The sequence below is a fragment of the Paramisgurnus dabryanus genome, chromosome 13 (genome assembly GCF_030506205.2).
Source record: "Paramisgurnus dabryanus chromosome 13, PD_genome_1.1, whole genome shotgun sequence".
Classification (NCBI taxonomy): Eukaryota; Metazoa; Chordata; class Actinopteri; order Cypriniformes; family Cobitidae; genus Paramisgurnus; species Paramisgurnus dabryanus.
In genome coordinates, this window is record NC_133349.1 from 12667747 (window position 1) to 12739835 (window position 72089).

A 72089-nucleotide genomic window follows, 5' to 3' on the forward strand; every position below is an offset into this window, starting at 1 on the left:
GAGGTCAACAGATTAACTAGAATTTTTGAAACAAACATTTGATAAAAATATTGCTTTTTCAACATTTGCATAATGCATTAGAATAAAAAAACATCTATTTGAGAAAGTACAGACATACAGGAAAAAAGTATTAGATTTTTCCTATAGAAAACTTTCGGGTGATTCTCACAAAATCCAGATTAAGAAGGTGTCCAGCATCAGATTTTTTTAAAAAGCCCTTGAAGCCAATTTTTTTTTCCACATTCCAAGATTAAGGTTTGAACTTACTATAGCCTTTATTTTTTAAAGAATTAAAAAAATATATTTCCTATAGAATTATTAAATTTTTTTTGATTATCATTATCAAAATGATCATTACCGCAACATGATATTACATTAAATATATGCATTTACAATATCATGTTTCGGTAATGAGAACTAAAAAGTTGTCTAGGTACTATGACAAACAAAAATGTCAACTTTTATCTGGAGAGAAAAAATAAGAACTGCTTACCTAGTAGCCATCTTGAGTGTCACAGTCAATCATGTCCCTTCCAAATCTTTTTTTTTTTTTTTGAAAATGTTAGTTCCTTTAGGGCTTAAACAATGATTGAAAATTGTTTCGGAGGATGAGAAAATTGGTCTTGGACACATTTATATTCCTTATTATTGTCTCTACATTTACCAATGATCACCAAATATCACATGTTTTTTTACTGTAAATGTATATAGTATAACATGCACTGAAGCTTTTTATTTTTTAGATTTTTTATTATAAATATTTTCATGTCAAAGAACCCAAATCCAGTCATGGACATGTTGCGGCAATGAAAATTTTCCCCTTAAATGTGGAAAAAACAACAAAATTGGTTTGTATGATGTCATTTGAAATCATGTGCAAAATAGTACATGAAGAGATGTTTGTAACGTTATGCTTCTTATTTTGATACTCTTACTTTGCATTTACTTTTTTTTTATCAAAGTCTAATTTCGTGAGAATCACCCTTTTGTGTTAACTATGATTTTTTTTACTTGTCCCCACCTGTGTCAGTTTTGTTAGTGCCAGCCATGACCATTACTGGGATGCCAATAGATGAGGACAGAATCCACACGCAAATGTTGATGATCTTTGCCTTGACTGGCGTACGAAAATCCAGAGCTTTCACTGGATGGCACACGGCGATATAACGGTCCACGCTCATCATCGTCAGCGTGAAAATACTGGTAAACATATTGTAGTAGTCGATAGCGATAACCACCTTACACAAGAGCTCCCCAAATGGCCAGGTTCTCATTAAATATTTGGCACTCTGGAAGGGTAGGGTGCTGGTGGACAAAGCGTCAGCCAAAGCCAGATTAAAGATGTAAATGTTGGTGGCTGTCTTCATCTTTGTGTACCTGTTGAAGAAAAGTAAGAGTCAGTCAGCATGCTTTCTTTTTTTTAAAAATGTCAGCACCTGGGTTTGCAATAAAGATATGAGCCACATGAATGCCGATGCAGATGAATGGGTTGCTTTGTAAATGGGTTGAAGCTGTTCTGGGATTTGGCCTTTTGATTATGAAGATCTCATACGTTTGTTAAAGATCATGATTCACTTCATAAAGTGCAAAAAGAAGCATATGTGCATGTAATACAGACTGGCACACTGGAAAAAAATGATTATTTCACTATCAAAATGTATAAATTTAGGACATACACTCACCTAAAGGATTATTAGGAACACCATACTAATACTGTGTTTGCCTTAATTCTACGTGGCATTGATTCAACAAAGTGCTGAAGGCATTCTTTAGAAATGTTGGCCCATATTCATAGGATAGCATCTTGCAGTTGATGGAGATTTGTGGGAAGCAAATCCAGGGCACGAAGCTCCTGTTCCACCACATCCCAAAGATGCTCTATTGGGTTGAGATCTGGTGACTGTGGGGGCCATTTTAGTACAGTGAACTCATTGTCATGTTCAAGAAACCAATTTGAAATGATTCGAGCTTTGTCGCATGGTGCATTATCCTGCTGGAAGTAGCCATCAGAGGATGGTGCATGGTGGTCATAAAGGGATGGACATGGTCAGAAACAATGCTCAGGTAGGCCGTGGCATTTAAACGGTGACCAATTGGCACTAAGGGGCCTAAAGTGTGCCAAGAAAACATCCCCCACACCATTACCATCACCACCAGCCTAGTGGTAACAAGGCATGATGGATCCATGTTCTCATTCTGTTTACGCCAAATTCTGACTCTATCATCTGAATGTCTCAACAGAAATCGAGACTCATCAGACCAGGCAACATTTTTCTTCAACTGTTCAATTTTGGTGAGCTTGTGCAAATTCTAGCCTCTTTTTTCTATTTCTAGTGGAGAAGAGTGGTACCCGGTGGGGTCTTCTGCTGTTGTAGCCCATCCGCCTCAAGATTGTGCATGTTGTGGCTTCACAAATGCTTTGCTGCATACCTCTGTTGTAACGAGTGGTTATTTCAGTCAAAGTTGCTCTTCTATCAGCTTGAATCAGTCGGACCATTCTCCACTGACCTCTAGCATCAACAAGGCATTTTCGCCCACAGGACTGCCGCATACTGGATGTTTTTCCCTTTTGACACAATTCTTTGTAAACCCTAGAAATGGTTGTGCTGAAAATCTCAGTAACTAAGCACTTTGTGAAATACTCAGAGCGATCCGTCTGGCACCAACAACCATGCCACGCTCAAAATTGCTTAAATCACCTTTCTTTTCCATTCTGACATTCAGTTCATGAGATTGTCTTGACCAGGACCACACCCCTAAATGCATTGAAGTAACTGCCATGTGATTGGTTGATTAGATAACTGCATTATTGAGAAATTGAACAGGTGTTCCTAATAATCCTTTAGGTGAGTGTATGTGAGCTTCTATATGAGCGTATATATATTCATTTTTATTACTATTTTCTGCCACACCATCAGCCTCAAACATCTCCAATACATTTTCTTTTGGTCAAATAGGTGTACTTCACATGCCATGCCAATGGGTTTTTTCTTTGGCTGCACGTAGGCTGATATTTCTTCAGCGATTTACAGAGCCAATAACAGATATGTGTGATTTCTCAGGAAACCCATTTCAGTGATATCTAACAGGTAATAGGGAAATTTTATACATGGTATTTAAAAGTGCTTTTGACATACAATTTCACATGAAATCCAGTAAGTACTGTCTCATTGCACATCGGCACGCTCTCATTATATTAAGATGCCTCAAGTGTCTCTCTGTGCTATCTTACAATAATCAGCTCATAATTTTCGGGGAGCACTCTCTGTTTTTCAAACCAGAAGTGAGCTGATAAGGCATAAAAGGATATAACAATGCAACCATAGTAACTAAAGAAGAGATCATGGTACACCAATGCTAAAGGCTTACGTTGTAATCCATTGATTACTATCTCAAAGCTTTAGTGATTTGTCTGGTGCCCACACGCCGTGATCTCTTTTGAGGACTTGACATTTGAAGTCGCACCGAGTTGAAGAGAGTAAAATTCATATCCATTAGTGACACTGCAGTTTATTGTTTACTTTGTACAGTGTGGTGAGAGGAAGTAAACAATTATTATAAATCCCATTAGGCTTAATATACTGTGTGCATAAGTTGTTTTGTTGTATGTAATGTACATGACTCAAATAATTTGCATATATTTTATACTAAAGAAAATCACGGGGAACTGTTGGATCATGTAAATGTTGCACTGTTGCCAGTCATTTTTCATGGCAGATCTTCATCAAGGAACATTTTTCATGAAATATGCCCTGGAGAAATAAAATGTTTTCAGGTATCATAAATGAGTGGCTCTAATTTGATTTTAAATGACTTGTGTTTACTAGAAGAAAACCCATAAAAATACGTAATTTTTTGACCTTTAAATCAACCTTATTTTTTGCCAATACTTTATCTATAAATTATACTTTAGAGCAAACTATTAATGATTTTTTCTTATTTCTAAGTATTTCTGCCTGCACATTATAAAGACTCATAGAAGTTGAAGTGTAAAAATACCCAAATGTGGAATAGCATAATGAAAAGTCAAACCAGACATCACGACTTTGATGAGCTCATTCAGTCTGTTCCTCTAAGCTTTCACTCCTGAAGATTCATTACATAGTGTAAAAGGTGCCATGAATGGAGCACAAAATGTAATCAAGCTGAATGAATTGAACTTAACTCTTAAGGAAACAGAGTCTATTTTTATATCAGTGAGTTTAGGATTGTGTAAATACCTGTAACATTATCTCTAACAGTCTTATGATAGAATGGTTAACAACAAGACCAAAGCACATCAGTTGTCTACCTGCTATAAATTTGTTGTTGAAAATAAATAAGTGAACCCTTGTGCATCGTTCAAATTCAGTACCCTTTCGTGTTGTTAGTGGACAAAAAAAGGACACTAAATTAAAGGGACATTCCACTTTTTTTGAAAATATGCTAATTTCTCAGCCCCCCTAGAGTTAAACATTTGATTTTTACCGTTTTGGAATCCATTCAGCTGATCTCTGGGTCTGGCGCTAGCACTTTTAGCATAGCTTAGCACAATCCATTGAATCTGATTAGACCATTAGCATTGCGCTAAAAATAACCAAAGAGTTTCAATATTTTTCCTATTTAAAACTTGACTCTTCTGTAGTTACATCGTGTACTTAGACCGACAGAAAATTAAAAGTTGTTATTTTCTAGGCAGATATGGCTAGGAACTCATTCTGGCGTAATAATCAGTGACTTTGGTGATGTAACATGGCTGCAGCAGGCGTAGTGATATTATGCACTGCCCAAAAATAGTCCCCTTGGTTACTTTCAACAAAGAACTTTGCTTTCAATAGCAGGGGACAATTTCCGGGCAGCGGTAGTAACACTGCGCCTGCTGCAGCCATGTTACATCAGCAAAGTCCTTGATTATTACGCCAGTTTAAAAAGTATAGTTGAATGGATTCCAAAATGGTAAGAATCAAATGTTTAACTCTAGGGGAGTTGGAAAATTAGCATATTTTCAAAAAAGTGGAATGTCCCTTTAAATGGCTGTAAAATGTATCAAATGATTTTTCTTTTTTTGCATAAATCTGTTAATCAACCTCAGTACTGATCAAAACTACCAAATGTTTACAAAAATTTCATGATTTTAACTCTTTAATTACCAAGTTCATAATAACTGTAACTGATTGGGGGGGCACAAAATGATTTTCAATATAAAAATTGATTGAGGACTGGATTTTTTTCATGTCAAAGATTAGTAAAAACACTGTCTTTGATGCATTTTTTGTTTTTGTGCAGCATCAGTAGGGATGCAGCGATTAACCGGTTTCACTATTAACCGCGCTTTAAAACGTCACGGTTAAGTAACCGTAAAGCCTTCGCTACACCGCGTGTTTTTGTTTCACGCACGCACGCACGCACAAACCAGATCCACGAAGCACCAAGAGGCGCATGCGTCATGATGCATTGTATGACAAAGCTCCGCGCTCAAAAGAGTATGTGCGCGTGACGCGTCTCTTGGTTGTTCGTGCATCTGGTTTGTGCATTGTATGACAAAGCTCTGCGTTCAAAAGAATATGTGCGCGTGATGCGTCTCTTGGTTGTTCGTGCATCTGGTTTGTGTGTGAGTGTGTGTGTGTGTATGTGTGTGTGGGGGTGGGTGTGTGTGTGCGCGCGCACCTGCATCCGTACATGAAAGAGCCACACTTCAATCGGTCTACTCTGTACAGCATTAAAAACCTCCTGCTCGCGGATCAAACCCGGGCGGGGCTCCTGGTGGTCTGACTGCATTTCATAACGTTGAATTATTTTAACGCGTTAATGATTAATTAATGAATAGCATGAGTTAACACGTTAATCTTGCCACCCCTAATATTTATATTTGATTTTTGTGTAATATTAAGCTACACCTGTCAAAATGACTGGCAGTACCTGGCCCAGGATGACCCTGTGTTATTATTCGTTTTGAGAGGCTTTTATCATTTTTACTTCATATATTTTACTTCAATACTTCAAACAAACCAAAATAATATAACTTTATTCAGTCCAAATGTAAAATTACATTTATTCAAAAGATCATTAAAATGAATAGCCTACAGGTTTTAAAGGCACCTATACTGTTTAAGTCAAAGCCAGCTAAGTTATTATTATTATCATTTGTCCAAGAATTGTAGAAAAAATACACAAACTGAAAATACAGAAAAATGTAGCAATTGATTACAAATTTATTCATGTGATTTTATACATTAATGTTGTGAAATAAATGAATCCTTAATAACCGTAATAACCGTACAACCGTGATTATTTATCAGACTATAACCGTACCATCAAAATCTATAATCGCTGCATCCCTAAGCATCAGATTACATTTTTTTCTTCCTCATTTATGGTTTGTGGCTGTTTTTCCCATTGACTTCCAATACAACAACATTTTTTGATTGCAGAGCCATGACACCTTATTATCATGCATTCTTGATTGTTGGTGGTTTTCCTTTTGCAAATTTTTTCTTGATCACCAAGTGGTACCAATTAACCCTTTAGTAGGCCTGTGCAAAAACAGAGCTTAATTTCTGGTTTGTGAAGTAAATGGAGTATAAATCCAGTCCACAATCACCTTTTATATTTAAAAATCAGTCATTTTGTGTGTGTGTTTTTTTCTCAAATCAGTGATACCACTTATAAACTTGGCAATTAAAGAGTTATTGGCATTTTTGTAAACATTTGGTAGTTTTGATCGATACTGGGGTTGATTAACAGACTTATGCAAACACAAAAGGTTACATTTGCCAGGTTATATTGAGTTTTTTGAAAAATTTCAAAGCATTTTCTGAAAATATGTGTAAATATAATATTTGTCCCCCAAAAATCATTCCATTTCCTGAAACACAGAGAAAGTTGTGGCCAAATTAAGACAAAAAATGTCCCCAACAACACATAAGGGTTAAGTATAGTATGGTTGTTGTGTGCAATGCAGCAAAATTCTGTCAAATTATAATAAAGTATAAAACTAGTGGTCTTAATTATATGGGTATACACGTTAAATATGATTTCTATAATTAAATATTCCTGTTCCCATGATTTTTTGTTAAATTATAACATCACATTACATTCAAGCATTTGGCAGCTACCACTTAAAAGTGCATTAAATCTATACATTTTTACATCAATTGTGCTCCCTGAGATCAAACCCATGACCTTTTCGCTGATGACGCAATGCTTTGTCTAAGCTACAGGAAACTAGTCTTTCTAAATCATCTCACACATCTGAAATGAGATCAGATTGTTAAGAGGTGCTTTAAAGTGGTGGTTCACCAAAAGGTTAAAAAATCTGTAATCATTTAACTCAATCATTTTGTGTGCCACAATGAAAGGCTTGGAACAACATGCATGCAACTAAATGAATTTTAATTATGGATAAACTGTCATTTAAAAATGTGTTCATCATCGAAACAAACAAACCAGCGGCTGTCTCACAGTTACACTGGCACATCAGTGGGTGACACTGTGTTTGTGTTGTATTGTGTTGAGTGAAAGGTTGTCACTCTCAGTTAAACTCACTCATCTTCATCCTCTGCTTATGTCTGCCTTTCATCTCCCACAACTTGATTTATATAAAAATGACGGATTTGTGAATTAACTAGCACTTTTAAGTTATAGGCTACTGTCTGGCTTATAATGTCAACAACAGATTTCTAGGCAGTTTGACTGTTTTTAGTTCTCTTTGGGCTCCACTGCATTGTGCAAATATCACTATAGAGTACACAAATTAACTTTGTTGAATATTGCAGCTAAAGTGTGGTATATGAAGTCATAAGTAGCCTACACATAGTATTAAAACACTATTTGAAGAATGCTTACCGGACCACACCGTACATAACCAGCAGGTTTCCGAACAGCCCCAGAACGCAGATAACAGAGTAAAGCGCGGTGATGCAGACAGCGATAGCGAGCGCAGCGCTGCCTCTTCCCGGCTTCTGCTCAGTGCCTTGGCTGAGGTTGGATAGAAGACCCGCTGGTTCGTCCATGAAGCTTGTGTTGGTCACAATCAAAGGGAAATCGCTGGCGGTCATGTTTGTAAACTCCATTTTGCGCGCCTTCTGTTTAATGTCAACGAGACTAAAAACTGTATACCTGTGATTTTAGTTTCAGTGTGTTTTCGAGACAAGCGGCACAACTGCACGGGTCTGGTCACGCAGCCTTTGGTGAAGAGCGCGCGCTTCTTTTCTCGGGAGCGCACTCGAGTTCCGACTGCGCGCGCTGCTGTGCTGTCACGTACTTTCTCTGAAGTCAAATCCTAGTGGGATACATGGCAATATACTGCGCCCACAAAGGCGCACTGACTAGAAGTGTGCCAGATACATTTTGTAATTGATATTCCTGCATTTCAGTTGTTGTTTTTTAAAACGTCATAGATAGTGAGCAATTAGGATATTTTTTTATTAAAATTTATTTTTCTGTCTGTTTTGGTCATGTCAGACGTGTCTGTCTGTTTGTCTATCTTTGTTTACATCTATTCATTCATCCATGTTATTATCTAGATTAGCCTGTCTGTGTTTATTTATCTATTTAAATGGTCCCTAACTGTTACTAGGGCGGTAGGCCTACTACCCTTTGCACCTAAAAAGCTCCCAAAAGTAAACTGACCCAAACCATTGGGTACTATGCAATGGAAAAGCGCAATAAAATGGTCATATTAGTAGCTCATAGATGTGCATATTGGTACCAAAGAGTGCATATAAGTAGGCCTACCTAAAAGATACATATATCCAAACCTAAATAGTTCACATTAGTAGCATTTGGTACTATTTTTTTTATTATTTATCTGTCTGTCTATCATCTATCAGTCCATCCATCCGTTTGTCTATTTATGTTTATGTTCATCTGTCTGTCATCTATCTGTTCATCCGTCCATTCATTCATCCATACATCCATTCGTCTGTTTGACTGTCATAGCATAAAAATACAAAATACATGTACATTACATCATGTCTATCATATCTGTCTGTGTATTGGTGTTCATATATCCATATGTGTGGCAGTACCAATCTTTGTTTTTTATTCATACTTAACCTATTACAGATTACACCCATAATTTTGTGATTCACACAACTACTGTTGGTCATTTCCATAACACCAAATTATTACTGCAAATACAACAGATGCAGAACATAAGGGATTTATAATGCAATTACCCTGCTGTCAACAGATGAGTTACATCAGTCACAGTTATAATTGTGTGCTTTACAAGATGAATAAAGACTTTGACATGAAAATGGCCAATCAGCAGCAGGTCGGGTTCAATATCATGCTGGCATATTGAAATCCACAAGTAAATCAATAATATTAATTAAGAATAAATCTTTAGGCTTATACGAGGCGTGCTATTTTAGTGTTTGGCTCTTCTTTTTGACCTTAAATACTCAGAAAGCAAGCAATTTCGTTAAGCATCCCCCTTTGGCAACATTTCCTGATAAACTTGTGACCATCTGGATGCTTTGTGTTTAAATCAAAGCAACAAGCTGTTACTGCATGTTGTTTTGGTGCTTGTGAAGATGCAGAGTACATGACCTCGATCGATCTTGTAAAAAGGAAAATTATAAAATAATATTACATTTCCAACTTCTGACTACCTGCGGTATCCTTAAGCTATCTCCCCACTGATGTCCCATTAGCAATGCAAGTGGCAGTTAAATTTTGGACAATAAACAAAACCCCTCAGGGATATATTTTCAACACTCAACTCATTTTAATAACGTCAGATAGATCGAATGATCAGTTTAATGTAGAACTGAAGACATTATTTGCTTTTCATTGGCCTCTAATAGCACAACACTGCAACAAAACCCAAGTCCCTGACAAAACATCCCTGGTGGCCCTTACAGCTCTTGATATTAAAGTTAAAAGCTTTGTATTTATTCAGGAAACCGTATTATTTTCCCAGAGGCTAATAGAAAAATAGATAAACCAAACTTTTTATTTTACCCAAAAGTGACATTTTTAAATGTGCCAGAACTAAATGTACTGCAGGACTCATGATGGCTTTGGAATTGTAGAGTGCTACTCTGAAAAACAGCATTTGTGAATACCACACACAGTTCTTTTAAATGATAACCAGCAGCAGAGAACATAATGCACACTTCAATTCACATCACTGGGGTGAACTCTTAACAGTTAAAACTAGAAAAATCTCTCCCTGTCATTTAGCTTAGTCAGTTACAAGAGCCAGCTGTTAGTTCAGAGATTTCAACTTGATATTTTTGTCTAAAGGCCACATTAAATCTGTATTGGTACCCAGCTGTCATTTTATTGTCTATAGACTCGATATAGTCTGGCTATGAGTAACCCACTTCTAGCCAAAATAAACCTGAATTTGGTTGCATGCCATTTTTGCAAAAATAACTTGCAGGACAACAGTGATTACAAGCGTTTGGTTTCATTTATTTTTACATTTATTTAAGAGTTTAAAGTTTGCCTTATTTTATTCTAAATGTCTGGGCTGTGTTTGGACAGCTATTAGACATATTTTAAAACGCAAAATTACCATTCATTTATTTAGGTTCACCTTTTAGACATTTATTTATAAGGGCGGTTTCCAGGACAAGGTTTAGATTAATCCAGGACTAGGCTCTACTTTTATTAGGAGATCTAGGTCGTTTTTACCAACAATCCTTACATGCTGTGCATCTTGGGACAAAACAATGGCACTGATATATCTCAGTACAAGGTGTTTTAAAATTAAGGCAGCTCAAACATCCATCTTAGTCTGGGACCAGGACACGCCCTGTCCAGGAAACCGCCCCATACACTGTAAAAAAAATTCTGTAGAAATTGCAGCTGGGTTGCCGGTAACTTACCGTAGATTTAAATTTATGTTTTTAACTGGCAAAATTTTGTTCAAAGTTAAATGAACATTAAACATTTACAAGTCTTTGTCTTTAAAGAGTAAAACTAAAAAAACAGCATCAAGCAAAACATTCTGGGAAACAAAATCTGAAGCAAAAAACAGAAAAAGGTTGATGATTATTTCTGGTTCCCAGAATGCTTTGCATGAGGCTGTTATTGTATAATTTTATTCTGTAAAGATAAAGACTTGTTAATATTTCAAATTTATTTAACTTTGAACAAACTCTTGCCAGTAAATAACATAAATTTAAATCTTCAGTAAATTACCGGCAACCCAGCTGCAATAACATTGTAATTTCTACGGAATTTTTTTACAGTGTAGATTTGATCAATTTCTTATGGAAACTGCACATTGACGTATTTTTCATGTGATTTTACAGTGGATATGTAAATTTGCAGTATATTTCTGTAATTTTACAATTTTAACTGTATTTCAAAAAACTTGGAAAATCTGTAAAATACGTTAAAATTCCGTAAAATTATTTTTTACATTTAAAAAATTATGTCATCATTACATGTTTAAACTATCAGAATCTTAATACAGAGTGAAATAAACAAACATCAGCATATTTTCTATAAAGCAGTATTTTTGTGAAGTGTGAACATTATTACCTTATTAATCAGTCATTTCCATGCCAAGATTGAATGGATGATGACTGAATTTTGAAATCATGTGCATGTTCACTGCTAGACAATGTACACTATTAAATACACCAGTGAAAGGTCTGGTCAAAAGGAGTATTTCTATAAGTCCAGGGGGTCAAAGATTTAAGAAACGACTGAAATTATATTTGACCTCTTTGGCATCAAAATATCTGCCTTATGATCATAATGGATGCCAGACCGTGAATTTCAGAGCAACTGCGAGCTTTGTTCATGCAAGCAGAGGCTATTTTCTTTAATGCCCCCCCGAAGGTCAAGCACATACGGACACCGTTATAGTCGGCCAGCAGATATTTAAACGTTGTGAGCATCTGTTCTTACAGATGGCTCTTTATGTTTGCCTTGATGAGAACGATTGAACCATTAACTTTAACAGATAAAGCCAATTAGTTACAACAGCCCAGATTACAAAATATGATAGAAAACACCTGTACAGCTGATGTAAATGCAATAACATTTACCTGCATGTTTTTCAGAGACAACATGCTTGGCCGGACCACTAACAGACTAAAGACTGATTAAGCAAATTTTATAAATCCAAGAGACAGATGCACCTATTAGACCATCTGATGGTAAGATTCTGCCAAACTGTCTTGGTGTAAATAAACTGACTATATACTAAAACAAACATCTGATTAAATATTGGCAAACTTAAATGCAACTTTTTAATGTTTGTTAAAATTGTACCTAAAATTCATTAAGAACATGGAAATAAGAATTGTGTTTTCCTCTGACTGGTGACATAATTTAACTGTGTAGTTGTGACACTTCAAGCCTTGCCAAGATATAAAATCAATACATAAAAGTCTTGACTTTGGAATGAAGAATAATTAATAGCCATCATAATAAATTGCTCAGGCATTGCATTACTACATTCAGTTGAGAGGAAAATGCTTAATCCTGATATTGTTCTCAACATAGGAATACATTTTTAATACGAATCTGTATTACCTGTATGTAATACATTTGCAGATATGCATATCTATTACTGGTTTGAATGCTAAGTGAGTTTAAGAGGCTGTATTATTCATTTTCTGATTAATCATTCAGACCTTATTAAAGCCATTTACATCTGGAGTGCAGATATTACTTTTTAAAGGGACACTCCACTTTTTTTGAAAATATGCTGATTTTCCAGCTCCCCTAGAGTTAAACATTTGATTTATACCATTTTGGAATCCATTCAGCTGATCTCCGGGTCTGGCAGTACCACTTTTAGCCAAAAATAGTCCCCTGCTATTGAAATATACTAAGGGGACTATTTTCTGGTGCTGCATAATATCATTGCGCCTGCTGCAGCCACGTAACTGTTAATTTTCTTTCGGTCGTAGTACACGATGTTACTACAGAAGAGTCAAGTTTTAACTAGGAAAAATATCGAAACTCTGGTCATTTTTAAGCGTGATGCTAACGGTCTCATCAGATTCAATGAATTGTGCTATAAGCTATGCTAAAAGTGGTACTGCCAGACCCGGAGATCAGCTGAATGGATTCCAAAAAGGTAAAAATCAAATGATTAACTATGGGAGCTGGAAATGAACATATTTTCAAAAAAGTGGAGTGTCCCTTTAAGTTTTAAGTCTCATAATAAAGACTATGAAATATAAATCATCTATCTATCTATCTATCTATCTATCTATCTATCTATCTATCTATCTATCTATCTATCTATCTATCTATCTATCTATCTATCTATCTATCTATCTATCTATCTATCTATCTATCTATCTATCTATCTATCATAGTTAGTTACATTATTACATTAGTATTACTCGGATGAATTAAAATATCCATCCATCCATTTATCTATCGATCTAGAAATATAGATATTCATTAACATGTAGTTGGTTAGATTATATAACACTCAAATGTTTTGTGTTGAGATTTAGATCTGTCCAGGTAAGTGTGCGTGACAAGACTGCTGGTTATATTAATTAGCACTACTGTGCAGGACGGAAGAAACCACAGATGCCATTAGCATCTAATCAGTCTTTCTGGCTCTTGGCATAAGTAGAACTGATGAATTCAGACCAGTGGGAAATCTATAGTGATATATGTATTATTAATGTAAATACACGTTAAAATGACATTTAAGCATTTCTTTAAATTACTATTTGAAACCAAAGCCAACCAAATTAAAGCGCCTGCCCAACTGAGTGACTAAGAGGTTACGTCGTTTTTTCTGTCTTCCAAGAATAACATCTTTGAAAGGCAGATTGTCTGTTGTAAACATTCTTTCCACAATTGCTGTTTACAAGGCCACAATGCATCTCATAAATATGCGTGCCAACTCCACGTTTTGTTCTTCTATTTTTAGTGGTTTAATTGGCTTTGGGGGCATTGTTTCATCTAAACTGAATTTCTTCGGTGTTGACGTATAAGCTGTGGTAGAGTGTGACGAGTGGGTTTTGTTTGTTTTTGGTTGGTTCATTACAGTGATGAGGAAACACAAGGAAAGATTATATTGCTGTTGCTTCATTACACCTGCGCCAGAAAATGATGCATTACTGTAATATGTATAACGCTTTAAGAATATATGTGGATAGTTGAGCCTGTTTTTTCCAGTACAGTTACAGTACAGTATGTTAATAAGGAGACATTACTAATTGTTTGTCGATGATGCTTTACTAATGAGTCTGCGAGGGACAGAAAGGTTGGGAAACCCTGGATTAGATCATGGATGACTGGTGCATTAGATTGATGAGATCTAGCCTTCTGCCCACATATTGGCACAGCTTTTTTGGCAGCCATCAACACTTTGAAACTGAGAAATCTGTCTATCACCTTTCACTTCAAACCAGATTTGACCATCAAGACTCCCACAGTAGGGGTGAGATATAGGAATATACTCATTTAGCCGTGCTTTACAAAACATTTATATTTGAGCATTACTCAAAGAAAAAATTTGCACAATTTTGCTTTTATAAATTGATTTCCATTATTAAAAATTATGAACGGCCATGGTTTCTTTAGAATATGCAACATGTAAACAGTAAATAAAAAAACATTGCTATGCAACAAACATAATGATCAGCTATGGGGATGGGAACTCATTTTATAAATATTTATGAAATGTAAATGTCTTTTTCAAGCAGTTGAGCACAATTTAGAATCCATACACACGGCTGCACACTGTCACGAGAATAGTTCATAAGAGCTTCAAGGACAAAAACCCTGGGTTTACCACAACACTCTTGTAATAACATTAATTGTCAGCTAGCTTTCCAGATTTACTCAAGTAGAAAGTTCATATTGACAATATAGACATCTGTAAGTCATGTTTTGTTAAACCACTGAGCAGTAATAGGAAACGACATGGTAACACTTTACAATAAGATTATATTTGTTAACAATTAGTAAATGCATTAGCTGATACTTCTATAGCATTCATTAATTTATGTTCATGTTAATTTCGGCATTTACTGATACATTAATAAAATCAAACGTAACTGTTAACATTCATTTATGCACCATGAACTAATATAAATATCTGTGTTGACATTAACTAATATTAACAAAGATTAACACAAAGTGAAAAAAGTATACTGTTCATGTTAGTTAATGCATTTAATAATGTTTACTAAATCAAACTTATTGTAAAGTGTTACCAATAACATTGTCTATCGAAGCAAGCTGTACTGAAATATTGGAAGTGGTAACAGCGCAGATCAACAGGTGCCCACAGCTACAAATTGTCAAATATTTTTTTTCAAACACGAGTGAAATTCGTTTGAAATGGTCACAGCAGGAAAACATCTGAGTTGTTTACTATCTATCTTCATACTGACCATTGCAACAATGTGCTGTCTTATGTCTTTGTTTCATCTAGAAATATGCTTTTCAAAAAACTTAGATTTCCTCTCAGACTTAAGTCCCTATTCAAATGGAAATGGGGGAGAAAACCGTGACCAACATCAGCCTAGTGCTTCACTTTGTCTTTATTCGTGTTTGTGTGCAATACTACGGCAATACCTTTTAGTCATACTACCACACGCATCCTTTCACATGTGATCAAAGAAACTCTGCAGATGCATCTTGAAGCTGTTGTAATGTGTTTTATGTAATAAAAGTTTAGAGATGAATAAGAGTGAGCCAATTATATGCCTGGCAACTCATTGTGGTTATCCTGATCATCAAGATCTAGATAGTTGGTAATATCACGCCACATTTCCTTCAATTGTTTGGAGGAAGTACTTGCCTGATTATTTAAATAGCACCTTGTAATTCAATTTTTGCGTCCTAAAACAGTGTGTATTAAAATTAAAGAGCACCTATTTCATTGCTAAAAAACAATGTTATTTGGTATATTTTGTATAATACAATGTGTTCGCGTGGTTTATGGTTAAAAAACACATTATTTTCCACATACCGTACATTTTTGTAGCTCCAGATTTCACTCTCTTCCTGAAACGCAAGAATTTGAAAAGCTCTGTCTCTGAAATGTGACGTTCCGGAAGTGTAACGCTCCTTAACATGTTTGAAAGATTTGAGCAAAATGCAAAGCTAAAAGGAGTTAACTTATAGGCTGAGAGTCCGAAGCGGGAGGAATTATCATAATGTCGGTCTTGTCTACATCACCAATCGCAGGAAGTAACCTGTTGCCTACAATCCGCGTGTTTGTTGTAGTCCAAGAAAAGAGATTTACGTTTAAGACGATAACTCGCGTCTTCGTTTACTTTGGGGTATGTAACTTTTGCATATCGTTAACATGAACTAATACACACTTACACACCAAAGGAAATATACAGTTGGGAATCGGCCCATTGGTGCTCTTTTAAAAATATATATATAAAATAATGGTTTGTACTTTACTGCATTTCAAAATTGTGCTACCTGTTTCTGACTCAAGGCTAGACACAGTACAGTACATATCAAATTTTAACATCTCATACCAGTGATTTATAAAAGGGAAGTGATTTCGAATAGCCAGAATGTATTTATTTGTGAACTCAGATGAGTATCTGGGAACCATTTGCATAGAGAAGACTCAGGTAACCAGGTTTTAATATTTTATCAGTATGAGTGGGTAGTAAGAGCAATCTTTTAAAGTCACGATGGCTAAAGTCTAATGGAACACATTAGATGTTTGATAGAATGAGTCTCGGCCCTTTGATATCTTAAAAAAAAAAATGATCCAAGAGGTCCTAATGGATTCTCTCAGTAAAATGTAGTTGTCATGGGAACAGCTGACTCGCTTCATCCTCAGTGAGAGAGCAAGAGCTCTACACCTCTGATTGGTGCCATGTGCTAAAGGGATTTTTGGTGATTTTTTCATATGGGATTATTGCAATGCACACAAGAAGACAAAACGTATTGTAGAGCTGCTTATTTTTTGGGGATTATTTAGTCACAAATAGTCTAGTGAACAAATAGGATTCTGATATGGAGATCTGCTAACAGTGACAAATTAACATAATCGCTGACCACACAGTTCTTCAGCTGATTTGAAAGCAGTTTTAGTTATGGGGAAAACATGTGCAGGGTAAAAAAAATCAATTTTCTTCCCGTGCTCTCTACACACCGCCTGACAGTGAAATGTCAATTTGTTCCTACTTTTATTCTACACCTTGTTTTATTTAGTATTCAGGGGTTTTTACCTTCTGGTGCCTACAACCATGGCTCTCTATGTTCAGCAAAGCTATAATATAGCTTCACTCGAGCTCAAAGCGTCGAAATGACTGAAGAGCTCTCGTACCTGCAGGGCATCCAATTATCTGCTGAAGCCTGGGAGAAATAACTTTCGCTTTCTGCAAAGCTGCACACACGAAGCAAGCATAGTTACCCCGCTGTCTCGATAGCATTTCCTTTCTCCCACAGGAAATGCTGTTAGGAGCAGAGCATCCATTTACAACCTTTATTTCTGTTCTCTTCTAATGAGTGGGCACCCTGGTAAACTGAGTAATGAAACATGAGTGAAGAAGATTCGGCGCTAATAGGGATAATTTCGGACCAGATTCATACTCCTCTTGATTTAAACATAGCGTATTGAGAATAGTAGAGAGCGGGGTACTTATTAAACCCAAATATAGTGACAGGGGCGTCATTAGCTGTTCTCGGATTGCGTCAGTAGGAAATGCCTTGAATAATGAGACGTGGGGTGGACTTTGACATACGGATAAAACATTTCCCACAAGCGTCACTGAGGAAGACAGTTTTCATTTCCGTGAGAGTCAAAGGATAGATAAAATGCATTTCTATTATAAAATTATAATGAGTGGTTTTAATTAGGCATTAATTGACTACAAGTGTTTTGAACAGCCCAGCTGTTTTTGTTTTAGGAACAATTTGAATCCTAAATGTATGCTATTAACTTGTCTTTAATTTATATATGCTAACTTAATCAAGAAGTCAATGTAATGGGGTAAATCTAAACGGTTTTATACCCTGGTGTTTCCTTTTCAATTTTGTGGGGATTTCATAGCACAGAGTACGAGTGGAGCTGTCCGTGGTGCTGCACCAACAGTGATGTTGGCTCTGATGTTCAAAAGCTGAGCCAAGACCTAAGATGATCAATATTTCAGAACATTTCTGCATCCCGAAGCAATATAACACAGTATTTCAATGGCCAGTCATCTTTCTTTGGGAGCTGATTTTTTGTCAATGAGAAATCAACACACCCTTTCCTCACGTATGTAAGTGAATTACAAAAGCCCCTATAAAAAAAACAACTTTACTGCTTTTTTAAGTACAACTTACCTACTAAAATCAAATAAAATCTACTTAATAATGCATGAAAAACAGATTTTAAATAATTAAGTAAATGTTATTTCATTATTTTTGTAGAAGTTAGATTTATTTTAATCGTTTAGGTAAAGTCTTAGTTTTTTTTTACATTTAAGCATCGCTGTCCTAAAAATATTAAATAAATCGTATTAACTGACTAAAAGTCAGCCATTGAATAAACTTGATTCTGAACAGAAACGCACACAAACTGGGTTTTTGACATGCATTGTCAGCACTGTGGAGAGAAATACAATATACTGTTCAGAACAGGTTTCATGTAAAGAAACACTGATCACCTGAAACCGTTCACAAAATCATAATTTACAACAAAACAACATCAATAATATAAGAGCTTAAACCTTTATGACATTTTATTAACAAATATTTAAGTAGTGAAAGTTCTTATCAGTTTTTATTCTGTGATAAAGCTTAAAAAATAAAAATATTCAGGTGCAAAGGATTGTGGGTATTCCTTACAACATGTGCAAATAAATTTAAGTTTATTTTACTTGATTTTAATGGATTTAATATTCTTAAGTTAAATTAACTAAGATTTTTGACTTGAATCTGCTAAAGATTTTGATTAAAATTTACTATTTACTTGTGCAGTGACTATAAAACAGTTAAATAATACAAGAAAATATCTAATACAACTTACTATTCCCACAGAGTTCATTTTCTACTACATGAATTGTGTATTTATCATAATTTTACTAAGGAAAATCTAGTTCCCTTTCAGTCGGTCACTACGACGTCACGTCGTGACCGACAAATTGGGAACCGCTTCGCGGGTGACCTATCTGCTTCGAGAAACCTTTAAAACGCCAATGAACTTGGCATGCAGATAATTGCATCTGCCGGCGCCGCCCCGCCGCGCAGGTATTTAATGAGCGGCAGGTGCAGTTATCAAATCAGCTTTTTTAGCTTCGAAAGCTGGCAGTGACACTGCTCACGAGAAGCTGCTCTCTCTGAAGGAATAGATCTCGGCGTGCTAGTTGGTTGGGCGAAGGCACCACAGCGGGGCTCGCGAGTGTTTCCACCCCTCTATCTTTTTGTGATCTCTTTCACATTTTTTAGTTGAGTGTGTGCGTTCTCCTCCCTGTGTGCTTCATCAACTACACAGCTAAAAGAGTGATTTCCCCTAAAAGAGCTGCAGTTGAACTTGCGTCTTTTTAAAGACAGCCGTTCACTGCTCACGGGCGTTAAGCGTCTTTTTAAAGATGTCTTTTTGTCTGTGTTCGACTCCTGGGTGCGATAATATATGATTCCTCGTGATGGACACGATCGCTGTCTCTCGTGTTTGGGTCTCCAGCACGCTGAGGCGGCTTTCGTGGGAGGGACATGCTCCGCTTGCGAGAGCTTGACTCTTGCGGATCTGCGGGGTCGTGTGGCGTTTCTCCGGGAACGCCGCCCTCCGTTGCTGATCGCCCCTAAGAAGGCGGCTGTGAAGCTACGGAGAGACGACCTCCGCCTCACGGTGCTGAATCGGCGAGCTGGTCCGTCCAGCAGCCCTCAGCCACCGGATCCGCAACCATCCGAGGTCCCGATGGAGACGGAGAGCGCGCGTTCTGCGTCGCTTTCTACCTCTGCCGGGCCTCCCGAGGATTCGATATCTATCGTAGCATCGGAGGGGGGGCCGTCATTTTCGGACGTTGATCCGGATCCTCTCCCTCCTTCGGGAAGGGTTGCGGTTCCCGATCTCGATCCGGAGATGACTGCCATGCTCGCTCGGGCCGCGGAGACGGTCGGGTTGGAGTGGAGAGCTCCTCCCCCTCCCGTACCGTCCCGCCTAGATGATTGGTACTTTGGGGCTGCACGGGCTTCACAGTCTTCCCCTCCAGTACCTTTCTTTCCCGAGGTGCATGATGAGCTGACTCGGTCGTGGAAAACCCCGTTTTCCTCCCGGAACCGGCCGCATCAGCCATCACCCCTCACCTCCCTCGATGGCGGGGCTGCTAAAGGGTATGCCGGTATCCCGACAGTGGAGCGTTCGGTAGCGATGCAGTTGTGTCCTGCCGGCGTCTCCTACTGGAAGGACCGTCCGACCCTTCCCTCACAGGCCTGCAGACATTCGTCAGCTCTGACGGAGTCTGCATACCGGGCTTGTGGGGAGGCAGCCTCAGCCATACATGCCATGGCTTTGTTGCAGGTTCATCAGGCTAAGGCTCTGAAGGACCTGCACGAGGGAGGTCACGATTCGGCGGTCTTTAAAGACCTACGTGCGGCTACGGATCTGGCGCTACGTGCGACTAAGACCACCGCACAGGCCGTCGGTCGTGCTATGTCCACTTTGGTGGTCCAGGAGCGCCACCTCTGGCTGTGTCTGGCGGACATGAGAGACGCCGATAAAACCCGGCTCTTGAATGCTCCGGTGTCCCAGACCGGCCTGTTCGGCGAGGCAGTAGAAGACTTCGCACAACAAGTCTCAGCCACCCAGAAGCAGACTGAGGCCCTTGCCAACATCATGCCGCGTCGGAAGAGACCAACACCTGCCCCGTCGACGTCGGCACCTCAGTCTGCCCCTCGCCGAGGGCGTCCTGCAGCGGCGGCCGCCTCCGTTCCTCATCGGGGCCCTCCTAGGAAGCGAGGAACCGGCCGTCAGCAGCCCGCCCCGCCCTCTCAGCCCGCTAAGCCTGGTGGAAAGCGTAAATCCAAGCGGCCCTGAGACGGGCGACCTGGAGGTGGAGGGGATCGCTCTTCGGGAGATGGTGAACGCACCACTCCCCCCCCCCGGAGGAGGACCGGGTGGGGAATCCTTGGTTTTCTTTAATTTCCGTTCCGCCGGCTTTTCAGCCGGTACCCACAAAACCACAAAAAGAGCGAATTCCTCTTCCTCCTCCAGGTCTTCAGAGGCAGCCGGGGGTGACGGATGGGCTCATAACCCTACGTCCTCCCTCTCCTCTTTCGCCAGCGGATGTGTCGAGCGCACCGAGACATCTTCATCAGGGTCTTCTCCGCGCAGCCATCCATCAGCGGAGTCTGGTGAGTGCTCATTTACACAATATACATATCAACGCAGCCCAAGAGAGCGCGTCATCGAGCACCCCTGTTCCGCTCGCCGCGGGTACTACGATCGTGCCGTTAATTCCCCTCGCTCGGTATCTGGAAGCTTGGCAGCAACTTCCCAGCCCGTCGCGTTGGCTTTTACGCACGATCCGTCTCGGCTATGCAATACAATTCGCCCGGCGACCTCCCAAATTTACGAGCATTCGTTTCACTTTAGTGAAACCCGCCGATGCGCACGTACTACGTGCAGAGATTGCCGTCCTATTGGCGAAGGATGCGATCGAGCCGGTTCCTCCAGCCGAGATGAGGTCAGGGTTTTACAGCCCTTACTTTATTGTACCCAAGAAAAGCGGCGGGTTGCGACCGATCCTGGATCTGCGCGTTCTGAATCGAGCACTTCACAAGATGCCGTTCAAAATGCTTACGCAGAAAAACATATTTCAATGCATTCGCCCACAGGATTGGTTTGCAGCCATCGACCTGAAGGACGCGTACTTTCATGTCTCAATACTTCCCCGACACAGGCCGTTTCTTCGCTTTGCGTTCGAGGGTCAGGCATACCAGTACAAAGTCTTACCGTTCGGGCTCTCTCTCTCTCCCCGCGTCTTCACGAAAGTCGCAGAGGGGGCTTTAAAGCCCCTCAGAGAGAGCGGTGTTCGCATCCTGGCATACCTCGACGATTGGCTTATTATAGCACAGTCGCGTCAGATGCTTTGCACCCATCTGGATCGGGTGCTCAAACACCTCGCCCGTCTCGGTCTTCAGGTCAACCGAGAAAAGAGCAAACTGTGTCCTACACAGAAGATCTCTTTTCTCGGCATGGAGTTGGATTCGGTCAATCTTACAGCACGTCTCACGGAGGCGCGCGTTCAGTCGATTCTGGCTTGCTTGAATACATTTTCGGGCAGGACTGCGGTCCCTCTGAAACAATTTCAGAAACTCCTGGGGCATATGGCAGCAGCCGCAGCTGTTACACCGCTCGGTTTGCTACATATGAGACCGCTTCAGCATTGGCTTCACGACCGAGTCCCGAGGAGAGCGTGGCTCACCGGCTTTCACCGTGTCACGATCACACCGAAATGCCGTCTCACTTTCACCCCGTGGTCAGACCCAGCCTTTCTCAGGGCGGGGGTGCCACTAAGGCAGGTCTCCAGACATGCAATAGTATGCACAGATGCCTCCAACACAAGGTGGGGAGCCACGTACGGCGAGCTTGCAGCTTCAGGAGTGTGGACATCACCCCAGCTGCATTGGCACATAAATTGCCGAGAACTGTGGGCTGTATATCTTGCGCTCGTCCGCTTCAGCAGCGAGTTGAGAGGCAAAGATGTATTAGTTCGCACAGACAACATTGCGACTGTTGCGTATATCAATCGCCAAGGCGGAGTGCGCTCTCGTCACATGTCGCATCTCGCCCGCCATCTCCTCTTTTGGAGTCAGAAGAATCTGAGGTCTCTTCGTGCCATTCACATCCCGGGGTCGCTCAACGCAGCGGCAGACGCGCTTTCTCGAGCAGCGCGCCCCGGCGAGTGGCGACTCCACCCTCAGTCGGTCCAGCTGATTTGGAGACGTTTCGGCAGAGCGCAGATAGATCTGTTTGCATCTCCAGAAACAGCCCACTGTCGCCTATTCTATTCACTGAACGAGGGAACACTCGGCGTGGATGCATTGGCACACAGCTGGCCGAGAGGTCTTCGCAAATACGCATTTCCCCCAGTGAGCCTCATTGCGCAAACATTGTGCAAAGTCAGGGAGGACGAGGAGAAAATTATTTTAGTTGCTCCATATTGGGCCACCAGGAGTTGGTTTCCAGAGCTCACTCTCCTCGCGACAGCCCCTCCCTGGAGGATTCCCCTGAAGAGGGACCTTCTGTCTCAAGAAGGGGGCACATTATGGCACCCCCGTCCCGATCTGTGGAACCTCCATGTGTGGTCTCTGGACGGGGCGCGGAGGTTCTAGGTGATTTACCCCAGGCGGTATCTAACACCATAGCTGCAGCGCGAGCGCCGTCTACGAGACAGGCGTATACGCTGAAATGGAACCTGGTTGTTGTGTGGTGTACCTCTCAACGAGAGGACCCCCGAGAATGCTCGATCAGTATTGTGCTTTCATATCTCCAGCACCGCTTGGAGAAGAGGCTGTCACCATCTACTATTAAAGTAGATATCGCGGCAATATCCGCGCATCACGCACCCATAGACGGTAGATCTGTAGGTCAGCACGATCTGGTCATTAGGTTTTTAAGAGGTGCGCGGAGGCTGAATCCTTCACGCCCTCCCTCTATTCCTCCGTGGGACTTGTCCATGGTGCTGAAAGCCCTTCAGCACTGCCCTTTCGAGCCTCTGCTCACGGTGAGCGTCAAGTTTCTCACTATGAAGACTTTGACGCTCCTCGCATTGGCTTCTATTAAAAGGATAGGGGATCTTCATGCATTTTCGGTCAACGATTCGTGCCTTCAGTTCGGGCCGGCTGAATCCAGCGTTACACTGAGACCCCGGCCGGGCTACGTGCCTAAAATTCCCACCACTCCCTTTAGAGATCAGGTGGTGAATTTACAAGCGCTGCCTTTGGAGCAGGCAGACCCAGCCATGGCTTTGTTATGTCCTGTTCGTGCACTACGTGTGTATGTGGATCGTACTCAAAGCTTTCGGACCTCAGAACAGCTCTTTGTCTGCTACGGTGGTCAGCAGAAAGGGAAAGCTGTCACTAAACAGAGGATGTCTCATTGGATTGTAGACACAATCGCCCTGGCGTATGAGAAACAGGGCATTCCTTGCCCCTTTGGTTTGAGAGCCCATTCAACCAGAAGCGTGGCTTCATCTTGGGCTTTGGCTCGTGGTTCCTCACTTGCAGATATTTGTAGAGCTGCTGGCTGGGCGACACCTAATACGTTCACTAGATTTTACAGTGTTCGTGTTGAGCCGGTATCCTCTCGAGTTCTCTCGTCAGATCAGTGAGAGCATCGAGGGACGGCTCCTGTGTCGGCTTGGTGCCTTTCTTTTCGGTGCTGCACGACTGCACCATTATGGAAGGCAGTTAAGGCAAAAACGTTACAAAAAACTGTTTTTTGTCTCCTCCACCGCTTGGTGGCCGATGTTGCGGAGCATCGGCTGCCAGCCTCTCACTGGATGTATCCTTAAGAACCTGGGTGAGGCTAGCGTCCACAATGCGCCCCCTAGTGGTTTCTTTGTGAGTATTCCGTGGAAACTTCTGATTTACCACGTTTCCCTTAGTGGAGTTCATTCTACGCCTCTCTAGTGTACTAAGAGAGAGTATTTTTTATAGACCTCGTGTCTTTTTTATCCATCACCTTAGTGGTAGACCCCTAGAGGGTTTTCTTTCCGCAGCGATCTTAGTCCCGCCTGACGAGTTCGCTTCCCAGTTCGCCTAGTCACTATCGTGGGTTAAGGAACAAGTAGTGACCGGCCTCTGCTTCAACCCCATTTCCGTTCCCTGAATAGGGAGAGTCGGAGGGTTTACGCAGGCACTGGAAGGGTCAGCTTCAGTGGCGCTTTGGTAGGGATTCCCAATTCGTCGGTCACGACGTGACGTCGTAGTGACCGACTGAAAGGGAACGTCTCGGTTACATATGTAACCCTCGTTCCCTGAAGGAAGGGAACGGAGACGTCACGTCCCGTCGCCACAGTTTGCTGTTCCACTGCTGATACCGGCCGGACCCTTTCCTTCTGTCCAGCTTTCTCAGCAAAAAAAATAGCTGATTTGATAACTGCACCTGCCGCTCATTAAATACCTGCGCGGCGGGGCGGCGCCGGCAGATGCAATTATCTGCATGCCAAGTTCATTGGCGTTTTAAAGGTTTCTCGAAGCAGATAGGTCACCCGCGAAGCGGTTCCCAATTCCCAATTCGTCGGTCACGACGTGACGTCTCCGTTCCCTTCCTTCAGGGAACGAGGGTTACATATGTAACCGAGACGTTCTCAATAATTGTTAATATTATTATGTAGAAATTACGAGAGTTAATCTAATATATTACTACACCAAAAAGTTTGTTTTTTCAGTGTAAAATACTAAAAACGCATATGTGATCATGTCTGTATAGACCCAACTAAAGCTATTTTCTGTGATTTATACAGAAATAATGTAAAGAACATTTTGTGAAAATATAACCTTGATATTTTTAATAATATTGACTAAGTGAGGTCATGTCAAAGATCAAAATCAATAAGTGAAATAAAACTGGATGCTCCCAAACTCATAGATTATGAGACTTTAACCTGGATTTTACAAATAAGGTCACACATAATGAAAAATATCAGTCAATGTCACATTTCTTATTTTATTTGTTCCAAGTCTTTGCAGTATTTCTCTACAGCAATTAGATGTGGTTTCCCAGACAGGGCTTATCCTAGTCCCAGACTAAAATGCTTAATTGAGCTGCCTTAATTTAAAAACACTTTGTACAGACATATCTTACCATATATAAGTGCACACCAGTATTGTTTTTTTTTTGTAAAAAAACAACTTAAATGTCCTAATTTAACTAAGGTCTAGTCCTGGATTAATCTAAACCCTGTACGGGAAATCGCCCTATAATGTATCATCGTGATTAAAAATTTTTTTTAATTGCTTTTACTATTGAGCTGCTACATCTGTCAGAGAAAGATTCAAAATTCTGTTTCGTTTTAACATCTGACCCCTAGATTTTAAAAATCTGTGCAACAGACTGACTAATCAGTTTGATCAATTAAAATAAAATAGAAAAATGAAATGTAAAATAAACTCTGGCATTTCATAAAATTGTATAAAAAGTGTAGAATTTACATTTTTTAGGAAATTATTCATGATTTTAATTATGAATATATAGCACCTTTGCTATGTGGTGTACCTCTGTAAAAATTAAAGAGCGAATTTACATATAATAAATTTAGGGCCTGGTAGAATGAAATATATTATTTTCTCTTACAAATGGAAAAAAAATAAAAAGATGAGGAATCCATTATCGTCACTGACGTTTGGGTTCTGGTCAAACGTTAGCAGAACTAGAAAAAAAATGTAAAGATATTTGCATTACTTGCATTGTTCTATATAAACCCAATATATAAAATCATAATAAGTAATAGATAGTTTTTCTGACCTTCCAGCGATTACCACATTCATTGCACAATACAAATGTGGTCATTGGTTCATCAGCACTTCGGGTCTGCACCTGTTGAAGCCCAAAATATTCTTTAGTATATTATCCCTTGGTTTCATAAACAAGGCTTAAGGCTTGTCCTAGACTAAAATACATGTTTGTGCTGTCTCAACTGAACATAACTTGCAATGACAGATCTTAAAATATGCCAGTGCTATTGATTTGTCTCAAGATACACATGCACCAGAAACCAGTTTATAAAAAAAACTCTTTCCCTGCCAGCATTTTTAAAAAAAGTTGCCAGCCAGTGCCAGCATTTCAAAAGTTTAATGTCTTCCAGAAAATGTTCTTTTTAAATATATAAAAATACAATATATCAAATTAAAGAACACACTCTCTGCTTTCAAACAAAGAAGCTTCATCCTACCTTTATTTGTTCTCTTTTTATCACCTCTCAAATATGGGTAGGTATTCTTTAAAAATAATAAATTTTGCGCAAAAAGCTGAGATTATTGTGTTTTTGTGAAGGACTTTTGATAGAGATCAGATTCAGATGATCAAATTATACACAGAGTTCTGCTTAGCCCTAAGGGGTTGCTTCTGGGTTTTATAAATTGGATAAGAGCGCCAACCGATGTATAATAGCAGAAATACGGATTGCCGGAAAAACTCATTGGTAGGGAAAGAGTTAATTTACTGGTTCACCCAAAAATGAAAATAATGTCATTAATGACTAACCCTCATGTCGTTTCAAACTCGTAAGACCTCCGTTCATCTTCGGAACACAGTTTAAGATGTTTTATATTTAGTCTCCACTAAAAATCTACATGTACTGTCCATGTCCAGAAAGGTCATAAAACATCATCAAAGTGGTCCATGTGACATCAGTGGGTCGGTTAGAATGTTGAAGCATCGAAAAATACATTTTGGTCTAAAAATAACAAAGATTACGACTTTATTCAGCATTGTCTTCTCTTCCACGTCTGTTGTGTAGCGCGTGACTAAAGTCACGTGACTGCAGTGACCTGGATGACGTACGACGCGGCTGACGTGTTATCTGGTGCGCCCCAGCTGTTTTGTTTTTTTGTGCCCGGGCTTTGTTTACAGTCTGAGGGAGATGCACGCTGTAAGTTTGAACTTCGCAAACATGTCTGAGGATAACACGTTATCCGTCATCTCACGCATGCGCTTCACAACAGACGCAGAAGAGAAGACAATGCTGAATAAAGTCGTAATTTTTGTTATTTTTGGACCAATATGTATTTTTGATGCTTCAACACATTCTTACTGACCCACTGATGTCACATGGACTACTTTGATGATGTTTTTATCACCTTAGTGGACATGGACAGTATATCGTACGTAGATTTTCAGTGAAGGGTCAACAAGCTCTCGTACTAAATATAAAACATTTTAAACTGTGTTCCGGACCTGAACGGAGGTCTTACGAGTTTGGAACGACATGAGGGTGAGTCATTAATGACATTATTTTCATTTTTGGGTGAACTATCCCTTTAATTTCACTATAAACTAATAAATATGCACTATGTTTGAAGTTCAGTTGGTCGAAAATTAATTTGATGCACTAACTAAAGGTTTTTCGAAGCCTCGCCAAAAGATACAAACTGAAAAGGCTATAACTAGTACTAGTATTAAAGTGATAGCTTGGCCAAAAATAAAAACTACCCCCACTCTCAAGTCATCCAAGATGATAATAAGTCCATTATCTTTCAGACGAACACATTTTCAGTTATTTTAGGAAATGTCCTTGCTCTTTCAAGTTTTATAACAATTGAAAATGGGGTCCATAATGTGAATCCATTCTTTGGGCTTTCCTGAAACTACACGTTTACTGACGCACCTGGTTGTAGGTGCAGTTTTTCTTTCTGCACTTGCCACATTGCAGCAGGTCAGTGGTGGTTCCACCAGTCTTGGCCATCTGATGTTCACGAATGGCCTCCTGGGTCAACACATTCCTCAATTGCTTCAGTTCATCACTGGCCATCTCCTACAACAGCAATAATATAGTCTTACATACAGAAAATGCTTTCTGGTCCAGCAGACAGCTGTTTTGCTAACACTTTATTTGAAAGGCCAATTTTCCAACTTTCATAATAGTACAATCAAAGACAAAGTATGTACTATATAAATACACTGTCCATAGAGCTTTAGCTAAACAACACACCCATCTTTAATATTACCTATGTGGTCAAGTTTAAAAATGTTGAAAACCACACACTGTCCTACCTCAGCAGACATGGTGGCTATGCGTCTCAAATCGATGGCACCAGCCAAGACGTTTTTACGCAGATTGGGATTCTTGGGATCCTTTAGGTTGCTTATGCGGCTGCGAACTCTGTTTTTGTATTTCATATCTGTAGCTTTTATCTCCTGGTAGACATGTAGGCAGAGGAAAGCTAAGGAAATCTCAATTTTAAACAATGTTTTGAAAAGGACACTTAGGCACGTAGGCTGGAAACCACTAAGAATGACAATGCAACTTTAGAAAACAGAAAAAAATTGAAAGGATATGATCCTCGATTTCTGCTGCCATGGTTTCGCAGTTTGTGCCGTAGTCTTTGTAGTCATCTGAGAAGAAAGGACAGAATCATTTTCTGTAATATACTGTTAGCATTGTGCTGGCGTTGATAGCATCATTACAATATACTGTACTGTACATTCACTATATCTAGTGTACGCGTGGGTGTCAAGTGTCAAGTGGTTTTTTTGCATACCATCTGTACGCAAAGCGGCAGCCAGCATTTCAATGCATTTGTCCCTGATGGAATCCCCAGTCTGCAGACGCGGTGACAGAGGACATCCACTAGAGCCGAACGATGGGGACAGGGGGCTTGTGGGTGTCGTTGGTGTCTTCGGGGTCTCTGGTTTACTCTTGCTGTATAGGAAAAAGTAAGCAAAAGTCCTTATTTCACCATCTGACTTTTATTTTTGCACTAGGTAGAGTTACAAATCCACCTGATTATAATTTGTGCTATAGAATATTACAACATAGATTAAAGCAGGCAGAAATTTCTGCATTTTGAGACTTTTCAACACCACAGAGCTTAATGATGCCATTGGCAAAAACACCCTTAGGAGATACAAAACCATATGGTGTTTTGGTACCAGCCTAATGAGTCTACAGTAAATATAGTTCCTGCCTTTCACCAGATTTCTTGGCCTGAGGTGAACTGCCAGACTTCGAGCTAGTCGAGTCTCTCCTAGAGGAATAAAAGATTTAAGTTTATAGCAAACGTTTTATGATGAAGACCAAAATATAGAAAATGTATAACAATTATAACATTAGGGAAACTTTATTCTAAGACTACATTCATGTAAATGTCTGAGTGAAAGGATTAAAAGGTTTGGGGGTAGAAATATGTGACCCAGTCTGTGATTTACTGTTTTCTACATAAAATCATCCTACATAATGTAAAGACAATTCTGTGAAAATATAGGGTAGAGCGGGACACAAACTAATGTCATTAAACTTTTTTTAACTTAGATAAATCATTTGTTACACAATCAACACACACATCTCTGCTACAAATGAACACTTAAAGTTTGTTTGTGGGACCTACTGTTATTGTACAATTACACCAAAAGTGAAAGGAGTGCAAAATGATACATTTAAACAAAAAAATTAGAAAGGCAAAACAAAACAAAACAAAACACTTTTGTTTAAATGTAGCTTAAATAAATTGATTGCAACCACTTACCTTAAAATGTTGAGTAAATTGAATGAATCATTTTTCAGTGTAGTTCAGGACTAATCTAATCCCGGTCTGGCAAACCACCCATAATGATTGATATTGAACATTAACCTAGTCATGTTTCTATACACAGAGCTCAAATTCATTGCATTTTACTGTTGATGAGAGGATATATAAGCCGTCACTATCACCAATACTGATTATCTCTAACTGAAATCAAAATTTAATGCTCTTAATTTCATATTACTTGAATTATGAGACTTCAATCTGAATTTCACAGATAGGGTCACATACAGTATATTACATTAATAGAGTCAGTACCTCTCTAATTTAGGTTCACTGGATTGGCGTTTCAAAAAATGATGGTTTGGCTTGGAGTCAGCCGAGTCCTTACTGCCGTAAAAGAGCCAAACATGTCAAATCTTCATAAAAGGTCTGTTCATCAGTAGTGTTAGGGGTAAAAATAAATACAAAATAACACTGAGCGTTTTTATTTAGCACCAAAACAGACCTGTCTCTCCGTCCATCCAAGCTGAGTTTCCTGGCAGGCTGCTTATTGGAATCTGTTGATTCTTTCCTAGAAATGAAAAAAGAAAAAAAGATAAAAAGCATCCATTTATATTGATTTAATGGATGCGAGGAAAGCATGAGCTTTGTAGCACCATCCTCAACTCTAAAGATAGACAAAAATAATCCAATAAGCTGTTGCTGCCCTCTGTCTTCCTTCAATTGCAAAACACATCTATCCTAACCTCTCAATCTTGATCTTCACAGATGGCCTTTTGAGAGGTTTACTGTCTCTTGGGTCTTTTCTGTAAGAGAAGCATCGTCCCAGCATTACGGGATGGAAACATTTGTCATCTTCACCGCAGGGCATTTGCCAAAAGTAATTAAGCTACGTTTATGCCTTGATACATTCACCCCAAGCAATCTACAGGGCATCAGGGGTTTACATTTAATCAATCCATGCATTCCCTAGGAATCAAACCCACGCTCTACAAAGAGGGACATCTCTTTTTAATCATAGTAGCATTGTGTTAATTCAAAACACTGCACTTTTTCAGTTTTATATAACACTTATGTAAGCGCTATGCAATGATTGCAACCAAGTATTTCTCATGCTTCAGACCTGTCTTTATCGTGCTCAGAGGGCCGCTGCTTCAACTCTGATGCGTCTTTTCTATGGTAAAACATTGTGTGATTAAGAAACAACAATGCACAGACACATCAACATGTTTTCTAGTTCAAACATGAGATTGACCCTAACCTGTCTCTCTCTTTGTCTTTCTTCATGTCTAAAGAGGGGCGTTTTGTAGCAGGCTGAAGATGCAGAGGAACTGGAGGGAGAGGAGCGTTAGGATCCGTCTCTTTTCTAAGCAAAGAAAGCCGCGAGTTAGGTATGAGCAGAAACTCCTACCGAATATATGCGGCTCCGTGTACTACCAAGCTCAGACAGTACAAAATAACGGGTTTGTTTAGTGAAAGACATTGCACCAAGCCCTGACCTCTCTTTCTTCGCCTCTTGTTTCTGAGGGGGATGAAGATGAAATGGTAAGGGAGGAAGAGGGCCATTCGGATCAGGAGCTTTGTTCGTCCTAGTAATAAATATGCAATGTGGTATTACAAAGAGAACAAAGCCACACTCTATACTCTCATGGTCAAGCTGGTTCTAGTTAATTCTGTTACCAATTCATTATCCAACAACCAAACACTTTACATAACAATCTCCACTCTCTGTTGTAAAATGATACCATAATACAGTGAGGAAAATAAGTATTTGAACACCCTGCTATTTTGCAAGTTCTCCTACTTAAAAGTCATGGAGGAGTCTGAAATTGTCATCGTATTTGTATGATACAGCTGCAAATAAGTATTTGAACACCTGTCTATCAGCTAGAATTCTGACCCTCAAAGACCTGTTAGTCTGCATTTAAAATGTCCACCTCCACTCCATTTATTATCCTAAATTAGATGCACCTGTTTGAGGTTGTTAGCTGCATTAAGACACCTGTCCACCCCATACAATCATTAAGAATCCAACTACTGACATGGCCAAGACCAAAGAGCTGTCCAAAGACACTAGAGACAAAATTGTACACCTCCACAAAGCTGGAAACGGCTACAGGGAAATTGCCAAGCAGCTTGGTGAAAAAAGGTCCACTGCTGGAGCAATCATTAGAAAATGGAAGAAGCTAAAAATGACTGTCAATCTCCCTCGGACTGGGGCTCCATGCAAGATCTCACCTCGTGGGGTCTCAATGAACTTAAGAAAGGTGAGAAATCAGCCCAGAACTACACGGGAGGAGCTGGTCAATGACCTGAAAAGAGCTGGGACCACCGTTTCCAAGGTTACTGTTGGTAATACACTAAGACGTCATGGTTTGAAATCATGCATGGCATGGAAGGTTCCCCTGCTTAAACCAGCACATGTCCAGGCCCGTCTTAAATTTGCCAATGCCCATTTGGAAGATCCAGAGGAGTCATGGGAGAAAGTCATGTGGTCAGATGATAGATTATGACTCTCACAGTGTACATGCACCTACGATGACAATTTCAGCCCCCTCCATGATTTCTAAGTGGTAGAACTTGCAAAATAGCAGGGTGTTCAAATACTTATTTTCCTCAATGTATTTTACATTGTGTTCCTTCACAAAAAAAAAAAAACATTTAGTCGCTAACTGACAACACTCTAACCTTTCTTTGGGTGACTCTACTGATGGACGTTTGAGAGGAAGAAGAGGAGGAGAATGCTGAGGTGCAGAATGATGAAGAGCAGATGAAGGGAAAGTTTCAAGTGCATCTTTCCTGTAGATATAAATATACATTGTTGATGCTAAATATTTACTACCATTGCTAAATGAGTCTTTTGCATATCCTAAATGTTTTAATTGAACTGTTTACACGGCTGTCTGGTACATGTGATTAATTATTAATGTTGTAATATTGTTGAAGTGTGTCTTAGATTGATTGTTTTCTACATAATCTATTTTTTTAGCAGAAGCCTTGAAATAATCTATACATGAGATAAATAATTCAAACTCAATCAATATTTCATGCCCGTTTTTCCTTAAACTGTAATAAACAGGATGATGGACAGCCAGCCAATCATTACCATCGTACAAACCCTTTGTATCTTAATCACCCTGTCTGGGTTTTTGTGATTACTGGTTGGCTGTATGTTATCTTTGACACTTTCTCATTAGTGTATTCCCTGACCTCTCTTTCTTCACCTCTGATGAACGCTTAGGGATAGGAATAGGAGGAGGAGGAGGAAGTTGAAGATGAGGAGGATGCGGATGGTGAAGAGGATTAGGAGCATCTCTCCTGTACAAAGAAAACGTCTCATTGATCATTAAGTGGGTTGACAATTTGATAATGAGAGATGACGGAGAGATCAACTGCTAAAGTCAAACAATGTTGCGGATATGAAAGCAGGCATTCAATGCATGCAATGCTGTTGCAGTATCTAACCTGTCTTTCTTTCCATCTGTGATGGGACGTTTGGGAACAGGAGATTGAAGAGAACGAGAATGTAAAGAGCCCACTGTGTCTTTTCTGTACAGGAAATGCAAAGATCCACAACCAACATTTATTACTCCAGATCTACAGTACATGCCATCAGGTACTGGGATGGTATCCGTTAAAAAGGTCCCAATATATGTACCATTTAGGTACAGTATACATTTTATGTACCTTTGAGGTACTAATATGCACCATTTAGGTATAAAGGTGTACTTTGTAAAAGGGTAAAAAAAGGACCTTTTGAACCTTTATTTTTGAGAGTGTATCTGATATGAAAGATAATCAACAACAAAATTTTGCACTAATAATTATTGGTTGGATTTTGAAAAACAGGCATTTCATACCTATATAGAGACACATCTGAATTAGAAGAAATTTCTTAGATTTGCTGAGAAACTAGCAACACCCATTGGTTAAAGGAATAGTTTACTGAAAAAGGAAAATTCTGTCATTATTTACTCACCCTTAAAAGGGACATATCACTTTTTTTAAGATGTTAAATAAATCTTTGGTGTCCCCAGAGTACGTATGTGAAATTCTAGCTAAAAATACCATATAGATTTATTATAGCATGTTAAAATTGGCACTTTAAAGGTGTGAATAAAAATGTGGCATTTTTGGGTGTGTCCCTTTAAATGCAAATAAGCTGATCGCTGCACTAAATGGTAGTGCCGTGGTTGGATAGTGCAGAATAAGGGGCGGTATTATCCCCTTCTGACATCAGGGAGCCAAATTTCAATGACCTATTTTTTTCACATGCTTGCAGAGAATGGTTTACCAAAACTAAGTTACTGGGTTGATCTTTTTCACATTTTATAATTTGATAGAAGCACTGAGGACCCAATTATAGCACTTTTTTCACAGATTTTGCAAGCCTGTGTACATTTCTTTGTTCTGCTGAACACAGATAAAGATACTCAAAAAAGTCATTGGTGCCCCAGATTTGCTTGGTTACAAACATTCTTATACATAATACACCTTTACATAAAATATTTTTCCTTTTTGTTCAGCAGAACAAAGAAATTAGTTTGTAACAACCTGAGGGTGAGTAAATGATGGCAGAATTTTCATTTTTCGGTGAATTATACCTTTAAGAATTAAATAGTCTTGTGGGCATTGGTGAAAACTTAAGGTTATTTTACACTGAAAAAAAAAATCCTTTCAATTTACGTAATTTTAATGTGTACATCGGTCCCACATAATCCGATTGTGTTAAACCAACATAATTTTACTCATTTAATTTTTATGTGTCAGACCAAAACATTTTAATTGTTTCAAGTAGTCTAATATAAATATGTTGACTCAAAGTGCTATTTCTCTTTACTATAACACATTTATTTTGTAATGTTTAAGTAATTTTATTATGTAAGGGGACTAGATTTTCATCTGTAATTCCAACATGCTTTTTTAATGCTTATATTATGGGATTATGTAACTCTAAAGCAATTTCATTATGTTTCTGGCACCAGAATAATCATCCATAATTATCCAAATGTTATTTATTTCTTTTTTAAATACAAAATACATTTGCATTGGCATAAAAAGCAAAGAGTTTTAAACAAAAGTTTAGTGATATTGAGGCAAACCACTGCTTTCAGATCATCAATTCATTTAAATCACTACACATTAATTCAACAACAGTCAATAACTATTACAACAATCAGCACATGCAGTACATACAAAGGGGCAATTTCCCAAACAGGTTGTAGATTAATCCATGACTAGGCCCTAGTTATATTAGGATATTTTTTACAAAAAAAGTTTACAAACAAACCTACCTTACAAAAACAACACTGGAGTACATCTTGAGACAAAACAATGGCACTGATATATGTCAAGATATGTCAGTGCAATATGTTTTCAAATTAAGGCATTGCAAAAGTCTGGGACTAGAAAAAGCCCCATCTGTAAAACTGACCCAAATGTTTAAAATAGTTACTATCACAGTAGATTTAGAAGTGCTAAAGCACAAACACTGCATTCCAAAGAGACATGCAAAACAGTAAGTACTATTATTTTTTAAATGGATTTACAAACTGGAAAATATCAATCCTTCAGAAAGTCAGAGCTACAGCATTTGTATAAACTGATAATCAAAGATTCAACAAAAACAAAATACAACAACCATTTCCAAAATCAACTCTGAGCAGAAAACTGTTCATGTTTTAATAAGGAAAAAACACTTAAAACAGATAAATAAAAAGAACATAAATGAGCAGCACAGTCTTTCTAATCCTTTCACTGAAAGAAACGGTTCGTTAAAGTTACGCTCAATGCAGTTCCATTAAAATCTTTTGGATTTCTTCAAAAATAAAGCAGAGATCAGGATAGCTCAGGTTTAAGGCATACATCAGCTCAAACAACATGGCACGATGTTGCAACACCTTCATGCCTTCCAGGACTATACAAAGATCCTCTTCTTCATCACAAGAAGCATGTTGTTTGAGAGCACAAATCCCAACAGTGGTGTCTTCAAATGACCTCACTGATGCTGACTTCATCCATGCCCTGTACAAAACAGACAAATGTAGTTAAAGAAACAGAAAAAAAGTTACTGTTACAATAAAAGTGTCATTGGAAATTAGTACAATGCAAACAAATATAAATGTAAGTATACAGACCCATGTGCATTGCCACAGCATGTTACAATTGGTTACAAATATATGGGTTACAAAGCAAGGCAGCTGCACTGTCCACTGCTCCAGGTGTGTGTGCGTGTTTACTAGACTGGAATGAGTTAAATAAAGAGGCCACATTTCCAGTGTGTGCTACCATACCTGACAATCACAGCAAAAGTGAATTATGTCATTTTCTCACTGTCATGTTGTTATAAACCTGTATAAATGTCTTTGTTCTGATGAACACGAAGGAAGACATTTATTTTGAGGAATGTTTGCAACCAAACTGTTCATTAGCCCCATTCACTTCCATAGTATTATATTTCCCCACTATGGAAGTGAATGGGGCTTATGATTGGTTTGGGAACAAACATTCCTCAAAATATCTTCCTTAAGTGTTCATCAGAACAAAGACATTTATAAAGGTTTGTAACAACATGATAGGGAGTAAGTGATGAGAATTTTTATTTTTGGGTGAACTATCCCTTTAAATCTTCCCAGGTGTTTTAATGACCCTTGTGCCAAAAGATGTAACTAAAACATACTACATTTTCTGTACTTCCAACAATGTTTACACATTTTTATGTCTATGAATCTATATTACTTACTTCTGTCATTTGATCATTCATTGTTTGAAGTCTTTTTGCTAGCTGTCCTCCTTTCTGATAGAAGAGTTTCGTCAGGTTTTTGGATTGGAGGTCCAGGTGACACGCAGGAACATAAGACAGTAGTGATTCTTTTAAATTCAGCATTTATCTGAAAACAAATTAACCAACCATTGTATATTTGAGTACTGCGAGTCAAAGAATAATACATGTATATTAGTTACAAAAATAAGATTTAGCTCCTAACAGCAGTAAAACAGTGATAGGAATTACTTACCAATGCTTTTGAGTGTGTAGCGCATGCAAGGATGATGGACCTATAAGAGGAAATATTCAGAGGTGAAATCAACACACAACCTCAAATGATGAAGGTCACACATACACAGAGCAATAATGAAATAAGTATTATATCTGTCATAGGACGCAATTTTGGACAAAATGAGATCTTAAAACAAGGTGCTCTTCTGAAAACGTCAGCTTTAAGGTGTGGCACTTCAAAGCAATTTTTTCAGTTAATATACCAGACGTCACGCGAGATATTTAAAAAAGCTTTTTCTAATAGAATCAAGTGTTGCTCGTGGCGTAGTGAAGTCACGAATAACTGACGCGGGTCTGTTCATCTGATTAAGCAGACAGTTTGTTTCATACGCAATGTCATTATTAATGTAGTCAATTGATATCATCTGGTAAATTACTTACATGGATAACGTTACTCTGGACAGAATAACGTTTGGTTAGCGTTTTATTTGTCCTGAACCGTTTCCATAGAACAACTGAGTAAAAAGTGCCTCAAAAGTCAACTCAAATCTGACAGTTTTCAACTCGGATAAAACTACCAAACGTGAAATAACGTTATACAGCTGACATTTTTAAAACGCTGTTTTTCTTTATGAGCCTTACACTTACTGACTGACTGACTGACTGACTGACTGACTGACTGTAACGTTAACTTATTCCACCAACATCCTCCAAACTCATTTTTACTACAAGTCATTGCAATGGCTACATATTGTAAAAAAACTGTCTATCTAGTGAAGATATATCACGTATAAAGTGAACATAAATAAATAATAGAACTTACTTTAATAACGTGATGTCCGTCTGAGAGAGTTCTTCTGACTGACTGCTGCTGAGTCTTCATTTTGGCGCCCAAAACAAACGATCTTTATTCTTCTTTTATGGCGATTGACGTCCTTTTTATTGAGCGTTACTGCCACCTTCTGTTTAGGAGGTGCCATTTTGTGTGCAAACTCAATTTTATTGCTTTAAGTATTCAATTCAATCATTTTTAATCAATGTGAGAATAATGTGTTCATTTTACATTCAAACAAAACATTTTCATCATAATCAATTAAATTATGTTTACACAAGGAATATAAATATTTTGTGTTGCATATACATGTTTATTTTATTTAAATTCAAAGACCCACCAAGTCCATTTTTTTCAGTGTAGAGGTGGATCAGGTTATTAAACAGATTTTTTACTCACCCTTAGGTCATCGGCTATGTTTGTGACATTTTTCTCCAGTAGAACAATATTATGTTAATAATGTTGTACATAACATTTAATTTCTTGCAAAAACTGATCGATTGGGTTCACAAGACGTCAATATGCCCCCAGGTGTCGTGGGGATTACTTTTGTATTGGATAGATCTGCTTTTTCAACTTTCAAAGTGGTGGAACCATTGAATTTATGAATCAGAGCACTAGGGTTTCTGCAAAATATCTTCTTTATTGTTCTACTGAAGAAAAAATGTCACCAACATATCGGATGGGCTGAGGGTAGAGTAAATAAACAGCAAATTTTTATTTTTGGGTGAACTATACTTACAAATTTAAACAAACACTTTTTCTTCTGCAATAATGTGCATTTAAGAATCATCAATCATTTATGAACCAAATTAAATAATTAAATGTGACCAATCAGAAAAACTTTTATGTCCAAGCATACAAAATGACAAACAGGCTCTGACCTCTCTTTCTTTACATCTGTGGATGTGCGTCTATGAGGAGGGTGAAAATTGAGAGAAGCAGGAGGGAAAAAATCAACAGGAGCGTCTTTCCTAAACAAAAGTGAAAGTTTAACAAGTTGTTGCTCTGCTTGTGTGCAAGTGAAAGAAACAATGATTGAATGCATGCCGGCATACAGGAACCACACTGACAATAAAGGTTCCTTAACCATGCTAAACAGACAAACTTTGACTCCTTGTTCTAGCCGATCATATGAGATAAGCAGCATTTATTATGCAACGTTATGACTGGAGTGCTTTCATGCATAAAGTAATATTTAATTGTATTTAACCAATCAAAAGAGCAATAAGCAAACAGAGTGTAAGTCCAAGCATGCAAACATCACTTGTTACTGTAAAATTTCAGAGGAAACAAACAACCATAATGAAACACTTAGACAATCAACCTAATAATACGGTTGCATGATTTCTTGTGTGATGCAAGCGCCTCTTCCTGACCACATTCACTTCAAAACAGCAGATGACTCAAGCGCAAACCCTAACCTCTCCCTCTTCACTTCCACAGCTGGAGGACACTTAGGGGGCAGAGTCGAATGCGTCAGCGGGGACGGGACAAGATCACTGTTCAATGCCTCTTTCCTAAACAAAATGCAAAGAGCTCCTCAATCTCTGGCACTGTTTTGGAGGGTTGAAGAACAATGTAACCAGCGGAGAGGCATCTCACCTCTCACACTCTGGTTTATTGTTTAAAGACTGTTTCTCTTTTTTGTGGATGTTATTCTGCTGATCTTTCCTAAGCTGGGCATCTTGTTTCTCTCCTCTGTGCTTCTCTTCGAGTTTCTGGTTTAAGTCTGTTTTAATTTCGGTTGTTGACCTTCGTGGACTGACGAGATAAACAGGTTATACCCCATGATGAAAAGCACAAGTCTTTGCTTACTTTGGCTTCTGTGTATTTTATTGTTTGTATAAATAATAGTCCTTGGTCTTATCTATTTCCAGAAGCTTTAAATTGCACTTTACAAAATGTCTGGAATGGAAGACCTCCATGTCATCAATAAACATACCTTATCTCTCTCTCAGGAGAAGTCCTGTTGGGTGACCCTGGCTTGGTCGGATGATTACCATTGTTCACCTCATTTGGTTTTTCAGACTTTTGAGCTGATTCTGATTAAAAAAAGGGAATAAAACTGAATCAGGTTTTCCTCATCCTAGTTTGTAAGTTTTATAACCTAATGCTATCATAATAAGCATTTTCATGTATTCAAATTAGACAGCTGCTGGTCTTGACAGGTACAGTAGGTCTTTTATGTTTGAAACAGATTTTCTTTAATCTTTTGACAGCATAGAAAAGCTAAACCTTAATTTTAAATATTTTAATATTTATATGCACATAACACAATATGTGCAATATGAAACATGTTAAATACGATTTGGTCTAAATTTAATCTGGTACAAAAAAACAACAATTGCTCCCACCTAAAAGCTTCTTCCAGTTTTTTATAAGAATCTTTGCCAAGTTGATAACATCTTCATCTGTGCAATGTTTTCTTATTCCATTCACAGACATCCCAATTCTTGTATCCTGTAAACAAGTAAACATCTTTAAAGTTAGATCAACTAATGCTAAAGAAATCAGATATAATAATCGTACGGACTTAGTACTAACTGATGTACTTACACCAACAGATAATTGAATAATTTGGTAATACAACAGACCTGTTTATATTTTAGAAATCATTTTTGCACTTTAAACTGCTTTTTGAGCTTGATTAAATTGCATTAAACTTTAATGTTAACTACATCCTACAATCCTACAGACAATTATATGTATATATCAATTGGAAATACTAATGCACAACTTTCCTAATGTACAATTTTCATCCATTTGATACATTTCCTGTTTTCTATCATGTTTTTTCCTTATTTCTTTAATGTTTTTATGTCTCTACTGTACTGTTTGTTCTAATATGTATTTTCTGTAAATGTGCAACAATCCAAATTGTGAAAAGCACTATAGAAACAAATCCGAACTGAATTAGAGCAATTTTAAACATTTATATAATGCTTAAAGAGGCATTTAGCTCTGAAAAGCTGTTTTCAATTACATTTAAGTCCACAGTACATTTATTCATTACCAGATTCTATTATCTACTTACAAACAAGTGACTTGCAAATAAGGGAGAATGGTTTGTCTTGCAATGCTGCATTTCGTTGTGCCATCCAACCTTGAAATGTGGTTGTTTTGCAGCTATGTGGTCCAAGGGATCAATAAAGTAAGTCTATAAAATTGATATAGCAGACATACCTGAAGTAGCTTCAGTGTCATGTTGAAACTTTTCAGTTCTCTCAGAAGATCTAGAGCCCCATCCTAAATAGATAGCAGGGATGCATAGAATATTATACACAAATATGAAACATAATTTTTCCAACGTATTAACTTGAATAATGTTTTTGAAATGCATGACTTGGACTGAATAATGAGAAAAAGCAGCCAATATAAACGCAGAATAGATGGGAACTTAATTAAAACTTTTAAAAAGCATTTTAGGATGATGCAATGCTAAAAGTACATTTCTGCAGATTAAAGGCAAGGGTGACGAAAATGTCAATATATAAAAAAGGATTTTTTTGGAATTTTTTTATTCACAAAATAGTTACATCTGTGTTATTACATACTTTTGATGAGTTTATTATTATTCTAAAATGTGGTAAAAATATAAATAAAAGGAATCAATAATCCTACACTTTTGTAGTGAATCCATTGTAATGCATAAATAAACGAAGTTCTGTGCACATGCGCGTAGGAAAAAAACAGACACGCCTCCACGACCTTGTGCTATTTACTACGAGGAAACGCATACGAGCTTTTTAAAATATTATTAAAAATCTGTAGTGCATAAACATGCCTGCAAACCCTCAATTTGTGATAACGCCCGTTTGTTCTTCCTTACTTAAAAACTTAATACATTTAAGTTTAAATGTGCGCAACGTTAGCCTAACACCTGTCCTGTCACATATGCGTCTCTGCAGTCCTACACATTACTATCACTTTCACAACAAAACTGCGCGTGCTGCACGCCTGTAACTGTTATGTATATTAAACCTGCCATAAAAGCTCACAAGCAACAAAAAAAAACTATCAAAACCACACAAACAAGCAACACGTGTAAAATTTGCACGAAATAACAAACAAACAAACAGTGTAAAACTTTGCGTCAATCTCACCATGTTATTTCTAGACACCATCTTGTCCAGCTTTTTAGCAATCCGCAACAGATCCTGCTCTCGCGACATCGTGTAATCATTAATTACAGTGTAAGTACAATGAGATTATGTTTGTAACAACTTTATTTCATGTATTGTTTAATAAGAAATCGAAATGTACGAAGTTTTGTTCCCACGCATAAGTTGTTCGTGCACGGTCAGTTGAGTCGAGGGGGCGGGGCCTTCAAAACAGTCGGAGCCGTCAATCAAAACCTTCTGGATTTATAACAGTGCCTAAATATAGATGTTAACACAGGAGGATGAAGGTTCGGGGTAAATTTTAGCAGGAACATACTAAGGTTAACGGAGCACCTAAGGTATTATGTGTCAGTTTACACAGGTTACAAATGTAGCACATTAGCATATACATATTAATAATTAATGTTTTAAAATGTTTAATATTTAATGCACATTTTCAAGTTAGGCTACTTATAAACAAATCTAGTCAAAGCAGATCGTTGTGTTGGGAAAGTTTTTAGATTGCACATTTACAACTTGAGCAGCAGATGTCAGCACTGTGTCAGATATGCTTTCTCACCATTGCATCTGTTGTGGGAAAGTACAATTCACTCTTTTATTTGGAATTTCTGTATTCATTTTAATAAAAATGGTTTGTGACACTACTTCAAAACTCACTTTCTCGAATGCTCAGGCGTAAACTGTGACTAACTCCAGAATGTAAACTAACCTGACATGAGACATGTAAAGGTGTAACCCATGATATGATCATTGCAATTGGAGAGACTCTAATACAAGGCCAGCTATTTTATAAGGAACATCTTTGGATTATTTATAACCTAATGTTATGACGTCTTTGTATAAAATTGAACTGAAAGCATGCTTACCGTAATACACTACAATGGATGTCCAGCTTTTCGGTTCCCCTTTACAAACTTAGTTAGGGACCAGTCAAAATCCCTTTAGTGCAAATGACAGAATGCCACAAATGATTTTCATATATATTTAGGTTTAAATAACCCTGAATTTTCGAAAGCTTTATTTGGATTTGGATTTGGTCAGTCAGCCTAGTGTGAGGTCTTGCTGTGGCCAAATGTTCAAAAACCTATCAAATGAAGCTTTAAAGCCATACTTGATGACCTCAGATAACACTTCAGGGTGTGTTGTAAAGCCATTTCATGCAGTTGGACATGGATTCCTCATGCTAAACATAGGTAAAGTGTTGGACATATTTCTGTGCTGAATGCCCTTCGCCAGGGTTTGTTCAAGTTTTGCAAAGTTTTTTTGTTTTGTTTTACATAAAAGATTCATAAGTAACAATCTTGCTTTATTTTTATGGGCAATTTCAGTCCAGGAAGTACAGTGGAAGACCTTATATGGGCACTTAAAGGAACACTATGTAGGATTGTGGTCAAAACTGGTACTGCAATCACAAAACTTGTGGCTAAAACTGGTACTGCAATCTCACAACTGGTGGTCTATAGACCAATTTCGTGTTTGCAAACAGAGATGACGTTTTTTGTGGGCGGAGCCAAACTGGTTGCAGAAAGTGACTGCTCCGCAGTAGGGTTGTGAAGTGTTTTAGCATTAAACCGTGATTTTTATGGATCCGGTGTTCTGTCGAAGTCTGATTCCTTTATGTTTCCCTTTAGTGCAATGTTTCTTATAGCGTTTTAATCACATTACGTTTATTTTTTTAGATAGATCAAAAGTTTAAATGGCTTGGCTACTGATATGCATGTATGTAATGTATATGTATTGTTCTTTTTTGCTAAATCAAATATTTTTACAGTCTGAATCGCTAAAGTACATGTAAAAGCAATACTATCATGTATTATATATAATAGCGTTTATTAAATATTTCATATTTTACAGTTTTTATTATTTCTTCCTTAATAAATTATAATTGTAACATGATAAAAGCGCTATAAGAAACACATGGAGGGAACAGACTTCGACAGAACACCGGACATCTTCTCTACTTATCTTCTATTCTAATTATTAAAAGATTTCCAGATGATTTCCTTGCTCCATTCTGTCCGTTTAAGGGCTTATTGTAATCATAAACACCTACGTTTATCTTCAAATGATGTCTTTGACGATGGTATTCTATAAAAATGAAAGCCATCTTTTTTGGCATTCTTATTCTGACACTTAACAGCACAACCGGACATTTTCCAGTGAGTTATCTTGCTCTTTTCACTCGTGTCTAATTCATTTCCACCGTTTTTCTGCAACCGCATTGCGCGCGCAGCTTGCAGTGACGTAACTGTGACGTCTACTCTAAATTGGTCTATACACAACATAACAACATAAACATCAGTTGAGGGCTGCAACTCCACTTTTCAAATGACAATATCCTGGCCGGACCACTGTTGTCAGTGATATAAGTATTTGAAATAAAAATGATTTCTTAATGTCTAGTGTCAGGGCCATTTTATGATTAATTGATATACATTTCTTACACACTGTTCCTTTAAAGGATTAGTCAATTTTCTTAAAAAAAAAATTCAGATAATTTACTCACCACCATGTCATCCAAAAATGTTGATGTCTTTCTTTGTTCAGTCGAGAAGAATTTTTTTTTTTTTAAAAGGAAAACATTCCAGAATTTTTATTCTTTTAATGGACCCCAACACTTAACACTTAACTCCACACTTAACAGTTTTTTTCAACGGAGTTTCAAAGGACTCTAAACCATACAAAACGATTGTCATTTTTGACAAGAAAATAAAAAATATACACTTTTAAACCACAACTTCCCATCTATCTCCAGTCCTGTGATGCGCCAGCGCAACCTCACGTAATTGCATAGTGACGTAGAAAGGTCACGTGTTACATATATGAAACGCACATTTGCAGACCATTTTAAACAATAAACTGACACAAAGACATTAATTAGTATAATTCGACATACAACAAAGTCGGAACGGTCCTCTTTCTCCACAGTTGTAAACACTGGGGCGTAGTTTCGCATACGTCATCCGTGACCTCTTGACGTGATGACGTATTGCGTGAGGTCGCGCTGGCGCATCATCAAAACATAATTTATTCTCGACTGAACAAAGAAAGACATCAACATTTTGGATGACATGGTGGTGAGTAAATTATCTGGATTTTTGTTAGAAAATTGACTAATCCTTTAAACCGGAATATCGCCAACCAATAGCTGACATGAAATCAGTGTCACCAAAGAAGTGTGTTTTTGTTTGTGAGGGAAATTTAAACTTGTTCAGCTTCCCAAAGAACCCAGCCTTATTAATGGATATAGTTTGTTTATCCGGAGTAACAGTGGAATTGTGCATCTGTGTTAGTTTAACGCTGGATTTTGTTGAAATAGGGCGGTCTCAACCAGGCCATGAGTCACAGGCGGTAAGTAAAACTGCATTAAACGTCTGTGTTTTTGTTGGCAATTGGCCAGTAAGTGCGTATAATGTAAACAACACGAATATGTAGTGAATCAAAAGTTATTCAGATTAGTTATTAGGAAAGAATAAGTACAGCTGATTGGTCTTTTTTTAATCTGATCAAACTAAAGACATGTATATATGAAACATGTAGTAATACTCTTCGGTACTTAAGATTAATATGAGATGAGCAGAAACAGCTTGTGTTTCGTGTGAGACCGATGAATACTCATAAAACTAAACAAACTGTACATTTGTACACAAATATTTATAATAGCATTCTACATCACTTCCTCTTGTTGTAAGCACGTTCTTCGCGTCTTCTTGTGCCGGCTTCACCCTAAATACCCTCTCTTCTCAAGTTTCTACGGTTGCATAAATTATATAAAATTATCAACATACATTTAAAATGTGCTGAATTACAGCAGGTTTCTGGGAAAGCGATCTATCATTACCCTCTGCGAGCACCCCACATCAGTGAGCGACTAAAACCAGTTCTCAACAGTGGCAGACAGACAGCAAGTCAAACTTGCCTAGAAGGTTTAGTGTCCAAACCGCAAGGAAAAAAGGAAGAGAAGAAAAAAATGAAGAGTCTTGAAAAATGGTTTTCCTTTTGATGACCTCCCGCTTCAATTTTATGACAAAATAATGAGTCCACCAGCTACCAAAGTACCCACCTACAGTGTCTTCTCAGGCAGTTTGTGGTGTCTTTACCAATTATAGACACAAGACGCCGGACTACGGCAATTATGGAGAGTCTGAGATGACATCAGACCAGAAAATGAATGATTTCACCGTGCCTCGGTTTTTTTTAGGCGCAGTGAGTCTCTGTAATAACATGCAAAGATTCAAGGCTGGATTGCCATGGCATGCACACCAGCCTCTGGTTAAGGGTGTATTTATAAAATCTCAGCTATAGAACGTTTCTCTTTTTCCTTGGTTCACTTGGATAGTTTTGACAATGTCTGTGTGGCCACTTTTCAAAAGGAACCGAGGATATTGGGCACCCATGCCATGAGAAGAACAAGCTCTTTGTGTCCGGTCAAAACCACAAAGGTGCGTTTGTCATGATAACTCACAACAGGGAGCTATAATTATATGATTTAGCACAAATGCTGCAATCAATGCTGTAAAACCAAACTCAAACTCAGAATTTAATTCTAACAGATATCATTGTGCCAAGTCTAAAAAGGAACGTAGTATTATGATATGACACTTGCAATTAAGTAGACTAGCCTGTGTGATACCACAAACACTTAACTCTATAACAGGATGGTTATAGACAGAAGTGTGTTAGTGTGTAAATCCCCTCTTACTCTCATTTCCTTTCTAGCTGCCATTAATCCATTTATTAGAACATTCAAATCCCCTTACAAAGGTTACACTTTTCCTGCTGCCGAATTCAAACTACTTTCTCTTATTTTTGTTTTTATCTTTTAGATATGTGGAAGTAGATTAACATTAAAAAACAGGTTCCGTCTCTCATTATGTGTGTTAAAGGGGACATTTCACAAGGCTTTGATGTCAAATAAGTCTGTGGTGTCCCCAGAGTATGTATGCGAACTTCTAGCTCAAAATACCATATAGATAATTTATTATAGCATATTAAAATTGCCACTTTGTAGGTGTCAGCAAAAATGTGGCGTTTTGGGTGTGTCCCTTTAAATGCAAATGAGCTGATCTCTGTACTAAATGGCAGTGCCGTGGTTGGATAGTGCAGATTAAGGGGCGGTATTATCCCCTTCTGACATCACAAGGGGATACAAATTTCAATTAGCTATTTTTCACATGCTTGCAGAGAATGGTTTACCTAACTAAGTTGCTGGGTTGATCTTTTTCACATTTTCTTGGTTAATAGAAGCACTGGAGACTCAATTATAGCACGTAAACATGAAAGCAATGTTCCTACAGAAGCACAATGAGTATACTTTCATAAATTATAAATTTATTCTCATGGTTTCAAAACTAACTTAAAGAGACACTCCACTTTTTTTTGAAAATATGCTGATTTTCCAGCTCACCTAAAGTAAAACATTTGATTTTTACCGTTTTGGAATCCATTCAGCTGATCTCCGGGTCTGGCGGTATTACTTTTAGCATAGCTTAGCATAATCCATTGAATCTGATTAGACCATTAGCATCGCACCAAAAAATAATCAAAGAGTTTTGATATTTTTCCTATTTAAAACTTGACTCTTCTGTAATTATATTGTGTACTAAGACCGACTGAAAATTAAAAGTTGTCATTTTAAGACAGATATGGCCAGGAACTATACTCTCATTCTGGCGTAATAATCATCGCCAGTAACATGGCTGCAGTAGGCGCAATGATATTACGCACTGCCTGAAAATAGTCCCCTTAGTAACTTTCAACAGCAGGGGACTATTGTCGGGCAGTGCGTATTATTGCGCCTACTACAACCATGTTACGGCAGCAATGTCCTTGATTATTACGCCAAAATTAGAGAATAGTAAATCAAATGTTTAACTTAAGGGGAGCTGAAAAATGGGCATATTTTCAAAAAAAGTGGAGTGTCCGTTAAAAATTAAAACAACAACAAATACTTTAGTTTTTGATACATGGTACATTTAAAAAACTAGAGATCTGCACAACCTACACGTTGTTTCACCCCATGGTTGGATAAAATATGGACAAACTCAAACACAGCGGACCTATACATCAATTGAAACAACCTAACACAATGTTACCCAATCCTGGTCCTCAAGGACCCCCTGCCAGAATGTTTTCAATGTCTCATTATTTAACACACCTGATTTAACTCATCAGCTTGTTAGGGAGACATGTGCTGCGTCCGAAACCGCCTACTACATACTATATAGTACGCGAAAAGCAGTAGGCGAGGCGAGTAGTATGTCCGAATACATAGTATTTCGAAAAACAGTATGCGAAAAGTACCCGGATGACCTACTACTTCCGGTTAGATTTTGCAGTGTGCATACGATGGACGCTTCACTATCCCATGATGCCCCGGACGAGGAGTTATCCAACGAAGAAGAAGAGGCACGCGGCTGTTTTCGCGCTGAAATGACATGACGTGATGACGACGTATGTCACATGATGTAGCAACATGGCGGATGTAGTACGTCCGAATCTCATTCATACTACCAGGATTCATACTGTACAGTGCCTACTGTTTTAACGCCAAGTAAGTAGGTACTTCATCTTATTCAGTACCTACTATACAGTATGCGGTTTCGGACGCAGCCATGTTTACCATTTTGGAAGAAGGCTGATGAGTTAAATCAGGTGTTTTAAATAAGGAGACATCTAAAACTTACTGCGAGGGGGGATTGGGAAGCACTGACCTAGCACACACAAAAATACACACAAGCTGTCACCGGGGCAGCCGCAGTACCATTTAATACCTATACATATTATACTAACATACCAATAATAACATACTAACATACCATTTAGGTACATATATATATATATATACATTTGGTACCAGTATGTACCTTTGAGGTAATAATATGCACTCTTTGGTACCAATTTATATCATGTAATAATATGAACTCTTTAGGCCCGAAAGTGTACTTTCTGAAAGGTTACCGCTGCAGTGACAGCTTGGGGCCATTTTTTGAAAAAATAAAACAACATTCTGACAGCGTAGATAAATTGAAACCCAGCGGCTGGTTATGTCCATATTTTAAGCATTCATGGATTGAAACAACCCAGTGTTTTAGAGAGTACTTAACAAGTGTCAGTTTTATGAATTCCCATTCATTTTAGATGAACAAATACAGTTTCAAATCTCCAAATCAAGTTTGGGTCAGTGAGCTTACAAATTAAAGTCCCTGTAAAGTCAAATATTAAATGTGTTCTGAGTTTGTCACACCATAAACTGTTAGTGGCGGGGCCATGCAGGATGGCACAAGTGCGTCCTCGAGCCACCATTTTAAGCCTGCCTAAAAAATCCTGAACTCAGAAATGCTGAAAAACTGTTTAACGATTAAACTCTGCAATTCAGTACTACATAGTTAGTTTACAGTCTTTGTGCCGTATTTCAGCAATAAATTTATAATGTGTTTAGAAACGATTTTCAAGATTGACTTTAAAGGGACTTTAATGACCAATAGTTCACAGAAATCTGTCAGCTCAGCTTTTTTGAGAGACGTTAAAGCTCTGTCTGTCTCTCTCTCTCTGCGTTTACATCAGCATATTTGGGAATGGAAGATAAACACAGACCCCTAATGAAAGTGGTGAGTTTTCCACTAACCAAAAGGAACCAGAGTCATTCCTTAATCTTTGATATATGGGTTTGTTTAGACCAGTGCATCCAGCCATGCAAAAACCATAGCAACGCACGAGACTAAATGTGCCGGTAGAAACCAGACACAGTTTTTAGACTTACTGAAAACTATGAAAACACAGTGATCAACCATACACACTTCACTAACTTAACTCACTGTCAAAATCAGATTAGCTCACTTTAGTTGCCACTTTCCCCTAAGCATACAAACACACTATTCAATTACCATGAGACATATCCTCCCATAGACATAATTTTCTGTTTAATAGCTTCTTGTTTGACATTACTTAATACCTGGACGCTTGGTTAGGAGAGTTTGGGGGAGATCCATGGTGATTGGCAAACACTTGTTGTAAACAGCTTTAAGAGACTTACTGTTAGGGAGTACAAAATACTTGTCAGAGTATAAACATGGTACCTACCACCTATCATGCTTTACTGAAATAAACTCTTTTTAAAAACTATATAAATCTCAAACATACAATACAATCTGAAAGAACAAAACCAGTAGCAAATAATAATGATGACAATGACCCAGGAATAACATCCAAACTGCTTTCAACGTTTCTTTATTGTCTACAGAGGATTTATAGATACCTTATGATTCATGCAGAAGCAGGGATCTCCCATCCAAAATCTCTAATGGAAAATCCACGTAACAACTCTACAGTCAATCCCCGGTCAGAAGGAAAGAGCCAAATTAACTGGGGGTACGGGGTGATGTCACTAGGGAGAGAACCAAAATGGGTGATGTCATGAGAGTTGAACAGACATTTGGCAAGGGTTGGTAGCATGGCCCACCAGGGAGACGTGGTCTATGGGGGCCTCGGCTCTTTAAAACAGGTTTTGTGTGCTTCCTCCTTCAGCGCCCCAGGAGGTCAGGGTTTGAGAAAGACATGGTCACGTGACTCACCTCCTTGGTCAATTTGCGGAGGGTGTTTTCCAAATCAGACCACGCAGAGACCACTAATCACAGAAGCAGAAAACTCTTTTGTTGAATGAGTGTTCCCTATGAGACAAAAAATAATACCATGTTAACAGTTTAGTTCATTTGTCATCCTGACAGCACTGTAATAAAGATTTGTGATGAAAACGCTATAAACTATCAAACAGGTTTGGAGTATAAACTACGAGCATCAAAAAATCAAAGAGAGACCAAAATAGTAATATAAGAAACTGACCGTATTAAATTGATTCATATTTTAGTCTGATGGTTTAAAGTTTAGATTTTCAAAGGGATGTTTTTAAAGCACACCTGATGAGTCAACTTGGCTATTGTATCAGTTAAATCTGGTGAATTAGTTTTGGGATAGTAGACCAACATTCGCTTAATAGATGCCTCGGGTCTGAAGTTGGAACCAGTAGGCTACTTTACTGTATTAAGTGGAAATTTTCTGAGACAGAAGGGTTTCTGGAACATGGTTTTAAGTTAGACACAGTGTAGTTGTCACGCATATACCGTACCCGGGAGACATTGATTTCAAGGAAATAGTTTTAAAAACACAGGAACAGGGAACACAGTCATGGCATACACAAACAATACATAGACGAGAACCAACAAACGGTGAGGAGAATAGCAGAGTATATTTTGGGTGCATACCAAATTAGGGGCTGCGTCCTTCGAAGGCCGTATTTGAAGGCCAAAGACATCCCCAGGCCGTGACTTTGTGAACATAGATGGATCCTTCACAGCCTTAGCTATCCCAAGATTCAATGCGGGCCAGTGACAGCTGGGTATTTTGAAATAAACATTGGATGTAGTTAAATAAAAGTGTATATTTTGCCAATTAAAGGTCCTTGTTTTATTATTATAAAATATGTTTTAGTGATGTGAATTAATATTATTGCTGTACTATTTGGCATGTTGCATTTTACTTTTGTATATTTCCAAGGCTGGTAAATTGTATATACTGTTAGGGTAATTTAATCTGCATCAATGTGTCATATATTTTTAAATACAATATCTGGCTCCATATTAATTGTGAAAAGGCTGAAAGCTCTTCACTGAGTCCAGGTAATAATGCACAGGTGATGATAGGTGATGGCAATGATGAATAATGGCTGACGGGGTGCAAAGGATTATGGGAAGTGGAGTTTGGAAAGTAAGGACAGATAAGGGGGATCATGACAGTAGTAATTTAATGAAAGAAAAAAAACCCCAGATAATGTTCATGATGTTTACTTAAAAATCATAGTTTAAGATGCAATTTGTATAATCCGTGCCGCTAGGGGGCGCACAATCAAATCAGATTAAAGGGATAGTTCACCCAAAAATGAAAAAACTGTCATCATTTTCTCACCCTTATGTTGTAACAAACCTGTATAAATTTCTTTGTTTTGATGAACACAAAGGAAGATATTTTGAGAAATGTTTGTAAGCAAACCGTTTGTGGACCCCATTTACTTCCACAGTATTCTTTTTTCCCACTATGGAGGTGAATGGGGTCCACGAAGGGTTTGGTTACAAACATTTCTCAAAATATCTTCTTTTGTGTTCATCAAAACAAAGAAATTTATGCGAGTTTGTAACAACATGAGAGTGAATGATGACAGAATTTTTATTTTTGGGTGAACTATCCCTTTAATGACAATCTGAAGCAGCATGGAATTATGGGATTTGTTGACTTTAAAACACTGATGGCCATCAATCAGACGGAAATGAGAAATCATTTTAACACATGAGGTAATCAAGTTTTATAATTGTTGTGTTTGATGACATTGTTTTATTTCATTATGTTTCATGTAATGTTCAAAACGCAATTGTTATGTTACAGTATTACTTCAATATGATGATGTGTTAACACAGCACAGAATTGTTCAGAAAGTGTTCAGATTAACAAATTAACCATAAACAAGCGAGTGGCCCAATAGATGCTATTACTTCTGCATTTGTCCACGACACTGTTGTCATGTGGTTTCTACTTCTGTAAAGGCAGCAACAAAGGGTAATGTTGATATGAACGTCATTGACGTTCATAATTTTTCATAATTTACCAACTACAAGTAGTTGAAAACATTACAGATATTGTTAGTAATCGGCTATAAAAAATATATAACACTGCACTAGTGGTTTTTGGATATTTTACTGCATATATGCACTTGTATATAACTACACTGTAAGAATTGAGTTGCTACAACTTATAAATTGAAGTTGACTTTTTTCAACAAAGCAAATAATTTTTTACAGTGTATTTAATTGACCTTAATTTCTAACTAAATGCTTGATGTAAAACATCATCTCTGTAATGTGGAACACAGTATGGGCATAATAAGAAAAAAGAGAAAGTAAACACATAGTAACAGAGGGTTTTTAGAGATGGAGGGATGCGGAAGGAAAGGAAGATGAATCTGATCCGATCAAATTACCCTGGCAAGCCTATGAGCTGAGGAATCTAGGGTGCTGTGTTGCATCATCACTATGAGTCTGTTGGATAACAGCAAGCTGTCTAAATATTACTCGGTGGGTTTATCCGCTCTCAACAACAATGCAGCTTTCACAGAGTGTGCAAAGTGTGAAACTCTATTTGAAATAAAATACTAGCTTACTGCTTACTTTGCATTACTATTTTTAAAAGTATACAAATAGTATGCATTATGCAAATATAAAGCATTTTTTAACCAGTGTGTATTCTACTGGCTGAGCTAAATGATGTAATTTTAAACATATTATTCAAACATAATTAGATCAGCGAAATAATTGATCATTAAAAATACATATTTTAATCTAGTCTTGTGAAAATTCCTTAAGCAGGTCGGAGAATGTGATTAAAAATCACAGATGATATTATTTCTACTTCATTCATCACACTTACAATTGAAAGTCAGGTTGAGCACATTGCATCAAGGGATGATGGATAATATATGTACCCCTGCTGTCACTGGGGCATATTACCCTTTAAAAGGTCCTAATATGTACTATTAGCTAAACAGATATGTATACATTTGATACCAATATTTATCTCTGAGGTCCAAAGCTATACTTTTAGGAAGGGTGACAGCTGGGGTACATACTTTGCCTATTTCTTCTGACAGCAGTGCAGTATTATTCAATGTGCTCCAATATACATTCTGATTTATATATTTAAATGAGCTCATATGCTCAGCATAAAGTCATTGGTTGCCAAACTATATATCTGTCACATAGCAAAGCTTCAACGGTGCTCTCCACCAGCAGCCAACTAATAAAAATATCATAAACAATTTCAGACTCTCTTTACTGCTATCCGATAAAAGATTTATCCAACTTCTAAAGGATTTCTCATGTGCACCCACATATCAAAAAGGCACACTACACCACTGTGTCTGGTCTCCACACATGGATCTGTTTGCAATGCCAAAATCCCTTGGACTAGCGGTTCGCACTGCTTTCATTTTGCACCTGTAAATGTGCTGTAATGTATCTCCTCAATACCTTCCCTTGATGTTTTCTTTGGCCCCAGGCACCTCAATATTGGAAATTGCTACTGTGTGTATGTACAGGTCACACTTGTGTGCCATAAAGCCATATTTCAGATAGCAGAAGAGGAGACCTGTCTTAGAGCGTTTGGATATGGCTCACAGTGACAGTACCGCTTTTCTGCTTCTCTCGTTCATTCTACTACATCCAGCCTCAGGCATGGAAAAACCCAACAGCGGCCAGAGAAAATATTCCAGCAGACAAACTCAACTATTTGCCGAAGCATAAATTTAAGTCAGTGCGCCGGGAGGAAAAGCAGAGAAGTTGTAAAAAGTATGTTGTAATTAAGATATGACCGGGTCAAAGACATAATTTACAGGATGCCCTGGTATGTAAAAACGTTTTATCAGGTGCGAATAGTTCAGAGCACCTCCTCTTTAAAGAATATCGCTTTAAACAGGACAAACAGCAGGATGAACTCAAAATGAATCTTTTGAAGTCATTGTACTGTTTATGTGAGTTTCTTGCCAAGAGTTGGTTGATACATACTGTATCTTGAGCTTGTAATCATGCTGAACAGCTAAATATCTAAACAGTCAGTGGCACACGATCAAAAGCCTTTTCATCTTTATCTAAACCTAACAAATATGAGACGGTTTAAAAATGCGAGACCTCAAATCAAGAAAACCTGGAGTACTCACATTTAGGTTTTTTAGGTAGGTAAGATGCTATCGCACAAGTGCACTTGTCATAAACTTCATTGAATTATATTGATAACTAATTCGTGTTTTTCTTAAGGAGTAGAAGATTTATTAACAACAGACCTCTTGTTGTCCCACCAAGTAGCCCCCCATTGTAAGCTGAGACCCTTTATTCAATAACTAAACCTGTTTTTCTCATCACAGGCAGGCTGTCGACCATTATGACCAGCCTTGCAAGAAAATACTTGAAAAATTATTAAAAGGGGGCTGACAGCAATCAGCACCAAATTAGTTTAATACGCATTTGGCCGTCTTAAGGTTTACAATTGCCATTCTAAGCGTATTTTGGCACAAGTATAAAACAAAGATTATTGCACGCTTCACTAAAATGTCAAACATGTATTTCAAGCATACACTTTAGGCTTGCATGTGACAGGGAAGATTAGTGTGCAAGATACAGTTTCAAAGGAGGAACTATTTACCTCAGAGTTACCCAAAAATATCTACCCCGGGCCGCCCACCTACGCGTGTCAGTCACCAATTCTCTTTGGTTTTCTCTAGTTTCCTTCACACATAGAGCTTTTGTGTGTCTCATACAGGATCTGAGCATGGACACGGGAAGTTCAAACCGACCGGGGAATTGTGGGTGGACATGATGTCACAGTAGAGTTAGTGTGGATGATGCAGACGGACAGAGGAGTGAATGAGTACACAGAAAGATGGATTATGATCCCAACGGTCACTCGGAGATAACAGTTGATTTTAGCCTAAATATAATACACTTATCGGTTAACTGTGGATGATGTGTCAAGACTTTTAAAGGTGATATGGTTCATGTAGGGGTCGTTGAATAATAAAACAAAAAGTAATGCTTTATATTTAATTGTTTTGATTAGTGCAAGCTTTGAATGACTCTAACACAAATCCTTTATATTCATCACAGTATAATCTGTTGACTTACTGATGGTAGTCTCTGAATATTGGAATAAAAGAAAAAGTTACACACTTGAGCAGCATTACGCTTGATGAAATTCACAGAATTTATTGTGCTATTCATTTTAAAATCTTCAAAAGTAATGTGTGATGACAGTGCTCAAACAGTAACTCCTCATAAGTTGTTATCACATACCTCAGGATGGAAATATTCTGCAATAGTGACCTTGGGAATTTAGCTCAGCTTTCAGCCAAACAAAACATCATCCAAACAAAACATAAATTAAAGAAAAAGTGACTTCTATATTAAAACAAAAAGATAAGTACAGCATTGCCTGGAATGTTGCAACCAGACCATGCACAAAAAGCTTAGCAAAGAGCCATAAAAATATACACATACACTTTCTCATGGAAAGAAAACATTTGTGGAAATACATTATGGTCATCCATTTAACTTAACCCTATATTTTACTCATAAGTAAGTTTAAATGAAATCTCTTTGCACCATATGCACAGTATTGTGCTACGGACACTGGAGGATAAATAAACATCATCGTTTGTTTAGAAAGAGTCCACATTCATGCTGAAAAATAGCTCAATAACAGCCCTCCATACCACAAAGTAGAAACTTTGAAAGCAGTGGAACTGCAGGAACGATTCTGATGCTATTGGGGTGCTTGTATATTTTTTCAACCCCGATCTAAGACCACTACTTCCCAGCAAACCTTTTTGGCAGCTTCTGAGAATCAAGGAAACGGGATCTCCACAGAGTTCCTCTGAAGCCAACTCCAAATCACAGCCCACTTACTGGGGCTTGCCTTCAATGAGTGATGTCTTTTGGTAATTACTGTATGTACTTTAGGTCATGCAGCTACACAAAAATGACCCAGAAAAACAAAAACAAACAGAATCTACTTTAACATACGCTGTAAACAGTCTATGGATGCATAAAAAATTTCTGACATTTTGATCAAATTACTGTCATTTATATCAAACTTGCTCTAGAGAAGTCATTGCACTCGGCGGCCATGTTTGCTATTTCATTAATACAAGACCTACTTGAACAAACTAAGACATATCTTAAAAAACAACATATTTATTATAGTGGTTCTCAATTCTGGTCCTGGGGCCTAACTGCTCTGCACATTTTGTATATCTCTCTTATCTGACAGATTTAATTCAATACAATTAGATCTTTGCTAATGAGCTGGTGATTTGAATCAGCTGTGTTCAAACCTTGGGCCTCTTTTATAAAATGCTGCATAAAAACCACCCTACATTTGATCTTATGATCATTTATCAAAAATGCGTACGTGTGATTCATAAATCGAACGTACGCGCAGAAATCGCAAATTAACTTGAACTTGTGTGCAGCCGAGCAGTTTCAAATCTCTGCCTTTAAACGATGCCTAATTAATGTCATAGACATATAACAGAGTGCTTGTCAAATGCACAAATGTCTTTTTCGTGTCACTCGCACAAATTTCTATAAATAGTTTTCGTGTTGGTGGCACGACTTTCTTTTTCGTTTCATTTTAAGTTTTGTTTTCTCATTGTTTTTTCCTATTTTCTTACCATTGTCGCTTGGGGTTGGGGTTAGAATCACCTTCTGTTATTAGACATCTTAACCCAAACCACAACTCTAACTCCAACTTCAGGTGAGAACAGTTTTAAAAGCGAAAGAAAAGCATGTAGAAACCAATACATAAAAGTACATCCTAACCCAAATCCAACCCCAAGCGACAATGATTTAAAAATAGGGAAAAAATGAGAAAACAATACATAAAATGACAGGAAAAAGAAAGTCGTGCCACAGACACGAAAAACAATTTATGAAAAGTGACACGAAAAAGACATTCGTCCTCAAGGCCCAAAAAGCTGAATTTCATGCCATGGACACAAATAAATTAATCAAATTTTTTCGTGACTATAACACGACTTTCCATGAGATCATATTGCTTTGACAACACTCTTTACAGAGCCTCTTTCTCAGAGATTATAGCCAGTCTTTAACAATTGATGATTGGCTCTTTTAATGGGATGGTGGGACGTTTGCTAGAGCGGTCATATTGTGCATTGCGTTTCTCCACATTTATAGTAAAGGTAATGCAACATATTGCATGCATCTATACACTAGTCAACATTTGAAGTGGATCAAAACCTCTCATAAAGTGTTATACATGAAGTACACCTTTAATGAACTTTTTTGATCCACTTCAAATGTTGACTAGTGTATATTATCTTTGTTGCATACTTACATATGTTAAAAATATTTTGCTCTGATTACTAAAACAAAGCATCTTCCATAATAACCCAAAAGCAGAAGGCAAATATAATTTAGGACTATAAGCAAACTGTGAATGAAGTAATGTACTACAGACAGTGCACTGAAAGGTGTATGGAGTAACTTTCCAACGAACAAATAAACTGAAAGGAAAAAGAAGGAGAGAAACAAACATGAGGGAATGAAGAAATGGTCAGCAATACAACTATAACATACCCCCAAAAAAGTTTGAAACCGTCTCGACAAACAAAGTGAAATGTGCAACGCTAACCGATTTTTCTGACTTATTCAGAATGACATTTATTTTGATTCCGAGCTTTGCACGTAAGCCTCAGAGTTTGAGCGTTCCCATAAAATGGTTTTATTGTGAAAAGGGCGGATGTTGTTGAATTATGTGTGCTTTGAAACAATTTAATGTGGGCTTACAGCGTTGTTATTTATAGAAGGCGAGCTTTGGAGTGCGTTCCCGAGGTTGTGTTTATTTTGTTTCGCAGGGAGGGTAGAAACATTCTCCTGCAGAAGTTTTATAAAGTCGTTCGCTTAAAAACAGCCGAAAGAAACCTAAGACAATGGGACTCTGTTGCAGAGACAGTGGGATGCTCTGTGACCTTGACCGTGATCTCCGCTCCCCGTGCTGGGAACAGAGAACGTCTGAGATCATAGCCCCACAGCCTCGCATGTCCCTCAACACACCACAGGTTTCAACATTTGGCTCGATCCGCAGCCCGCGATAACATCCGAGGCTAATTCCTCCCGCAGACTTCACATGAGAACCACGTGTGGGGCGCGACGACTACCAACGAAGCATCTCTCAAACCAACCGCCCCACCTGAGAACATCTGGCCCTGGGTTGAACAGCACACGGCGTTCATCTGGCCTGGAGAAGCTGGGAGTGGAAAGAGTGAGTATTCTCATACTGTAAATACGGACGGTCTCATAGAGCTCAGTGTTTGCTCAAAGCATCATCTGCAGTAGTGTATACTAACTCAGCTGTCTGGATTCTGTCGAGCTACATTTTCCAGAGCTAAAGATGACTGCAACTAATGCAATGCACCAAATACCAGCTCTTACTGTTATATTGACCCATGCTATGTGTCACTATACTACTTCTATGATCTTTTCCAAAAGGAGAGAAACACCAAAACTCTTCTTGAATCATATTTGCTGTTATGACAGCGAGCTCATTCAGTCTAAATGGATGTGTTCTGTTTATATTAAGCTCTGTGTCTCAGGATGTTAACCTGGATGGCAAATAACCCGGTTGGTTTTAACCTCTAAGAAGAGGTGCTCGTAGCTGCCAAGTGCTTGAAGGCTGCCCATAGCTTTCATGAATGCCATATCATTCACACAAAATGTGTGTTTATGCAAATTAGCAAACACAAAAACATTTACATTTACTCATTTGGCCTAAAGGGACTTTCAGTGCATTCAATCTATACATATTTCACTGGTGCATCTGATCCCTTGGCATCAAACCCACAATCTTTTTGTTGCTAACACAATGCTTTGCTCCTCAGGAACGAAGAAGTCAGACGTTTCCTGCTGGAATGAATTCAAACAGACTTATTTGTACTAAGTTACAGGAACGAATAAAGTTAAATGCTTCCTGTTGTAATGATTCCAAAACTCTACATATCCTTGATTGTAAAACTATGCTATTTTTTTTTTAATACATATGCAGAATGAATGAGCACTGGCCCTTGGCTCCTAACGGCCCATTTTTTGCCAGCACGTTCCTGACTGCATGGTGTCTGCTCAGGCCTACAGTAGCATCTAAGCCAGGCCTGTGTTTGGTTTGGGAGTGCGGAAGTGCGGTGGGGCAGTAGAGTTCGGTCTGGGCGACACTGCCCTCCCCCCTCGCCCCGTGCAAAAACTCAGAAGGCCTGTGGCCCAGACACTACTGCCATTCAGCTGCCCCGCGTGCTGGGGATAAAGTTGGGATTGTTTGTCAGCGCGCTGCAATGCGAGGAATGTAGAGCTCCTATTCCCCTCTGGGAAAGGAACATCGTTGGGTGGACATTCTGTCCTTTTCTCTCTCTCTCTCTTTCCCGTTTTCTAAATCTCACTCAATCACCAATTTTCCTAAGGAACGATCCGTTTACCAGTCCAGCAGTAGCCTCAATCGTAGCGGTTGTGACTGAAGTGGAATAACAGATCGGATCTCCCTGGTGAGCTATTCTGAGTCCTAGCAACACTGAGCTTTGAGGCCCACAACCCCCTTCGCATGAGGATTCCATATCCACAGTCCAGCCCGCTGGCATTTCCTCACACACTCCATCATTCCCTGTGACATCACGCTCCTGTCACACGTTCGCGCAATTTCCTCCTTGTATAAACTTCATAACGCCGCTAACATTACGAAGCCCAGACAAGGGCTGTAGTCCTTAATGAATATGTTCCTGAAGTCGGTGAAAGGCCTCTGCTGAGATTTTAAAGCTTCCTTTGATGTTTATTCCTCCACAAATGAGCCCACAGATCTGAAGTGAGAGGCTACTGTAGGGAGAACTTTCTCTTTAACTTGTTTAAGGACCATTCAGCCAGAGATGGTGCCTGTTAGTCCCGTGATCAAGAGCAGTAGTTGCATGTGTTAGCCTTTAACTGCCACAGAATGAGGTCACTTTATGACAGTCGCTGGCACTGCCAGAACGGTTTAATTAAAAACACCTACTGTTGTCTGACGACATCTGGTCTTCTGGACAGCTGTGTGCTCACGTGATTTTAGTAAACTACCACTGGCATAATCTCTCTGTCAAGTATTCGACGGTTGCAGAACACATAACATTTACATGTAGGCATTTAGTGGACGCTTTTATCCGAAGTGAGGAGAAACAATAGAGCGATTTGTCTTAGATTAAACCAGGTGTTTACTATAGGTCATGGCTGTTTTACTTTTTTGGAGAATAATTTGAGGATTTTGCTATGTGTCTCAGCTCGGTATTCTACATTTCTAGGTTTTGAGACTCTTTAACTCTTTAAACTAAAAAGATTATAGTCTTTAAGATAATTTGATAGAAAATACTAATAAAAGTGTTACGGAAAATTCTTCACAGCGATGCCACACTGTAAAAAGTTGGTGCGTCTTAAAAAAAAATGTTTACTTAAACTTAAAGGGGCCAAGGCATGAAAATCTGACTTTTTCCATATTTAAGTGCTATGATTGAGTCCCCAGTGCTTCTATCAACCTAGAAAACGTGAAAAAGATCAACCCAGAAACTTAGTTTTGGTAAACCATTCTCTGCAAGCATGTGAAAAAATAGGTCGTTGAAATATTATAATAATGCCCCCCCCCCCTTAATCTGCACTATCCAACCACAGCACTGCAGAGAAAAGAGAGAGAGAAAACCAACTGAGTTTCAATTTCAACAAACAACCATCATTGTGATCAGTGTTTGCTAATTTGCATTTTATAGGACACACCCAAAACGGCACATTTTTGCACACACCTACAAAGTGGCAATTTTAACATGCTATAATAAATGAAGAGTTTGGTTCTATCTATAAATCTATTCAATCAGGGGCTGTCCACACGGAGACGCGTATCACTGTATACGTATAAATTTGTTATCGTATTGGCGTTTCATCCACACGGATCCAGCGTTTTGGGAGACTGAATCTGCTATTTTTGAAACCGGGTCCTAAAGTGGATAAATCTGAAACCGACACCCTTGCGGTTTCGTCTGTACAGCCAATCCGTATATTTTGTGAAGCGAAAACGTCATCACATCACGTGTCGGAAGCGTCACACCGAATTACAGCGCCCCATACTGGTCCGGCATATACACTACACCGCTTTTAGTCGGTTTCAGTGGTTTCGTGTTTACGGATTATTTTTTTAGAGCAAGGAAAAAAATGATCGGATATGGAATGCACCGGCTTCGTGTGGGTATAGCCTCCGTGTATAAATGTGCATTCATTTTTGCCATTTTATATTCATTTATTTGAACAGTTGTACACACTGATTAAAAAAAATAAACATTAATGGCATTAATTAAAACACTTACTTTGTTACACTTGACGTCATCGCTTAACATTTTGTGATTTTCGTTGACTTTGAGTAAAATTATGGAAAGTTTTTCATAAAATCCCCTGGGGTCAATGTGTTAGCACGAGAGAAGCTAGATGCTGTTGGGAGAACAAACGATCGTCCCCCGAGTGCCTCTCGCGTAAACTATTAGATGTTGATGGCTTACGTTTCTTTCCCGTCACCGAAAACCACAGGTTTATCAATGCTTTTAAAGTATTATTTTCGTTTTTGTTTGTTTGTTGATCACAATACAAAGTAGAAAAGGAAAACTAGGACTCTGTGTACTCAACGCGCCATCATTGTTTGTTTACATTGTGTGGAATGGTGCGCTGTAATTTGTGGAGCGGATTTATTGCATTCTGTAGAAAAGGAGGAGTGGCGTTTATTGCGTTTTGGGAAAAAGGGAGAAAAGATGACAGAATAACACGGCGGATATTGGATTTTGCGAAAAAATAAAGAATTTACTTTTAAATACTGACCTGATATAATACTGATTTTGCCAGTAACTCATTTTTTTCAAAAATGGTGTTTATTGCGTTTTGGAACCAAACTCTTCAAATTATCTAGATGGTATTTTGAGCTAAAACTTCACATATGTGCTCTGGGGACACCACATATTTATTTGACATATTAAAAAAGTCTTGTGACACATGGCCCCTTTAAAAAAAAGTTTACATAAACTTTTGACTTAAAGGAATAGTCTACTCATTTTCAATATTAAAATATGTTATTACCTTAACTAAGAACTGTTGAATCATCCCTCTGTCATCTGTGTGTGTGCACGCAAGCGCTGGAGCGCGCTGCTATGCTACGATAGCATTTAGCTTAGCCCCATTCATTCAATGGTACCATTTAGAGATAAAGTTAGAAGTGACCAAACACATCAACGTTTTTCCTATTTAAGACGAGTAGTTATACGAGCAAGTTTGGTGGTACAAAATAAAACATAGCGCTTTTCTAAGCGGATTTAAAAGAGGAACTATATTTTATGGCGTAATAGCACTTTTGGGAGTACTTCGACTCGGCGCAGTAACACCCTCCCTCTCCCATTATGAGAGTGAGAAGGGGAGCGGACTTTTCAGGCGAGTCGAAGTACTCTCAAAAGTGCTATTACGCCATACAATATAGTTCCTCTTTTAAATCCGCTTTGAAAAGCGCTATGTTTTATTTTGTACCACCAAACTTGCTCGTATAACTACTCGTCTTAAATAGGAAAAACGTTGATGTGTTTGGTCACTTCTAACTTTATCTCTAAATGGTACCATTGAATGAATGGGGCTAAGCTAAATGCTATCGTAGCATAGCAGCGCGCTCCAGCGCTTGCGTGCACACACACAGATGACAGAGGGATGATTCAACAGTTCTTAGTTAAGGTAATAACATATTTTAATATTGAAAATGAGTAGACTATTCCTTTAAAGTGAAGCTAAAGTTAAATTTTGAGTAAAAAAAACTTAAAAATTACTTCAATTTGTAACCTACACAATTTTGAACCATTTAGTCAGAGATTATTACGACAACCATTTGTTTCTTACCTTTATATAATGTAAAGAAACTTTTCCCACTAGATCCAATGCCGGCCGGTGCTTCTCTCTTGTTGCGTCATGGGAACCTATGTGCATCATGCGTCATGTCAAAATACGTGCCTGCTGCACATGCATCGAAAACGTTTATGATATACAGTAAGAGATGCACACTCACAATCACAAATTATCCACAAGACTCTCACTTAACACCGGTGGCGGCCGGTGACTTCTTTTTCGAGGGCGCACGATGCAAAGTTCGTCACTACATGTATGTAGCCCATTATGTGTGTGGTTCGTAATTTCAATATATGTGTTCGGCGCATCGAGTGAAATCATGTGCATCTTGTGTCTTGTCAAAATAAGTGCCTGCTGCAGACAGGGTTTATGATAAAAGAAACGCTCGAGTTTAACAGATACTCGTATAATCTCATGCGTAATCAGAGTTTACTGTTAAGGGAGTGTCTTGCATGTATTTCGTGAACGTGAGCATCTCTTTTATCATAAACGGTTTTGACGCGTGTGCAGCAGGCACTTATTTTGACAAAACACGTGATGCACATGGTTCACATGACGCAACAAACACATATTTTGAAAACACGAGCAACACATGACACTCCGAACACATGTTTTGAATTTGCGCCCCTCTGAAGAGCAGTCACAAGCCACCACTGTTTTAAGGGTGCATTGGGTCTGTCCAATATTTACCCAAGTATGGGTTGAACCAATCCAAACATTTTTAGAGTAGGGCAAACTTGCCAAATTTTGATGGAAAGGCAAATTATTAGATAACCTAGAAAAAACTTTGTTTGCAAAAATAGAATGGTATGAAACTCATAAATAGGCTGTGCATGTGTAACATTGCTTAAGTGGAAATAAATAAAAAAAACATCTAAAATACATTTAAAGTGTATTTTCAGAAAAATAAAACTTTTATTCGATTTTGCATTACTTTTCGATAACAGTATGTTTTCATTTTAAAAAGACAAGCCACAAACAGAGCGATGGGAAATTGTGTCAGCATGTGTCCAAAATGTTCGAGCCGTTGACGTAGAGTCTATATTTATTTGTCCCGGAGGTTTCTTCAGTGAGCTTGCTATGATCTAATAGCAGTGGCTCAGCAGATAGACTCGCTGTGCTGACTGTAAGAGTTTTAGAAGTTGGGCAGCTCTGCCGAAGGCTTCATCGCCTGTGCTTTACGACCCGAGTCAAGCCCTGCCAGACCAAATCTGCTGGAGCGAGTGAATAGTCTATCGAGAGCTTTCCTTCCCCATCGATTTACTCTTACACTTTCATTACACAAACCACAAATGCAAAAACACACATGCAGATCACCAGACCTCCTGTGAACGTTAAATCTTACAAAACATATACTTAATAAAATATACATTTAACAAAATGTATCCAAGTCATACCGTACTGTACATCAAAGTGAGATTTAATGTGCCCACAATGTCCTATAATTGCTGCAATAAGTCATATAAAAATGAATAAACACTCAAAATTGGACATTTGTAAGACACAAACCTATAGACTTTTGAAAAATCAATGACAAAAACAGTGGTAAGGGATGTGGGTTCTGAATAAGGGATAGTTCACCCAAAAAATAAAGATTATGTCATCATTTACTCGCCATAAACCTGTATGAGTTTTTTATTATGATGAACACAAAAGACAATATTGTTGATAAATGATGGTAAGCACACAGTTGACAGTTCCCATTGAATTCCATATTTGTTTATCCTACTATGGAAGTCAATGGTTACAATCAGCTGAATGCATACCATCATTTATCAACAATATCTTCTTTTGTGTTCATCAGAAAATAGAAATTCATACAGGTTTAGAACAACATGAGGATGAGTAAATGATGACATCATTTTCATTTTGGGTGAACTATCCCTGTAAAGGGGACATATCATAAAAATTGGACTTTTTCCATGTGCTATAATTGTGCCTCTATTGACTTAGAAAATGTAAAAAAAAGTACACCATTCTCTGCAAGCATGTGAAAAATAGTTTGTTGAAATTTGGCTCCCCTTGTGATGTCAGAAGGGGATAATACCGCCACTTAATCTGCATTATCCAACCACGGCACTGCCATTTAGTGCAGAGATCAGCTCATTTGCATTTAAAGGACACACAAAATAGCACATTTTTGCTCACACCTACAAAGTGGTAATTTTAACACGCTATAATAAATGATCTATATGGTATTTTTAGCAAGAACCTCACATACATACTCTGGGGACACCAAAGATTTATTTGACATTTTTAAAGAGTCTTGTGAAATGACCCCTTTAAAATAGAAAAGCTTTATTTTGTAGCTCTTAGGGACAAGCAGGGTATTCCTAAACTGGAGTCTCAAACCACATTATAATAAGTGACCTACTATCTGCACACATATCTTCAAGTTACAACTTCATTGCATTCCTTGAAAGAATATGACACCAATATTTGGTTTCTGTCTATTGAAATGAGTCTCGCCCTGTTTGTTTTCCCATGGTTCCCTCTGGCCTGATTAAAATGAAGCACCATGTGATAACTTTCTCTTTATTCCTTGAGGCCTTGGTGCATGTGTTACACAATTCAGTCACAGCGCCTAAGGTTTCTCTGACACTTTTTCATTATAGCAGTGATGCAGACCTAAAAGCATTGAGGAAATACTTGTAATGAATAGTTTTTCTTACAGCTAACCTCCTACAGCCATTGTTCTGAATGTTTCAGTCATGTTTTCATTTGGATTCCTCATTTAAGCTTTATTTGTGTCATACATCATCCATGTCAGACTGTTATCCAAGTTATAATACTGTATAAATGCCTCATTAAGTCATGATATGTGTGTGTCACAAGCCTTTAAAATCAACATTTTACTTTTCTGCTCTTACAAAAATAAACACATAAACCTATAATGAGCTGCACTGTCAAAATAAAGATCTGCAATATAATCCAGAATGAATCCTGCAGGCCTGACTGTGTTTAATCGAAATGAAATTCTAACTAATGTCCATCTAATTCCAATGTCACAGCCTGTCACACTGATGAACACCATCAGTATAATTATCCAAACATTAAGCATTGCACTTGTCTAGCTTTGCGCTGTCTGTCCAGTATTCTCTAAGTGATTCATGAATGAAGACAGGGATCGCCATTGTTCCAGAGGAAACAAGACAGACCAGTATGATTCATGGATGATATTGGCATGGAGAGGAGCGAAATATTTCCCAGACCTACCAAAATATTAAACATCATATTTATATTTCCATGAAAGTTTTTCCTTTTATACACAAGGCACACACTTTTGGGCAATTACAAATTTCTCTGTGTGGAATATACGTCTCCTTAGCCAAAGTTCTGGAGAATAACATTGCACAGACACCACATCGCCATTTTGTACAATGAAATGATATTGTAGTGAGGTGTTTTCCTCATTTTGCAAGCTACTATATTATATTACCGGTTTTAGGTTCTGCATACATATTTCGAACACGGCTTTATTATTTTTTATATTATTTAAGTTAAATGTAAAACACTGGTTTTGTTTGTTGTAGTTATATGTCTATGCTTTGGTAATTAAACTGCTTTTCAGATAAACAAAGGAGATTACAGCCGGGTGTAAATGACATCACAGACTCAATAAATGTCATAACTTGTCGCATCTTGTCCAAACCAGGACAAACATGTCCAAACATGCACCAACACGTCTCTCTGAATTAAAAAGCATTACCTCATCCTATTAAAAGCCACTGTCTGGGTAAGTTTTACCAATGACACTGCATTGGGATGGACATTGAGCACTGTTTACAAACATCTGTGTTTCATTAGGGTTTGTAGAGTTCCTAAAACTAGGCAAGTTTATTTATATTATCTGTAATATTTTTAAAAGACAAACACAGGGAAATGAGTGGAATATTATTCCCTAATTATTTCTCCTTAGACTCTACACTACGGAGCGGGCCAAAAACGATGCGAAAGCTGGTTTAAATTTCTCTCCGTTGACATTGTACTATGAAATATTACTTTAATTCAACATGTGTTTATGACCTTAGTGGAGAAATACTAAACACAAAGCCTGCAAAGTCCTAGGAAATAAAATGACTTACTGTAGGATTTAGGTTGTCAGGACAGCATTTACACCTTAAACTTTCATGAGTTTGTAAATGCCAATTACATCATGTTACTGTTGCTCAACTGATAAGGCCTGGTGCTAGCAACACCGAGGTCATGGATTCAGTTTCCTTGGAAAGCATGATAAGTAAGCTGCTTGAAATAAAGCAAGTCACCAAACCCACAGGTGGGACCATTCGGAGCGGAGGTCAGATCCCAGTTTTCACTGATCCCAGTTTCACAACTGCACCTTCTCGAAACTAAAAGCATCGTCTTATCATCCAGTCGTAAAACCTGAGGTTCAACTTTACTGAGTCGGAAACTTTTCAACATCTTTTCATGAAATGAAAGTAAAATTTTTATTTCACTGCTGTGAACGAGTTAGACAGGTTCTTAAAGCGAAACATATTCATGTTGTGCACGTACGCTTCATTAATTTTGCGTGAAAGGAAAAATTATTTGTCATTCAACAAGCCTTAACTAAAAATGGATGTGTTAAAAACAACACAATCTTGTTTTTGAGGAAACACACTAAATGCATTGTTCCAAACAAAACACACCTCTGTGCTATTATTGGAACAATACATTTTGTTTTATTTTTAATTATTTTAGCACAATGACACATAGGCCTGGGTTCAAAGACAAAGCTTAGCTAAAACCATGACTAGGTCTTAGTTAAATAAAGATGTTTAAGCCTCATTTATAAACATGGCTTAGAAAAATGTTGCTGGTGTGCATCTTGAGACAAATCAATGGCACTGGCATATTTTAAGATCTGTCATTGCAAGTAATTTTCAGTTAAGACAGCTCAAACATGCATTTTAGTCTAGGAGCCTTAAGCATCGTCTGTGAAACCAAGGGGGTGATTCTCGCGAAATTAGACTTATGAGGTGTCATGAAACATTTTGATACAGTTACAAACATCTCTTCATGTAATATTTTGCATATGACATCATACATACTAAGTTTGTTGTTTTTCCACATTTAAGGGGAAAATGTTTATTACCGCAACGTGCCCATGACTGGATTTGGATTTTTTGACATGGAAATATTTATAAAAAAATAAAAAGCTTCAGTGCATGTTATACTATCAACATTTACAGTAAAGAAACATGTGGTGTTTGGTGATCATTGGTAAATATAGAGACAATAATAAGGAATATAAATGTGTCCAACACCAATTTTCTCTTCCTCCGCAACAATTTTCAATCATTGTTTAAGCCCTCAAGGAACTAACATTAAAAAAAATAGTTGGACGGGACATAATTGACTGTGACACTCAAGATGGCTACCAGATAAGCAGTTCTTATTTTTTCTCTCCAGATAAAAGTTGAAATTTTGTTTGTCATAGTCCCTAGACAACTTTTTAGTTCTTATTACCAAAACATGAGTTTGTAAATGCATATATTTAATGTAATATCATGTTGCGGTTATGATAATTTTTGATGATGATAATCTAAAAAATGTTAATAATTCTATAGGAAATATTTTTTAAATCCTCTAAAAATAATGGTTATAGTAGGCTAAGTTTAGACCTTAATCTTACATGTTCAAAAAAAAATATATATTTTTTAAATTTTGATGCTGGACACTTTCTAAATCTGGATTTCGTGAGAATCACTCACAGGGCTAATGTGATAAATTCTTTTTTTAGAGTGTTCCAATGACATGGTGCCAAAATACTCAAACCAATGAATCTGAAGTAAACACAAACAGGGACATGGTGTTTATTAGTGAAGCACCTGCTCTAATGTTTATGTTCATCGGTCAAGCCTAAAAAAAACCTTCAGAAAAGTATATTTTCTGCAAAAATTAATATGCAGGACCTATAGAGCTTTTGCGAGATGTCACAGTTATGGCACTGCAAGCTGTGCCCGCAATGTGGTGGCAGAAACAAAGTGGAAATGAATAAGACACTAGTGAAACAAACAAGATAATAGCACTTGTTGAGTGTCAGAATAGCAATGCCAAAAAAGATGGCCTTTATTTTTATAGAATACTGTCGTCGAAGACACCGTTTGCAGATAAATGTAGGTGTTTATGGTTGCAATAAGCCGGACAGACTGGAGTAATGAAACCATCTGAAATCTATTAATAATTAGAATAGAAAATAATTAGAGAAGATGTCCAGTGTTCTGTAAAAGTCTGTTCCCTCTATGTGTTTCTTATAGCATTTTCATCACGTTACGTTTATAATTTCAAAAAATAAATTAAAAACAGGCAAATTATAATAGTATACAATACATGATAGTATTGCTCTTATATATACTTCAGTGATTCATACTGTAAAAATAATTGCTTTACCAATAAACAACAATACATATACATTACATACATGCACAATATATCAGTAGCCAAGCCATTTAAACTTTTAATTTACGTAAAAAATTAACGTAACTTGGCAAAAAATGCTATAAGAAACATTACACTAAAGGGAAACATAGGGGAAACAGATTTAGAAAGAACACCGCATCCATAAAAATCACTGTTTAATACTAAAACACTTCACACCGCTACTGCAGAGCTGCCACTTTCTGCCACCAGTTGGGCTACGCCCACAAAAAATGTCTTCTCTGTTTGCAAACACGCAAATGGTCTATAGCAGTGTTTTTAATAATACTAATTTGAATTTATAAAGCAATAACCACTATAATTTCTCTAATTGAAAAGACCTAAAATTAGCGCATTATGAACCTATAGATGGGTTTTAATTCAAGAAGAGGCTGATACTGACCCAAAAAGATGCCAATGGTGGAAAAAATTTTAGTAAGATTAAAATTATTCTACAACTTTCTAAAAGCAAGATTAGCATTTTAGTAATGATGTATTAAATTACACACTCTTAGAACAGATGTGTTAAAAACAACACATTAGTGTTGACTCTGGGACAACGCATTTAGTGTGAGAATCCACCCATCTCTTGTGTTATTATTGAAACAACACATTTTGTGTTACTTTTAACACAACTTGTGTTTTATTTTACAAAATCAACAAAAAATGACACATAATGTGTTAAAATTACACATAATGTGTTAAAAGTATAACACAAAAAGATGTGTAAAAAATAAACACATCCTTACGTACAAGAAACTACATAAATTTTAAGTAACTACATAAGTTAGGGCTGTCACAATGATTAAATAATCATCTCATCGCGATTGTTTGAACTCATCGCGATGATTTCCGATCACTGCAATGATTGCACATCTCTCTAAAAAACACAAGGGGGAGCTGCAGTGCCTGTATAAATGAGACAGTATCAGATTACTTTTAAATATGTCTTATGTGTATTAATATTTACTGCCAGATAAACGTCGCAAAAGATTTAATTTAAATAATCACAACAATTTGTGAAAATTATTTCATGAACAAACAAAAAAGTATGAGAATTAAATGACAAAGCAATAAAATAGACCATTAATCGTCATAATCGTCAAAGCCTTAAAACAGGAAATTAATTGTAATAATCGTGACAGCTCTAACATAAGTAGCAGTTCACACTGACAAGTCCATTAAGTATTAGTCAGATAATGAGTAATAAATATTATTTAAAATTTCACATCCCTAAATCGACCGCCTTGTTTCACAGTACAATATCCCTGATGTTTACAAAAAACAATGTCACGGATATGGTATTATTAAAAGAAATAGGATTCTATCTCCAGGGGCAGCATGGGTGGGTAAACAAAAAAGCTTTTGTCTGTTACCTTTAGTGTCACAGTTAAAAGAGGGGCCATTGTGCTTTAGAAAGGATCCCTATGGTTCATGTCCTGGAACTGTAATAGATCCATTTCCTTAGATTAAGAGATTCAGATCACATCAGTGTTACACCTGTTATTTCACAACCTCTCCATTTTATGATTAGTGCTTGGTTGATATGAAAAACTACATTATTTTACATGAACTATCATTGAACAGTACTTCTATAACATTTACTAGTGCAAGTTCGTCAATTTCAACATTTAATATTAAATTTTTTACCTTTTTTCATTAGACTAATAAATGCTTTAAAATATTTCGCTCATTGTTAGTTTATATTAGGTAATACATTAACTATACATTTATAACTGGGCTATATGCTTCAATATATTTTTTAAACATGTCTTTTAGTATTTAAATTGGATCATGGGTGCTTCAAAAGGGTAAAAGAGGTCTAGAACACATAAAAATGAGTTGTGTGCTTTTTAATCACATGGAAATGCATGCCTTCATACCTGAAAATAGAGATTTACAATGAACTAGAAGAGAAACAAAAACCTTTTGTAGAGAACACAGGTCTCATTTTTCTGTACAATGTTTTTAGGCACTTGGAATTACAACAGCAAACATTCCTTTCTTAAAGACGAACATAAAATATCTTTGGTCCTTAAAACAACCAAGAAGCAGAGGTTGTTTGAAACCACCGTCTGGCAAAAAGAGAAATACATATTTAG

At 37.8% G+C, this 72089-nt stretch overlaps 3 protein-coding genes and 1 long non-coding RNA gene across 19 annotated transcripts in view; all 4 read right to left on the reverse strand.

The window, feature by feature from the left end:
- The window catches only part of oprd1b (opioid receptor, delta 1b), a 10154-nt gene extending 1926 nt beyond the window's left edge, over positions 1-8228 (reverse strand). Inside the window, exons 1-2 of the mRNA XM_065298410.2 lie at positions 7825-8228; positions 1022-1377 (exon numbers count right to left, since the gene is read on the reverse strand). Of these exons, the coding sequence (XP_065154482.1) occupies positions 1022-1377; positions 7825-8051 (583 nt within the window). The 5' untranslated portion in view covers positions 8052-8228. The remainder of the gene's footprint in view (positions 1-1021; positions 1378-7824) is intronic.
- Positions 8229-25538: 17310 nt separating this feature from the next.
- On the reverse strand, positions 25539-42244 carry tcea3 (transcription elongation factor A (SII), 3). 16 transcript variants are annotated; one of them, XM_065245240.2, is made up of 23 exons: positions 42011-42244; positions 41091-41153; positions 40262-40367; positions 39850-39949; positions 39510-39668; positions 39329-39424; positions 38789-38878; positions 33541-33624; positions 33286-33393; positions 32764-32874; positions 31575-31664; positions 31337-31441; positions 31199-31249; positions 30822-30881; positions 30581-30646; positions 30391-30462; positions 29518-29577; positions 29092-29252; positions 28887-28945; positions 28604-28756; positions 28218-28364; positions 26357-26428; positions 25539-26261 (listed from the first exon to the last, which is right to left on the reverse strand). In XM_065245240.2, the coding sequence occupies exons 1-23, from the start codon at positions 42077-42079 to the stop codon at positions 26253-26255; spliced, it is 2091 nt and encodes a 696-aa protein (XP_065101312.2). In that variant the 5' UTR covers positions 42080-42244; the 3' UTR covers positions 25539-26252. The 16 variants fall into 16 exon arrangements, with proteins under 16 accessions (XP_065101312.2, XP_065101315.2, XP_065101313.2 ...); XM_065245243.2 differs by lacking the exon at positions 39510-39668; XM_065245241.2 differs by lacking the exon at positions 31199-31249.
- Positions 35073-38782, reverse strand: LOC135788928 (uncharacterized). Its single transcript, XR_010547470.1, has 3 exons — positions 37092-38782; positions 36818-36965; positions 35073-36099 (listed from the first exon to the last, which is right to left on the reverse strand). It is a non-coding gene; the product is annotated as an uncharacterized lncRNA (long non-coding RNA).
- Positions 42245-71825: 29581 nt separating the features above from the next.
- tent5ba (terminal nucleotidyltransferase 5ba) overlaps positions 71826-72089 on the reverse strand; it is an 8080-nt gene continuing 7816 nt past the window's right edge. Inside the window, exon 2 of the mRNA XM_065298389.2 lies at positions 71826-72089. This exon is cut by the window's right edge and continues 1392 nt beyond it. The gene's annotated coding sequence lies outside the window, so the exon portion shown is untranslated.

Bases quoted from the DNA above. Each gene is read 5' to 3' on its own strand.
- tcea3 (XM_065245240.2), bottom strand. From the start codon at position 42,079: ATGTCGCGAGAGCAGGATCTGTTGCGGATTGCTAAAAAGCTGGACAAG. The intron at 39,425-39,509 runs GTGAGATGCCTC...CATTTTGTTTAG, and splicing joins AATAAACCAGAGTGTGAGAG to GAAAGAGGCATTGAACAGTG. The intron at 28,365-28,603 runs GTAGGACAGTGT...TTGCTGTTGTAG, and splicing joins TAGCCACCATGTCTGCTGAG to GAGATGGCCAGTGATGAACT.